The sequence below is a fragment of the Amblyomma mixtum genome, chromosome 2, assembly GCF_055824585.1.
Source record: "Amblyomma mixtum isolate Tamu chromosome 2, ASM5582458v1, whole genome shotgun sequence".
NCBI lineage: Eukaryota > Metazoa > Arthropoda > Arachnida > Ixodida > Ixodidae > Amblyomma > Amblyomma mixtum.
In genome coordinates, this window is record NC_143013.1 from 80,093,024 (window position 1) to 80,165,112 (window position 72,089).

The window sequence follows — 72,089 nt, forward strand, 5'->3', positions numbered from 1 at the left end:
GGAGACGCAATGAATCCCATCGCAATGGATATGGAAACGCGCTAAATCGGTCCAGCCATGCCTTTAATGCAAAGCATAAAGCCCACCGCGCCGAGCACTGCATCTGCATGCAATGCGAAATGGGAAGCGTATCGTAATTTGCATCGGTAACAATGTCTTAGGAACCAGAAGCAGCAGCAGTATAGTAAAACCAGGCTTACGTAATCGTGGATGCATTTAATTACAAATTGAGCCTTAACAGACGGAGGGACGGACGGACGGAAGTCCAACATGGTGGCGTGCATCGTAGCGAGGCCGTCCACCTATCTGGTGGTTCGTTGTCACCACTTCCCTGTGTTTTGCATTCGCGGAAAATTTATGATGTGCAAAGTTTTTTTGTGATAAAACGTCACTAATTCTAAAATTCACCTGAATTTTCACAGCTGCCAGGATTAGTCGGCATGCGTTATTTGGTCGTCATGAAGACACGATGTCGGAAATCGAGGAATATTCAAGAAGCTTGATATTACCGACAGAAGAAAGTGGTAGCAAGCTGTCGAATTTCAGGCAATACCTTCATTTGTCTGCCATATCACTCTTTATTAATGCTGGCGCTAGTAAATTTGTCAATAAAATTACATTTGTGATTTTAGAATATATTTGGTTTGGTTTGGTTTACTGAGGTTTAACGTCCCAGAGCGACTCAGGGTATGAGGGACGCAGTAGTGAAGGGCTCGGGAAATTTCGACCACTTGGGGTTCTTTAACGTGCACTGACATTTCACAGTAAACGGGCCTCTAGAAATTCGCCTTCATCGAAATTCGACCGCCGCGGCCGGTATCGAATATTTAGAATATGTGATACTTAGCATTCGCACGCAGCTCGAGTAGGGGCCTCTAAGTTTGGTTACCCTACTCTAAATCTCTCTATTAGCTAATTCACAACGAGTCCTGTGGCTGTCATCGCAGAAAAAAAATATAATGCTGCAGCCAGGAATGAGAAGAAAGATAGAAATGCATAACTAGTTTAGTTTAGTTGTGGGAATCCTGGCTTTGCGCCGTTGCCTCTGCGCGGCTGTGCCGGCTTCCCGCGTTGTTTCTCCTCTTTCCCTTGCTCCCGCCTCAGGCGGTGGAGAGGCGGCTAGGTGACTAATCACTGTCATTTGGCCACAGCTCCGCCCCGGCTCCGCAACGGCCTTTGCCATTGGCGCCTTTTGGCGGGAATTCGGGACCCGCTTTGGGCGGCCGCGCACCGCGCGACCGTCCAGGCGGGGCCCAGAGAGAGATCCCTCCGAGGCTGCGTAAGGTGCGTACGCTACTGTTTGTCCGTGCCGGCCTTTGCCGTTCGAACCAGTGCTTACTCGAGCTCGCCCGCACGTGTCCTCTGACCTGCAGCGGCTCGAGCCTGTCCAGCGGGGTCCAGCGACCTCCGACAGGCGTACCTTGCGTTGATTGCCCACTCTCTCTCGCAACCGGCCCAACGGTCGACACGAGAGAGAGATCACAGCACTGCCGCGGGGACATTCTCCTGCAGCGGCGTGCTAGCGGCGCGCATTGCTCGAGTCGCTTCGTGCGCGCAGCGGAGCCATGCTCCTCGCGCGCCCCCGGGACGGGGTGACGATTGAGTGTGTGTGTACTGCTGAAGGACGACGTGAATAAACGTCTCCTTTGTGAGATTGGAGGCCTATTTCTTTGCGGCGAATCGCTCTCCTCCCAGCGGAGGTTGAGTGCACCGCATCGGTGTCCCAGTGTGTGTGTGGTGACGGCTGATCGGGGTCCTTGGCTCGCGCGAAGCTCGAACCCGCGGTGGGTGGTGGCCTTTGTCCACGTAGAAACCCACAACTGGCGCCCAACGTGCTAAGTCATTGGCGCTTACGCCTTTGATGGCACATTAGCCGAGCAGGTCGCCTTGACGATCACGCTTGCACATCATGTCTAACACCCCCAGCGGGGCACTCGGCAGCTACATGTCGGCTCCCTACGGAGTTGTAGCGTCGTTTTATCCGCTGGCTGCTGTTCCTACGAATAGTTAGACACCGTGGTTGGCCGCGGCCCCCATTGGGGTTTACGGCGACACAACCCAAAATGTCGACCACGCGGCTCCCATTGGAGCTGTACCCGGAGCACCCTGCGGTGCATCCGCTGGTCACATGCCTCAGCTGTGCACGCTTTCCGCCCAGTTCGAAAGCAGTTCGTGTCACGCTGCCGCAACCGGCAGTTTCGAACAGCAGCAGCCGTGCCCCGCGAGCAGTCAATTCTGCTCTGGGAACGGCGAGGCGCTGGCCCGGTTCCCTGTGGAAACCACGCCGCTCATCGAACTAGGAGCCTTGCCTCCCTCGTTCGTGCAGCCCGCCCAAGCCTCCACTGAGGCAGGGGTGAAGTCGCTGAGGCCGGGGCTCCATTGAGCCAGATGCGGAGAAACTTCGAGCCATACTCGAATTTCCCGCGCCCAAGGACGTACGCGGCCTGCGCCGTTGTGTGGGAAGGGCCAACTTTTATCGTCCTGTGCCCGCGTGCAGGCACCCTTGACCTAGCTCTTGGGAAAGACTGCCGCGTGGCGATGGGAGCCCGAGCAAGAGCGATCCTTTCGCCTCCTGTCTAGTGCCATTGTCGAGACAGCGCAGCTCAGGCTACCCGACCTGACCAGACAGTTCGTAGTCCAGACTGACGCGAGCGATCTGGGTTTAGGAGCAGTTCTCCTACAGGAATTCGATGGCGTGCTGCAACCGCGGGCCTTTGCCAGCCGCTCCTTGCTGCCCTCGGAGAGGAATTATTCCGTGACCGAGAAGGAGTGCCTCGCCATCGTGTTTGCACTGCGCAAATTCGATGTCTACCTTGATGGAACGCAATTCGTGGTGCAGACAGACCACAGTGCGCTCAGTTGGCTGATGCGGCACCGCGAGCCTGAGGGTCGGCTGGCGCGCTGGGCTCTCCTGATACAGCATTACGACTTTTCCGTGCAGTATCGAAAGGGGAGCACGAACGTGGTAGCTGACGCGCTATCCCGTGCCCCACTCGCCAGCGGCGCCTTGACGCCTGTAGGCGGAGGGGGCGAAACAGCGGACGAGCCGCCGGGCGGCAAGGAGGGGGAGCCCGCAAACGGGTTAACCCATTCCGCTAACCAGGCAAGCAGCGCTTCGCAAAGCGGACGAGAGGCAAAGCTCTTCGTGAGCGCCTCGGAAGTGCCGACGGGAACGGAAATTTTGGCTGCAAACCTGAGTGGGGACGAGACCAGGCTCCCCTCTGGGATGACTGGAATCGTTTTCAGCCCTAAAGAGCTACTGAAAGCCCAGCAAAATGACCCCTTTTGTCGCGAGGTGAGTGACGGTCTCAGGGAGACGGAGCGCCGTGACGCTACTGGTATTGTAGCGGGCGCAGGGGGCAGAAGCCAGCGTGTGTCGCGGCGAACCCCGGGGATTCATATCTGCTGGACAATGACGGGCTCGTGCTGAAGTGCATAGCCACCGATGACGAGTCCATCGACCCGTTCAAGGTGGTTATCCCCAAAAGTCTGAGAGGCGCACTTTTGCGATTCTCTCATGACGAACCACTGGCCGGTAATCTGAGTGGCTCCAAAGTTTTTGCAAAACTGAGTCATTCGGTGACGTGGCCCGGCATGAAGCGTGACATTTTCCGCTATTGCCGTTCCTGCCATGTCTGTCAAGCGGTGAAGTCACGGGGCGGCAAGCCGCCTGGAATGATGAAACCGATTGACAGTGTGCGTCCGTGGCAGATGGCCACCTGCGATTTGATGGGGCCTTTTCCCAGGAGCAAGCAGGGGTTCATAGACCTGAAGGCCTACGCGTCACGGTCTGACGAGCTTGAGCCGGTACCCATTGGTATCAAAGGCAAGCGCAAAGGCACAACTGGTGCTGCGGAACGCAAGCGTACGGAGCACCGGTACAATCTGAGGCGACGGTCACCGGTGTGATTGATGCCGGACGGCGGACTTTTCCGCAACCGAAGGCACGCAGCCTCAGCTAGCTGGCGATCTTTCTCGTCAGGCCCTACGCAGGCGAAGCACGGTGTGTTATTTTTTTGTTTTGTTGTTTTGGCAGCATGATCAGTTCCAGCCTTGTGTGTTTATCAGTCTAACGTACCGAGATGTACATAAGTAACATGCGTCTGCGTTGGCGTTCAGTTTTTTTTTTACCCGACTTGTACATAGGCAAACTTCAGCCCGCTCGTGCTTGCTCTTATCTTCTAGAAGCAATAGATTGGATTAGGTGTCGTTTGTACAGCGCGCCTTTTCTCATTTCGGGCCAGACTGTGGGTGGTTGGCTCGTTAAGGAGCCGTGTGTCGCGGTGCGCGAGTTTTGTGCGGCCCGCATGGAGGGGAAGTTGGCGGGGCGTTTGGGGCGATGGGGGGCGGAAAGTGCACCCTTTGACCCTCGCCGCGGCGCCTCTGGACGCTTCTGATGAGGGGATCGTTGTCGCCGACCAGCGTCCGCGCACTTGCCGGTGTATGCGTGGTTGTGGCTGTGACTGTGTGCGCGCGTAACCATGAGCCAAGGCGACGCCTGTGAGTTGTGCCGTTGTGTTCTTCTGCGTGAGCGCGAGGATGAGAAGGACCCCTCGCTGTGGCCAAGGTTACACATCAGGACGCCGCCGAACGTCCTCGCCCGTTTCAGCCGGCGTGAAGGGGGTGCACTAACTGTCTTGTGCCCGAACGTGATGTCATGTCCAAGGGCGCGAGGTCAGTGCTCTGCCGCGGCCCCGTCGTCATCAGCGGAAAGAAGACCGCCATCAGTCGTCGGCCCTCCCAACCCGTTCAACTTGAAGTCTGCGAGCGGTGAGTCGCCAACAGGCCCACTGGGCCGCGCCATCGAACTTTGAGGCTGGCATCCACCTGTAACACAGCTTTACAGTTGTATTCACATCTCCTTGTGTACCATGTATATAATCTGCAAGCTGTTTTGATTTACTGAAGAGTATTGTTTGCCTTGTTTTCCCTTTGTTTTCTTACGTTGTTCTGGCTGGAACTGAAGTGTAGCTAGCTTTTTTTGTGTATTCATTTCTTTATTTTGGAACTGAAGTGTAGCTTATTTTTTTGTGTATTGATTTCTTTATTGTGGCCGCGTGCTTTGCCGATGGGTAGGAGGGCATTTAAGGAGAGGGGGATGTGGGAATTCTGGCTTTCCGCCGTTGCCGTTGCGCGGCTGTGCCGGCTTCCCGCGTTGTTTCTCCTCTTTCCCTTGCTCCCGCCTCAGGCGGTGGAGAGGCGTCTGGGTGACTAATCACTGTCATTTAGCCACAGCTCCGCCCCGGCTCCCCAAGGGCCTTTGCCATTGGCGCCTTTTGGCGGGAATCCGGGACCCGCTCTGGGCGGCCGCGCACCGCGCGACCGTCCGAGCGGGGCCCAGTGAGAGATCCCTCCGAGACAGCGTAAGGTGCGTACGTTACTGTTTGTCCGTGCCGGCCTTTGCCGTTCGGACCAGTGCTTACTCGAGCTCGCCCGCACGTGTCCTCTGACCTGCAGCGGCTCGAGCCTGTCCAGCGGGGTCCAGCGACCTCCGACAGGCGTACCTTGCGTTGATTGCCCACTCTCTCTCGCAACCGGCCCAACGGTCGACACGAGAGAGAGAGATCACTGCACTGCCGCGGGGACATTCTCCTGCAGCGGCGTGCTAGCGGCGCGCATTGCTCGAGTCGCTTCGTGCGCGCAGTGGAGCCTTGCTCCTCGCGCGCCCCCGGGACGGGGTGACGATTGAGTGTGTGTGTACTGCTGAAGGACGACGTGAATAAGCGTCTCCTTGGTGAACTTGGAGGCCTATTTCTTTGCGGCGAATCGCTCTTCTCCCAGCGGAGGTTGAGTGCACCGCATCGGTGTCCCAGTGTGTGTGTGGTGACGGCTGATCGGGGCCCTTGGCTCGCGCGAAGCTCGAACCCGCGGTGGGTGGTGGCCTGTGTCCACGTAGAAACCCACATAGTTTACAGAGTTTAACTTCCCAAAGCGATTCAGGCTATGAGGGACGCCGTAGTGGAGGGCTCGGGAAATTTTGTCCACCTCGGGTTCTTTAACGTGCACTGATATCGCACTGATACCGGTACTCACCTATGGGGCAGAAACGTGGAGGCTAACAAAGAGGGTTCAGCTTAAGTTAAGAACAACGCAGCGAGCTATGGAAAGGAAAATGATAGGTGTAACGTTAAGAGATCGAAAGCGGGCGGAGTGGGTGAGGGAACAAACGCGGGTTAACGACATCTTAGTTGAAATCAAGAGGAAGAAATGGGCTTGGGCAGGGCATGTAATGCGAAGGCAAGATAACCGCTGGTCCTTAAGGGTAACGGAGTGGATTCCAAGAGAAAGCAAACGTAGCAGGGGACGGCAGAAAGTTAGGTGGGCGGATGAGATTAAGAAGTTTGCGGGGATACAGTGGCGGCAACTGACAAAGGACAGGGTTAATTGGAGAGACATGGGAGAGGCCTTTGCCCTGCAGTGGGTGTAGTCAGGCTGATGATGATGATGATGATGATGATGATATCGCACAGCACACGGACCTCTAGCATTTCGCCTCCATCGAAATGCGACCTCCGCGGCCGGGATCGAGCCCGCGTCTTTCGGGTCAGCAGCCGAGCGCCATAACCACTGATCCACCGCGGCGGCCAGAAATGCAAAACTGGACACTTACTGGGACAAAAACAAACTGTCTTTTTAGAACATGTGCGCAAAGAAAGAACTTAAGGAGCAACGATAATCTCCATGAACGTGGCTAAAACGTGGCACATGAGAATGTATATGGCTGAGCAAACACACGAGAACGAAGACGAGGGTAGGGATGCCACAAGGCGCTTCCTATTTGTCTGTATCCATTTTTAGTTGGGATATGACAACCTCTGAAATGAAAAGCGAACTAGCCTAGCCGCAACTGCTCCTAAAACGTTTCGGTAAGTTATGGTGACTTGTGCAGCTTTGCTACTAGTGCACGCTTCGACCAAAATGTGATCGTCGATGTTAGTTTTAGGTGTAGGCTCTAGCCTTTCTGATTCTTACAGGAATTTACTTGAAGCAGGTGAACGCAGAGGTTCGAAAACCAAAAAAAAAAAAAATAAGCACCTGAATTTCTCAGTTCCTCCACCACCCCCGCGGACGCCCAGCAAAACTCTGCCGCCGTGAAAGCTGCGCCGGTGACATTCAATATTTATTTCGCGATAAGAAATAGCCGATTCTTTGCGTGCCCCGCATTGTTTCTTATTTAGCCGAAAGCCTTACACGCAATGGCTGGCAGAAGCATCGCTCCAAGATGCGCTCGACAAACGCGCTGAAACAACAGCGTTGTCTGTTCCTTCTATCGTGTATGTTACGCGGTTTTGTGCCTTTTTGACCGCCACTCTCGACGTGATGGATGATCTTAGCCGACGCCTGGAAGCGAGCGTTTTCGACATCCCCTAAATAAAAAATGCGCACGCGCCGTTCCTAAGATGTCTCTCTCTCTTTTTTTTTTTCATGGCGGCTAGAGAGCTCCCGGTCGTGCTGTCTTTCTTTTTATTCCCTTATTTTTTCCCCAAGCCCGTTTCCTTAACAGCCTTGCGCGGAATGCTGTTGCGTTGAATGAAGAAGCAGACTTTCGCATGGATTCACAGCCGTGGAGAAGTTCAGATTCCTTCCTACTCCGTTATCTGAGCTTCCCGTTTCTTGCAGCTCAAGGAAAGGCTGACTGACGTCTACGAAGTAATCGTATTTTTTCACGATGCGCGAGTCGATGGTGGCACGGTGCTATCTGCATGCGTTGTATACGACGTCACCGCCTGGGCGGCATTCATGGAGGAAGCGGGTCGGGAGAAATATAAACACATATTTAAATCTTTTTTTTTCTTACAACACGCAGCGACGGTATTCAAAAGCTAAATCAAAACATTTCCTTGGAATGGTTAAAGAAGTAAACCAAAAATACCGATAGTTTGAGAGAGAATGAGAAAAAAATGAAAATCCCGCAGGCACCATACGCTCTCGAAAAGGTTGAACTTCTCAAAAAAAAAAAAAACACACACACACACACACACACCAAACTGGAGTTTCTTTTTTATGCCCTTGTTTAGACGGCTTTCGGTTTCAGGAATGACACGCGGAAGGCTATTGTTTCCCTTTTGTCTTTTCCTGGGACTGGTGGCTAAGCAGCATCGAAACTTTTGAGCAGGGTAATTTCAACGCTTCGCCACTATCGGAATTCAGTTGCAGAGGGTGGGTGTCGAACCGCCAACCTTATTCTCCCACTCATTGGGGCACCGCGTCAGGCCACTTAGATTTATTTCTTCCTATGGTCAAGAGGATAGGTAAGGCGTGCCGCTGAAAAAAAAAAAAAATGTCTTGGTAGCTCAGAGGGTCGAGCATGAAAAAGAAGAAAAAAAAGGCACGCGTTTCAATAAAATGGTGTCAATGCTTGACGTAAATTGTTCGTTCGTCAGCTGTGCCTCATCTTTCTCTGCTTACTTCAGAAGAGTTGGTTTCCGAACTAGCTTCAAATAGCTTGGAATGTCGATTGGTGACTGAAGCTCTTTAAGATAGATCCTTGAAAAGCACTCTTTATTTATTTTATCCTCAGCTCACATAATCTCCAATTTCTCCGGATCCATTTCAGACCGACGGAACCCCTTAGGAAGGCACTACAGCTGTGGGATTACTTTTTGTTGTTTGCCGTTCTCTATACTTGTTCTTTCGTACGGCTCAAGTACATTGTACAGGGAGCGATATGAAAGAACAGAGAAGAACAGACCAGCAAGTAATCAGTACAGAAGAGAGGCCCACCGACAGCCAGTCCAACAGGATTAGGAGCGGTCACTTGTCTTCCTTATAAGCCTTGGGCTCAGCCCCCCGATACGGCCAGGAGCTCAGGGTGCAGCTATCCCCATGGATACCGGGGGGATGCCAAGGGCCGGTACGAAATCTTCCAGACCGCGGCGGTCTCCTTAGGGGAAACGAGCCGCTCAAGTATCTGCTCATTTCATTATTTCGTTTTATACGCTTTATTCTCATTGCCGCTATTTAGCTTATAGCTGACTGTGGGACCAAGTAATGAGTGTTGCCTGTCAGTGACGCCTCGCTGATGCATCATGTAATGGAGTATGGTGTATCTAAAAATGTATATAGACCACTTCGAGAGAGTGAATGCTAACTCCATTTCAGGATTGAAGGAAATGAATAACTGCATTAAAAGTCTTTTTGCTTCAGTGGTTAAAAGAGGAGTTCCCCTGCCTTGTAGGAGCAGCAGTAGGAAGAAATGATTTGTACTGCACTGTTTACAGAATGCACAACAAAATGATGGAAAAGTACCATGAGGGGCCCAGCGCCACGCTTCCCGGAATGCATGTAGCTTTCGCGCATGAACTGTCGACCTGAGTTAACAGCAAGCTATCCTCCTTCGCGCCGGCATGAACGGTGTTTACCACTGCCCATCGCGTACGCATTCAGCCTGGTTTCTAGTTTATCGTCTTGAATTTTGCCTGCATTCTTGAAGAAGAGGGCTTACTGGGGTTGGTTGGCTCATCATCAGTGAAAAGGCGCTAAACACTGCTAAGAGAGGGGCCATACAGAGCAGACAAGAGACTGCGCTGAGAGCATCAGGGAGAGAGGACCAGAAAGAGAAAGAGAGATAGAGAGAGAGGGGGGAATTTGGCGTTAAACAAAGAGCCCTAATTTCTTGTAATCTTCAAAGTATAAAAAAAGCAAAAACAAACAACTACTGCGCTTCATCGCAGATTGCCACAAGGCGAGCCGTTATGGGCGAGCGACCATTAGTTCGAGAATTCCACAGGTGTGAACGCTTACCAAATCAACGGTTTTATGCCCTTTTGTGTACAAGGCCAGTCATGCATATGAATGCAGCATGCAACTTTGCTGCGTTGCATTCTTTTTCAGCCATTAATTTTTTGTCACAACTAGCTTCTGACTGCCACGGTCACTGTACGCGACCGCTTTCTCCGTTCTTCTCGCTCGTAGTAGCAATCCTGGTAAAAAAAAAAAACAAAAAACACCGCGATGAAATACTTCAAGCCGAATACCTAAACTTGTTTGCTTGAAATAGGGATCCATTCGAACCAGCGTGAAAAGAAAAATTAACAGTGATAGACGGCGCTGTCGCGAGAGGCATCGGAAGTCACGCCAACAGCAGGGAGTCACAACACGAAGTTGAGAATATCAAGCGCGCCAAATGGCGACAATGTAATCCTCTTTTTTTTTCTCCCCTATTCATGCGCCGTCGTCGCGTAGACTTCTTTACGATACCTCAAGGAGGGTTGAAGAGAGGCTCAAGCACTGGTCTCTGCATGCGACGTCGAACAAGCTGCCTTCAAGAACGTCCCCTTCACCGAGCACCTTTCGTTTCCTTTCCTTTTTTTTTTGTCATCATCTCCAAGAACTACAAAAGAGAAGAGGAGAGATAAGAAAGGATAAACTCAATCGTACAATCCGAACCGCAGAAGCGAAAGTTAATGAGGAGACGCCACAATGTCTTCAGTCGTTCGTGGGTGCTTGGCGATAAGCAGTTGCGCGCGTGTACTCGACGAAGCTCGGTTCGGACACGCGAACGTGCAGTAGTGTAGAACGCGGCATTTCAGCCACCTCTCCCTGCATATGTGTGTGCAGGGGCAGATAAAAATACGGCGGCCGAGGACCAATTCTAGTCGACCTGTCTGCTCACCGACGCATCTTTTTTTGGCTTATGGCTCTGTGTGTCGGTTGCGCACGTGATGCGTCGGGACCGTTTTGGCGCAGAGAGCTGTTTTGCGAGTTGTCCTTTTATGCACGTCGACGAATTTTAAAGCCCGCTCCCTTCTTCCTCCATCCCATCAGTAAGCCTGCCCGAAGCCCTTTCGCTTCAAGATAAGACCCTGCCATAAGGCACGGGTCTTATGGCAGACACTACATGATGCAATTTACCCAAGGTCTCTCGTAGTAATGACAATCTTACGAAACGGCGCTCGCTTTGGTCGTTCCGATCTTCTCGCGAACACTTCCCACGATGTCCTGCGAGCATCCGACGCTCTCTCTTGTTCTTTTAATATTCTTGCTACTAGCTCTGCCTCTTTATAAGCAGCGGAGTTTGTGACTGGCCCTCTTTCACGCGAAGAGTGCTGTCAGCACGCAGTGTTAGCTATTCACTTTCTTCTTACGCTTTTTTTTTCTCGCCGTTAATAACGCCCGTCTTGACTGTGCGCCCACCGATGATGCAGTTTCTTATTTGCCTGTCTTCTGCATTGTTTTCTGCCTGTACTCCGTCGACCAGATAATCTCTCCCAGGAACCTGGAAATAGCGACGAACGCAGTGCGATGCTGGCGCGCTCTGTATATACGCTGGCGTCGTCGGCAATGAATACGACGTGGAGGACGTGACGCAGGGGAGGCCGTTAACCCCACCCATCGAGGACCATATAGGTGCGCCTCTGGTGGCGTGCTTGGGACACTTCTCATGCATACTTCATGGTTCTCTTTTATGACTTGCGGAACGCCCGAGCACATCGTTGGGGTTTACGTGACGTCAGAGTTGCTTGTGGTTATGAGTTAATTCTTCAGCGCTTCCCGGAGAGGAACGTGGGTCTCTAGCATTTGCGTTTGCTCAGAGCTGGCTCGGCTGCAGCGCTGGATCCCGCTAAACTCAGAACCAACTGGGAGGAATGTAAAAGAAGAAAGAATAACGATAAAATAACAAGGTTTGGTTTGGTTTATGGTTGTTAACGCCCCACAGCGACTCAGACTTCGAGGGACGCCGTAGTGGACTGCTTGCTCCGGATAATTCCGACTATTTGGGACTTTTTAACGTGCAATAACGTCGCCCAGTAGAATGGTCCGCAGAATTTCGCCTCCGTCGAAATGCGGCCGCCACGGCCGGGGTCGAACCCGCGTCTTTCTGTTCAGCAGACGAACAGCATAACCACTGAATCACCGCGGCAGAATGAGATAATAACAAGAAGAAATGATCTAACCTGAGTAACGTCCCTCATTTCAGCAAGGCTTTCTTTTTATGTTGAGAATAAATGTATGAGCGAACGGTTTAACATTGCATATATTACGCGGTGTGGCGACCTCGTGATGAGTTGGCAGCAGTTCTGGAACAATGCTATTTATCTAAGTGCGTAAGATCAGAGGTTAAGAAAAGAATCTACTTCTCCTCCTCCCCCTCTCTATCTTGTGCGTCTCACACCACTAAATGTTTAAGAACATTATACTGTGAAGCTACGGTAGAAAAAGATAAATGGGAGATGTGATCATTAGTACAGTACATCGTTTTGACTTTTTTATGTCGGGCTTACACAAATTTAGTGAGCAGCTTTTCATTCTTCAGTGCTTTGCATCAATACTTCTTAACTAGAGAGAGAGAAAAAAAGAAAATTTGGGAGCGAGTAAAATATATAAATAAAGAGATAGAAGCAAAGTGCGAAAATAATGCGATAACAAGAATAAAAAAATTAAACGCACTTCCTCGCCCTCGGGAGAAATTTTAATCCGTTAACGCAAGGCTACGTCTAGCTCTTCACGACTGTCTAATTTTATAAGCTTGCTATCATTTTTCTTCACTTTTTTTTTTCACGCGGGCTACTTACGCTGCTTATAGAGAACATCAGTGCAGTGCGGAGAATCGAACGTGTCTTGCCAACTAATATGAAGATTCCGGAGCTTGCATCGGTAATATCGTATACCTTGCAATGTTTTGTGTGGGGTTTTGGTGGGGAGATAATACGTTCTGCCCCGGTTAATCGTGGCTGAGACAGTTCAAAACCGACAGAACCCCATCCCGTGACCGCGCACAGTGCGGAGCGCACGCCGGCCACGGCGGGCCTTGCTCTGAGGGAAACAAAGGAATGACACTCCGGCTGACACAAACAGGCATTTAATGCAAAAAATTCAGGGGGCACTTTGGCTCTCTAAAGTGCTGCAAGGCGAAAGCGATTCCTGGCGCACTGTGTTTTTATTTTTTTATGTTCCATTTTATTTTCTATTGTATTTTTATTTTTGTTTTCTTTTTATTTCATTATTTATTTTGTTCGTTTTTTTTTTCTTTTTTGTATTTGTATTTTTTGTTTTATTTTATTCATGAAACCCACGCATTCACTAGATGCGCCATTATTCATGCCCAAATCCTGAGCCTTCGTGGCGTAGTGATCGCGTCTCCATTTCAAATGCCAAAGGCCCTGGTTTGATTCCCGTCTTCGAGAGTTTTCTTTTTAAGTAGTGACGCCGAATCCCGGACACATTTGCTAACATTCCTTGGTCACGGCAGTATGAGGCATTAAGGGCTTTCGAATTAAAACAACAATACCGCCACCTAGCAGCAATATACGCTGAGGAATCGAAGGCGCCCGACTCACCTGCACGGTTCGAGCGAATGTTCGCCCACCGTGGTCTCGCCCCGCTGGCGGAGAGCGGAGTGCCGCGCCTAAACGTCAGCGCGCGTCGAGATTCCCAGCGTAAAAGAGAGTCGACTCCCTCCCCCCGCGCGTAGCAATCACGCCGTTCGTGCAGCTCGTGTCGCTGCGACGCCGACGCCCTCCCTTATTAGTTAAAGTAACCAACTAGGGAAAACGCATCACGGGGAAGCAAACTACAGGGGACGAGCGGGGCAAGGTCCCTATAGTTGACGCTAAATAGTTCACCTGTATGCTGTTAATTCTGCGCACGTCACCTCCGTGAGCAAACTCAGTCTTGCAACGACGTCTTCGTTACTGCTACTGCACCACAGTACAGATCCCTCGCGGCCTTCCTCAAGCCCACCTCTGAGCTATATGCAGAAACTACACACAACAAAATATTGTAAGAAAGCAGCAGGCTCATCCCTACTATTCTATTGCCATATATTGGCTTCTCTTGCCTACGTCGACATTTCTGTGTCATCGCCTAATACCGTGCCCAAACCAGCTGCAGTAATATTAAAGCACAGGCCTGTATGAAAAACTTGAAAGCAGTTTGGCTGTAACTTTTTATCATTTGAAGCGATGAGGTTTTTTATGCAATTCTTTTCTGATTAGTTATTTTTGTTTGTTATTTTTCTCTGCCTCTGGCAGCAGAGCCGGCGAATGACACTGCTCGCCGGCTACCAGCTCTGACGTCATAGGCTAGCAGGCAATGGTTAAGGAAGAAAAAAATGCAATAAGTAAGCTCGTTAAAAGAATGGCCCCACAATACACCTGTGGACAGCATTTTGTTGTTTGTTTGTTCGTTTCTCTGTGTCCTACTTGACTTAACTTCTAGGCAATTTTCTCCGCGTTTCCTGGTTCAGAGTCACCCTCTCCCAGCACCTTCGCTCCAGTCGCTGACGATCTTGCGGGCAGCTTCTCCCGGTCTCAGATCGTCGAAAAAGAAAGCGCGAGAAAAAAAAAGCGACAGTACGACGAAGCGACATGTGCAGATCTGAGCCCCCGTAATTCACCAAGTACTCAACTTGAAGCAGTTTCGATCGGGCCACGCGATTCCATTTTACCGGGATGCGTTTCAGGCAACCCAGCGCGTATTCTGGTCCGCCCAGGAAATTTCCCGTTCCTGTTTCTTTTTTTTTACTCTCCTCTGATTATTTGCTGTAGAATCTCCCAAGGTGGTTTTGTTCAAAGACCATATTTAAATAGAGAGGGTCCGGCGCAATTTGTGTCTAGCCATAATGCTCGTGAATTTCCATTTAGGTAAACGACGTAGGAGGTCCGTCGGGTGCTCGGTCTGAACTTTGCTGCGAATATTTTTTTTTTATCGAGAGAATTGTACGAACGAAGAAGATTGATTCATTGAAAGCTGTGCCAGAGAACAAAATTACTTTTTTTTTACTGAAATACACACTTAGGAATAATGTAGGAAAGCATCTTCGCGCAGTTCTACTCCTGCCGAATAAATTGGGACAATGCTCATTTGAATTACCCAAGGCAAACGAGAGAAGAGCCGTAATGCAGAGACTGTATTTGTGAAATAACTAAACGGAGGTAATGAAACGATGTTTGTGACCACTTGTTTAGTCGCGAAATATCAAGCCACGGGAAAATGGCTGTAGCGTTGACTGCGCTGTCCTGATACCATATTATAAGGTGTCAAACGAAAGCGCACTAAATGAGCTTTCATACGGTAAAAAATAGCGGGGGTTGGAAAGCATTTTTGGGAATTTTGACCTCGTGAATTAGAGCATCATCTCGAAGTTCACGCTTCGCTTTTGAGCCGGTCGACTCTGAAAATATAATTTTTTGCTGTAGTTTGGAATAGTTTGGAGCGTGGTTATTTAGCGGATATGAAGGCTGAAGTACATTTAGTAAGAATAATTGCTTTTCGAAACAACGACTTTCTAGCGATTTTTTGCTATCTCAGGACACGTATCCTCTCTTAACGGTGCACGAAGGAGAATTCTGAGCTCGTCTTTTTACTGCGGGAACACGACCAGCACGCCCCCAGCATTCTTAGAAACTGCGATTAGTGTCATGTTCGGTCGATTTTCCTATTATATCGAATTAAACATCCCAACTCCCGCCTCTCTTTTTGAACTCACCTCCGAAAAGAGGAGGAGTCAACCAACGCGTGGAGTGCCGTTGAGCCAGCCGCGTGGCGGCTTGCCGCTCTGCCATCGGCGAAGTGATACGTAGCGATCGGCGAAAGCAAAGAATCCACGCGTATTTTTATTTCCGTGGGACTAATTTGCGGCTACACTGTCTGGTAATGAAGCTATTTATTTACGGAAATCTAAAAACAAAAAAAATTCTCTGCCTCTCCCGTAACCGAGAGTAGAGTAAGCATGAAATGTTTACGGGCCTAATGTCATCTCGGTGGACACCCGAACCGCACCGTACAGGAAGGGAGGAACGCCACCACCCGTTCAGCGCGATGCCTTGTCATTTGAACGCAAGGTTTTTTGAGGGAAGGAAATGGCGCAGTAATTCTCTGCCATCTCGGTGGACACCCGAACCGCACCGTAAAGGAAGGGAGGAACGCCACCACCCGTTCGGCACGATGCCTTGCCCTTTGAACGCAGCGCTTCTCCCCCGGATCACGTACGACAACGAAGTGCAACATGCAATTTATGTGGTTTTTGCACGCGTTATTAGAAATCGTAAATTATAATTCCGTGCGTTATCAAACCCACAGCTCCACTGATATCTTGATAAACATTGAGAAGGCACTGGCAGCAGTTATTTTTTGTCTCGTTTGGAGACCAACCAGCGCTTGCATGCCGGTCGCGTAGGAGGGCTTACGGAGTCTCGTTAAATCTCGCTAAGTCTCGTACGGTGCCCGGATGTTCTCGTTTCAGAGCCCGGATGACTGGAATTCAGTGCCCGGATGACTGGATTTCAGTGCCCGGATGACTGGATTTCAGTGCCCGGATATCTGGATTTCAGTGCCCGGATGACTGGATTTCAGTGCCCGGATGATGGCTCTCGGTCTCGGCGTGACGTCACCACACTGCCGACAACGGGGGCTAAAAGCATTTCATGCTTAATAAAACTGAAAGCGAAGACGCCATGCGACTGGCTGAAAAGAACTCCAGCGTAGGCAGAATCCTCCTCTTTACGGAGGTGAGTTGAAAAAAAAAGTCGGGAGCCGGGAAGTTGAATTCGGTTGATTAGAGAAATTGGCCGCGTAGGACAATGATTAGAAATTTTTAAGAATACTTGGAGAGTGTAGATCGATTTACCGCAGTAAAAAGAGGATTACAGATTCCTCTTTAGTGCACCTTTAAAGAGCGGAAAAGAAATATAGAGAGAGGGAAAGAGAGAGAGAAAAAAAAGAAAGGCACAAAAAGAAAGAAGTAGAAAAAACGCAAACTAGCAAGGAAGCAAACAAACTAACTATGAATTTATTCTCGAGGAAAAATGTCTGTGCAGCTTGCTAAGGTAAATTAGTCGACATATCAGCCTGAGATGCGTTGGAAATGTCCGCCGTTGAATTCTGTGACATGTTTTAGTGAGGAAGCATGATTGGCCTCCTAACCTGCAAAATGTCGGTGTGTGATAAAGCCCCTGAAGTTAGTCACTTAATGCGAAAAATGGCTAGAAATAAGCGAGACATTGAGGGTGAACTTGGCCAAACTGCAGAAATGAAACAAATGTTGCCGCGACTAGGTTTCGAACCCGCGGCGGCACGAACAGGTCAGCATCGCTTGCCACGGCACGAGAGCGCTATGCAATCGCTTTTATGTGTAGCATATTGCAATCACTCAGTGCAGCCCTTGGGCGCGGCCGGGCAGCCACCAAACCACGTGACGTGACGTCACGACAGCCGGAGAAAAAACCGTAGGTAATGGTGATGGCGATTCTTGGTGACAATTGCAAACACATTAAAAAATAAAAAAATAAAAAAATAATAAAAAAATAATAAAAAAAAAACGGCTGAGCGTGGTGGCGGTTGCCACTGCCACGTTTCAAAGGGGGCGCTCCAATCCATCCGTCCATCCACCCATACGTCACGGAGGAAAAGCTGCTGAGCATCTGCTGAGAAAATCGAGTGCCGCCAAGCAATACCTCGCGCAAAGAGACCGCGCAATATGCAACGCATTCTTGGCTTAATCAAGCTAAGCCTGGGCATCTTTTTTTCTTAAACATGACATTTATAACAGTGAAGCAATGTTCTATGTACATGAACTATGCAATCGCCGCTGCCGATTGCGCCTCGTGTTAAACTGCAACATACTCGCGCTGTGCATTCATTGCTCGTCGTCGCCTTCATCAACTTCCATCTGTGCGCAAGTGACGAAAAGAAAGGAGAGGCGCTTTCAATCGCGCTTTCGGGTCCGTGAAGTTGGCATGCACCTGCAAAATCCTGCTTTCGCATAGTAATTAGTGGTTAGCAATGCTAAACCGGCACCAATTTCTTTTTAATTGCTTGTGCGATTCCAAAAACTTCTTTTAGGTGTCCCGATCATAAGTTAAGGCATAAAATCTTCCAGCTCGTCGTGCCGAGCCGTTCATAGTGGTGCCATCTCGGCGCGCCTGGAGCTCATTTGAACGTGGCCGTGGTCGAGAACAGGCGTGCACTGCGCTCACTGTGGCGCCAGCTTTCTCTCTCTGAGCTCCGCTAATGCCCATCGCCCTGTCGATTCCCATCAGGGAGGCGCTCTCTGTCTAACGGCTGATGCCTCCGGGCAGTTCCAATTGAGCGCTCTGGGCGCCGGTAGTCGGAGAGAGAGAGAGAGAGAGAAAGAGAGAGAGATACGCCCTTTCCTTCTCACCGTGTTGCTTGCAGCACTGTGTAAGATGGAACAGCGGGAATCGTCAGAATCAGAAGAGAGGACGCAACGAAATCGGCCGCCGAAATTCCCCTCCTGTTTTTCGCTACGATTTGACTTTTCTCTCGTGCAGCGTGCATCCTCCTCGTGTCTGGGATGTTTGAGGCGGGCGGTGTCTTCACGAATTAGCGTGCAGAACTGCTTGGCATTGCACGCTAATGCGTGAGACCAAACGTGAGATCAAATCAAGCCAAATCAAGCTTCAGTGAAGATGCACGTAACTACCGCGACGTCGTAAGAAGAGACGGAGTGCAGCGGCGCCATTCATTGGCTCGTCGCACTGTTGCTCTTGTCTCTCTGTACCGTACACGACCACCTCTGGAGACCAAGAATTCTTTTAAAGCGAGATCAATGCTCACAGATGCTTCGCTTTGTGTATATTTGGGGGAAAAAAAAAGGACATGAGGGGACACTTAAGCGCCACCTTAAGGGTATGACGCAATAAAGTTAATGTGGCTTTCAGCGGCCTGGAGTACTCTTTGCGTATCGCTTCGCAGACACGGGCACTGTTCCTTCTTATTTACCATCACATGACGCTTTACCTACCCTTAAAAGTGCGATGCGATAGCGTCAGAGACCCCTCCCGCGCAAGTACTCCTTTGTAGCCTAGGTCCTGCCTATATGCTCATGTATGCGGAATTGGTCATTCTGTATACTTTGCATTCGTAGACCGTGGGCAGTCATCGCACCATTTCTGGTGCAGTTATGCAGTGGTTAAGCGATGTGCCACCGTCCCGGCTGGTGGCTGTTTCAAAACCAGACACCGATGGGGCTTGTGAGACAAATAAAATTGCAAATTGGTTCTGAGGAAAGGAAATGTCACAGTAGCTGTCTCACATATCTCGGTGGTCACCTGAACCACGCCGTAAGGGAAGGGATAAAGGAGGGAGTGAAAGAAAGGAAGAAAGAGGTGCTGCAGAGGAGGTCTCCGGAATAATATCGCTTGTGAGACACACGTTGCTTTTCCCAGAGCAGCCTTCTCGCGAAGAGTGATTAATTTAATTGCCACCTGCCACGGTAGGCAGTTTGTTCACAGTCCGGTGGCAGGTTGCCACCTCCCGCCGTGGGTTGGTTGTTGTGATGTAACAAGATCACGTGATCTGGGTGGCACGCCCTTAACGTCATCGCGTTTAAAGCTACAAGCCACACTTTGTTCGCCTTTAGGACATTAACATGCACGTCTCGGGAACTCCCTCGCGACTTTTCCCAGAACGCAGTATTCTTCTCCGTTGTATTTTGCGGTCAAATGCGAAAGTTTTGTGGACCAAAGCCCGTAGCAACTGCCCCAGAAAAAACCACTTCAGCCGAAGGCTGAAGTTGACGTATATTAGTTCAGCAGTTTTGTACGTTTACCCTGCGTTGGTCAAGTGTTTATTGGAATCCCCCAAGGTTGATCCCGGGTTCGAACCCCGGACCAGGACGAATGTATGTTTCTTTAACTACGAAGTTTCTGAGAAAACTGTATAGCTTTTCTTTGTAGCCGTATGGCTGCTCTCGGGTGGGTGTCAATGGGGAGACGGGGCCAGTCAAGCTGCCCTTGACGCAGCTTTTATCCCGTCACCCTCGCCACACCTTGTACATGCCTTGTACTTGTTGTGGGAAATAAATTGAAACTGAAACTGAATTACTCCCTTATTACCCTGCGTTGTTTGTTAGCTACTAAGGAGACCACGAACGAACTCAAGTTGTAGTCTCTTTTTCTCACTTTAAACTAGAGCGGTGTTGATCTCGTGTTTTGTTTTTGTTATACAGTCAGGAGCGTCATCAGAGGTGGGCGGGCGGGACTGGGTGCCGCGCTGAGAGGGGGCGCCGCTGAAGAGTGCTCGCGAAGGGGAGTGTTTGCGGCGGTGACATTCGAGTGTTTTTTCGTCAGTCGAGTGTTCGTGTCTGGTGTGTAACAGGTGGTAATGAAATCGGGCTTGCCCCTCAGTTTAACGCGATTTTCAAGCAGGACATTCCCGCAGCTATAGATCGATAACTCCATGTGTTTTTACGTGCTCAACAATGTTCACTGTGGCAACCCATAGATACATCCATGCTACTAAACGTCGTGTGTGCTTATGTCTTAAATAGTGCTCCTTTATTCGAAATAATATCAAGGGTTGTAGAAGTGTGTGATGAGAGGCTACTTGGTAAGACATTCTGAAGACATAAAACTACGCAGATGCAGACGCTCGTCCTGTCTGCATCTTTTCTGTGTCCTGTCTCCTGCGTAGTTTTATGTCTTCAGAATATCAAGGTTATTGCAGAAATAAACTTGTGAATGCATGCACAGAGAGGTCCTCCATTTCATGTTTTATTGACTTATCTGTCCTGTAGTACAGACTGATCTTCGCGTTTTAGTACACCATGAACATACGCTTCGATGCGTAATGCAATGCACATGAAAATTTTGCTTAATAGCGCAGCTATATGAAACTTTCTATGCGCGAAGCCTAAGGTACCCAAACAGGGGCCTCCTCACTTCCTCCCAAAGCCTCCGGACGCATGAGGAGGAGTTAATTCAGCGTGTGCGCGGTGAGAGAATGTGGCTGAGTGAAAGAGTTTCGCGAGATGACAGGGCGTCGACAATGGGGGCAGCGAGCGGTTCGGGTGCCTTTCGCGGATAATTTGCGCCGCCGCTACGCGGGGACGTCACGCCTGAAGCGCCACCGTGAAAGAAACCGAGCAACTGAAGCGCCTATCGGCCTCACTGTATTCTGACTGCTAAGAAGTATTCTGTTCCGCTTTTCTTCATAAGCACTTTCATTCCGTTCTTCGGTAAGCCCTTCGTTCTCCGTCCCATTACAGAGGGTGATATTCAGGCGTCGTGTTGCGCACGCATCCACTGGGTTCCTTCAGGCGACGCCCGGAGGGAGGAATGAATACTACGAAATCCCGAATCGATGCGATAGCTGCGGAATGGGAGATGGAATGATGGTGAAAGAGAGGGTGAGGGGGGTGAGTGGCCTGGCAATGTAGAGAACAGTGGGCGGTGTTGAGTGTGTGCGGTGGTATGGCGGCAGGTTTTGCGTAATTTCACGGTCCGAATGAGGCCCCCCGTTCTCGTGCCGCCAGCGGTGTGGGGGAACCTGATTCTCGCTGAAAAGGTGCGCTTCCGTGCGTCTATTGATAACGACAGGAAATTGGTGGTGCCGGTTGGCGAATGGAACTCAGGCAACGCGTTCGTCCTGATATGTCGATCCCGTGCTTCTTTGATCTTGCCTCTATACAGTCACTTCCTTTGTTCGGTGGGGTACACCGTTCGATTGAGGTCCGCGTGCTGCCCTGCATTTCTATCGTTAAAGGTGTCGCCTCGTCCCTACCCAGCTATCATCACTTGCCTTTCAAACCTTTCTTTATCTTCGTTTTTTGATTTCTAGAATGCAGTCTTTTAACGTGTATGTGTCTTAAAAGGACGCTTAAAGAGGGCATTACAATCTGCTCGCATTTCAATGAAGTTTGGTGCGTTGGGGTCCTCGATTCTCAAGGGACAAAGAAAAATAAAAGATTGGCGCGGCGAATTCGTTTCCAATGTACTGAAAAGAGTTGAGAATAATCAGGACTAAGTGAAACATGACGCAGAGTTGCTTTTATTACACATTATACTATTGTGATGTGTGTTAAAGACCTCCTGCTGCCATGATGAGGTGAAGTGGTGTTTCGAAAGTGACGTTACGAGCGCCCAGAATTCGAAAGGATTGCAGGCTGCTTGGATTCAAAGAAAAGTCGAAATAATCTACGTTATGCAATATCCACCACATCATCCAGTTTTCTGTGAGCGGGCGCACAGTGCACAGTCTTCAAACTCACTCAACGACCCAGGATAGTCAGGTACACAATTTACAATGGTGATAATCTCAGGCTCACTGTCTGCGCTCTTAACCTCATCAGAAGCTATAAGTACGAGATAACTAAAAGTCGAGTATTCTGTTATTCTGTTATACACTATTCTGTTATACACTATTCTGTTATACTATTCCGTCTGTTATTCTGTCAGTGCACGTAAAAGAACCCCAGGTGGTCGAAATTTCCGGAGCCCTCCACTACGGCGTCTCTTATAGCCTGAGTCGCTTTGGGACGTTAAACCCCATAAACCAAACCCTATTCTGTTAGACTTTTCTCTTATACAATTTGCTGTGACGATGAGGTCACTTACATTATTTGCCCTGTATACTTGAACTAAAACTGCCAGCTCTAAAATTGCTGAAATGTTAAGGCCTTTCATGATTCACTGCCTCAATATTGACAGGCCGATCGAGACTGTTCAGGTATACAAGTGGGGGCGGTATCGGTGACGTCATGCTCATCATGAGCGCTCTAAACCTGAAATGAAACCACTATCCCATCATATGGATTTTATTTTGGAATGAAATATACTACCCTGTTTTGAAACTGACTTGGCGAACCAGGATGTAAATTCTCTATGATGATGACCTGAGCCTTACTTCTTGCGCCCCTGAACGGCAATAAATATATGAAAATACTTTTTCAAAATAAATTATGTTCAGGAATCAGTAATGAGCAAAACATGCCATTTGAGAAAAAAAAGGATAATAAGCAACACCGAGGAGCTGGCGGTCCAACCAGCGCACATTGCAGCCATATGAAGATGCTGTAGAACTTGGCCACACACGCTGAAGTCTTCAGGAACTGACATTGATAGCGCTTCAGTCTCATCCTGGACCGACCAGGATTTCTAGATACGTTTAAAACTGATATCTAGTCAACGGGCAATCGCAATCGCCGTATCCGATGTAAAAAAAATTGGCAAACCATCCGTGAAAGAGCAAAAAGAATGAAACTGAAGGCGAATCAGTGCGAACACCGAACAAGAGCTGCTTGTCAAAAAAAAAAAAAAAGAATAGAGTAGCGCTTAAACGACCAGAAACTATAAGTGTGATCGGCATCCACCATGCACATGCGGAGAGTTCGCTGAGTGCGCGAGGTTTCGTTACAGCCGAGCCGAGTTATAACGAACCTGAAGGTCGCGCGGATTTTTCAGTGAGCGTAGATCATCTGCCGTAAAATGAGAGTGACTGAAGAGAGAAAATTCATTTGCTTCTTCCATCTGTGCATCTGTGGTTCAGTGCATAAGTGCATCTGCATCGTCCGTTATGACAACCGATTTTTTAGATGATTAAGACGGAAGCAGTTATAACAGAGAGGAAGCTGTGGAGGAGGGGAAAAAAATGGAGGGTGAACTTAAGCTCCCCCTTAACGGTATGATGCGATAGCTTCAGTGGGTTATTGGCCATAAATGCAGAATTGGTCATTCTATGCTTAACATTGGTAGCTCCCCAAGAGTCTTCACAGCCCTCCTGGCGCAGTGGTGCAGTGGTTAAGCGATGCGCCACTGCCCTGCGATGGGAGGTGCTCCCAGCGGTGGGGCTTGTACGAAACAGGTTGCTCTTCTCGAGCGACCTCTAGCGATCAGTAATTAATTTAACTGCCACCTGCTATGGCGGGCAGCTTGCTCACAATCCAGTGGGCAGGGCTTCACCTAGGGCTTCACTCATTTTTACTCAACCGCCACTTTCTCCGTGCTGGGTCCCCTGTAATGATCACGCATTGATAAAATGAAAACATTCAAATGGCTAAGTTCCGCGTAAAGAGGGGTAGGAGGTGAACTCCTTGTCTTGCTTTCCCACTTAACCCTGTTGATTAAATGGGCGTACGCATTTCATTTCTGTGTTTGGCTGTTCGATTGCGCGCTTATGTTTTTGTGCGCAAGCTCAAAAGCATGTTCTTCGAATTCGCATTTGTTGTCATGATGGTCCCTTCAGCGGCGATCGGTGCAGTGCTTATTTGAACTAGGCTAGCGAGACAGTGCCACCGCGAAAAGTGCGCGTCGTAGGGACGTAGGTTATAGTGCTCAGCTCGTCAGAAAATCGACCCGCTTAACGTCAACCCTGAAAGCAATTCTTTCCCCGTAACAGAACGGGGTCACAACCATGCAAAGCCATAACCGCGCACGCAGCGTTGACTGAAGCAAACCACGGCCTCTTTCTCCGCACGCAATATATGTTTTCTCTAAATGGTCCTCCTGGCATCTCTGTCGCAGTTGCATTCCGGCTGTTGTCGCCGACGGCGTATATCACGCGCCAGAAACGACGCTGGGGTCGCCCGCGCGGTTCAACAGCCAGCGTGCTCCCACCCACGGCCGACACTCGGCGGCAGCCGCTCTTTTTCTTTTTTTGCCCTGGGCGCATGCGAGCACCAGACACGGCTTGGTCTTCGTGGTCGGCGTCGTCATAGTGTCTGGGAGCTTGACGTCAGCGCCAGGCGGTGGCGCCTCCGGCGGTGTTGACGAGAAACGCATCGGCCGCCGGGCCTGCATGGATAAGCGCATTGACACATTCTCAAAAGGGTGCTTACAAACGGGAGGATGTGTTGTGCAGATGTGCTCGGGAGGTGGCATAGAAATAGCGTATACAGATTAGAAATACTGTATTAATTCACATACAGCAACAACAATACAGCAGATCTTTAGAAGCATCTCTCACCGGCCACCTATCCACCGCGCCTTCCTTGCTAGGGGGCTGCCCATCCACCCTGATCCACCCTCCTCCCCGCTCCACCTATACCCTTCAGAAGATCCACTCACCCCCCACATCACCTTCAACTCCCAGAAAAATTTTGTCGCGTGTGTGAAGCCTCGTCTTGTAGTAAACGAATTCATTAGAGTAAAAGCACCAAAGTAATCATCGCGCTTGAATACGACTGTTATCCCAGTTCTCTCGAATCAGGTTTGCGATCGTCTTGTCAGATTTTCTACTGCGAGAACTGGGCTGCTATATCTCACAGAAGGAAGCGCTTACTGTCATTTTTTTGTCAGACTAATAATCCTGAAGTAGCAGGCAAATACTGGGTACAGTTTAAAGAAATATATGTTCACGCATGAGCGTCACCGAAATGGGACTTCCTCGCAGATACAAGCCACCCTCGATTAAATTTTTCCCTGTTACACAACCAGATTGATGGAAAGTGGTAACTAGCTGTGACTCGGGTTTACTTCGTCCTCAAGACGAATGAGCAAACATACTTCCTTGTTTGATTAAACGGTTTTTCATGTTTACTAATCATTGCTTGTTCATTAACTCCGCAAATGAGATGCGTAATGTGCGAGCGATAACGTACGGTTCTTTCAGTGTTTTAGCGCTGCTTCTTGAGTGCTAGCTATAACTCACTTAATGTTTGCAACATTGTGTTCAGTTCTGAAGCCTCCGCTCATGTGGAAAACGGAATATCTGTGCCGCATGCCGACAGAGGTATCCCGTACATGTTCTCTCTTTTTGCTTCCTTATGACCCACGCTTCCGATAGGATAGCGGCGGTAGTGACTTTGTTTCCTTTAAAGTAAACCTGAAAATTGCAATCCTAACAGGAAATCGAGTATATAAAGATGAATTCGAAAAATAAAAAGCGCGAGAAGGGATTAGCAGCCGTATTTGCCCCAAAAAACCTACGTCATATTGCTGATTAGCTCCGACTACTCTCTTATTGACGAAACGTGCAGATAGAAGAAAATATTCTTTGTATGACGACGGTGACCTACGTGTGAAATCAATCAATCAATCAATCAATCAATCAATCAATCAATCAATCAATCAATCAATCAATCAATCAATCAATCAATCAATCAATCAATCAATCAATCAATCAATCAATCAATCAATCAATCAATCAATCGGTAGGTCGGTCGGTGGATCCTCTTTCCCTTTCTTTTTTTATCGAATACTTGCGAGATAGGACGAAAGGTATTTGTGAAGTCGGCCATCAAGTATACGAAGAAAAGCGTCCCTTCCGCCACATTTTAAAGCGACCTGAACGAAGTTGATCGATCAGTTTAGCGCCTGGTCGTCAGGGGAAATCAAGATGGTCTCGATTCCTGTTTTATCGTTCGTAAATGCACGTGTGAAGCGGGACTCCGATGAGGTGCCTTTTCGACATGCCGAGAAGGATCTCGATTCAGCTTCCGTCACGTAAGCGTTAGCAAGAACACCAACCAACGGCGATGGCAGAAACACAACGTCGAGATATGATACGCGTTCAGAACAAAACTCGCTCACACGACATAAGTACGCGCACGAGGATACGAAAAGGAAACGACTTGCATCCGGTTAGCCTATGCGAGATGAAGTTTGTTTTCTAGACTGGCTACACATTCTTTGTATCTTGCTCCACTTGCCTTTCTTGCCTTCTCCATTCCTTTCTTTTCTTACAGCTCCCTTTCCTTACTTCCGCAGTTCCTCTGGCCGTCTCCTTAAATCGCGCTCCATCTCCGCCGGCGGACTCAAACCGGAAGATGAGCGTCATTTCCGGCCGATCGCCCGGTACTTTCTCCTTTCCCTTGTGCCTTGCTTGCGGGATTTTCTTTTTTGCTCCTTTTTTTCTCGCATTTTAGGTAGGTTAACTTTTGTGTAACATTTAACACCGTCCCCAGTACCGCGCGGTGCTGGTGCGCGCAGTGTTTGGAGAAGCACACTTAGGACGAAAACCGGCCCTCTCCCTTTCCCCTCACTTTTTCGGTTCTCGTGCGACAGCGATGCTCTCCCGCTAAGCCTCGCGGCGAGCGCAGGGATCCATTGATCCTTGGTTGGCGCGTATAGAAGAGGATCGGCCGCAGACATCGGCCTTCCGATATGTCACGATGGGAAGCGCCCGCCTGCGGCCTGTCGGCTCCGGGAGGTGTCAAGCGCAGCGGTCAAGCTCTTCCGCTCGCTTCTTCGGGGTTAAACGAGGCGATGCATTTTTTCCCTCTCTTTCTTTATCACCTTTGTAACTCGTTTTCTTCTTTTTTTTAAAAAAAAAGGGTGAAAAGGGAGCTGTGACGTCTCCTGCCCTCGGGACAGTGTTGCCCCCTGGTAGCGTGCGAGAGTGCGGGTAAACCCATTCGAATACGCTTCACATTTCTGCGTCATCGTTAACCTGTTAGGTCCCATGCACTGAAAACGTGTGATAAAAGATGAATTTCCAGGACTTCATCAATGATGGCTCCTTGATTGCAAAATGATAAAAAAAATATTGAGGTTCATTAAAAAGATTTACGTGTTAGTTAATATGAGCTCATTTTTATAATGTCTGAGTGCCTAAGGTTCACAAACCATGTGGTAACACGCAGGCGCATGCAGGAATTCAAGTGCAAAATTCAAACTGCTCTATCATCTGTAAATAGAGTATTACGACCACATAAATTGTAGGCTAATTTTCGTTAGGGCTAGCTTTTGCATGAATTTATCTTTTCACAGGCCTTCTGTGTCTCTAGCCGCTTATATTTTGGCCTTGCGTTGATAAGTATGTCGGAGAAGAGCGTTACTTGAAGTATGCTAACAGTTCAAGTAGGTATGCGAGCAGAAAATAAAATTATTCGCATTTTTGTGCTGTGTATCATATATGCAAAGTTGTGCGCTTTGCCTTGTAAATTTATATCTAGGCTGTGATTGGGATAAAACTCATCGCGTTACCAAAAACAAAAAACGCGCCTGAACTCTGGCAAATCTAGACAGGCGCGGTGTTAGGAGCAAGAGCTCCTGCGCTGTTTCGGAGGGTTCCTGCCGATGGAATTTACCGGTGGTCTGGCATTTTGTTTGTTGCGACTGGCAGTACGTCTGATTCTTTCAATTCAATTCAATTTTATTCAACATCTTGAGGATGTTGGGTGCGCCGACAAAAAGCCAGAGAGAAGGCTTGACAGAGGTCGACGCACCCTACAATAACTTGACAGCAGCACCAGAATGTTGTACAGTCCACGGCATGTGAGCACACAGGGAAAAAAAATAATACAAAAAATACAAATCATGAGTAAAAATCTCCGTGACACGAAGTGCTGACGGTACCTAGGGTTACAGCAATTTAGATGCCTTATTTAATGAGTACGGAAGGGTATAGCAAAGCATTTGGCGACCGTAATTCGTTCGAGTTTTTGGCACGAACCATGTGAAACCAGTACGGGTGGTGTACTTCTGTTCTTTACATTTTAAGTTCGACAGGTTAATCATAAATGGATTGTTTTGTCTAATACTTGTTTTATACCGCCTTAACAGTATACTTTCAAAAACTTGTGGGAGGGGGGTAATGCTAAGAGATGCAAAAATCGGTTCGGTGTGTTCAAATCGTGAAGCATTAACAATATTCCGAACAATTTTCTTCTGAAGTATATGTACCCGTTTAATATTAATAAATGATATTGTGCCCCATACCAAAATACAATAATTAACAACAGAAGAAAACAGTGCATTGTACAGCATCTGCTTAATATGTTTTGGTAAAAGGTATCGCAGTCGGGACACGATACCAGCAACCTTGGACAACTTGTCCCTGACCTTTGAAACGTGTTCATCCCAACATAAATTTTCATTAAAAAGCACTCCTAGACTTTTGACCGTAGGAACTATTTGAATGAATGATGAACCCACTTTTAGAGAAATCTGTGAGACAGCAGGATCCTTATTGCGAGGTCTAAAAAGTACAGCTTTGCTCTTTTCGGTGTTTATGACCAGCGAATTCGACTCAGACCATTCGTGAAGCTGGTGCAAACAATCTGCAGCTTGATGTTCAAGATCACGCACATGTGCCGCTCGGAAGAATAGAGTGGTGTCATCGGCGTAGATCACAAAAATTGGCAGTTTACTGATGCAGACTATGTCGTTAACATAAAGGAGGAAAAGCAGCGGCCCTAGAATACTGCCTTGCGGCAAGCCAGAAAACAGATGTTTAAAATTTGATGACTCGTTGTTTACCGTTACTTGTTGGACAGGGCAACTAAGGTAGGATCTGATTATTTGATGAAATTTTCCGGGAAAACCATAGTGCTCTAGTTTCGCCAACATTGTGTTGTGATTGATGCGATCAAACGCTTTCGAAAAGTCGATAAAAATGCCGAGAGTGAAAAGTTTTTGTTCAAATGACTCTAAAATTAGTTCTTTCTGGGTTAGAAGCGCAGTTTCTGTAGAAAAGTTTTTTCTGAAGCCGTGCTGGCTAGGTGTTATTATTTTACATTTCTCGCAGAAACTGGACATTCGCTTGTATAGTATTTTTTCAAAATACTTCGAGAAAATGGGGAGGATAGAAATTGGGCGATAATTTGACATATCGTTTTTGTCTCCACCCTTATGAACAACAGTTACTTTGGCAATCTGCAATTGTCGGAGAAACACTGCATGTTCGAGGCAACAATTAAAAATGTGCTCTAAAACTGGGCTAATTACATCGGCTACATATTTTATTCGTTGGAGTTTAAGGTCGTCTACGTCTCGTGACCTACTATTGCGGAGAGTCAAGAGGCAGGTTTTAATTTCATCTGCGTCCGTTGTCATCAAGAATGCCGTGGAAAACACCCGCGGGTCAAGGCATTTCGTTGTATTGGGGCCGTGGCTGCCATTTACCAGTGACACGAAGAAATCATTAAATTTTTCTGCCAAAAGTTTCCCACTCATTGGTGTGTTATCTAGCAAGATCTCAAGTATGCTGTTGGCATGTCCACCTCGGTTCAAAACTTCATTTATTGTTTTCCATACAAGGTCACTCCTTTTAATTACGTCTGGATTAAATAGTTTTTCCATATACTCTTGCTTTGCTTGGCGAAGAAAGGAAGTGACTTGGTTTCGGTACGCCTTAAAGCGCTCTAGGTCGTCAAGGGAACGGCTTTTGATAAAGCAGTTGTAAAGATTCGTTTTTTGTTTTATCATTTGAAGGCATTCTTTTGTTATCCGGGGCTTGCGGGCCTTGCGGGGTTTTTTATAAGTCTCAAGTGGAAAACTTTGCTCATAGATACATTTAAATGTAGTAATAAAGGCACCATATGCGTCCTCTGGATCATTTTTGCCGATCACATGATGCCAGTCCACGCCTGCAAGTGTTGCCCGAAAGGAATTTAATGTGGTCTGGTTTATACGCCGATATTGTACCACAGGAAACTTGCGTTGTTTTGGTGGAGTTAAGGAATCTACAAACATAAATATGGGTAGATGGTCACTTATCTAGGCATTAATGACTCCGGAATGAAGACAGTCAACTGAACAGTTACTAATGAAGACGTCAATGGCGGTCGCTGCCTTCGGCCGTGTAGGTTTATTTATAACATTCACAAATCCGTTGCTGTGCAATACGTAGTCGACCTCACGTTTATTTGCAGATTGGGATAGAAAGTCTATGTTAATATCACCGCCTAAAACTAGATTAAGCCTGTTTTCTGTAAATCATTGCAGATATTCATCAAGAAAGCAGATGAAATTAGAAACGCTGCCTTTAGGAGGCCGGTATATAACGGAGAAGACGCTACTGCCGCTTTGCAACGACAGTATTTTGTAGTCCTCATGGGTTATAGAAAAGTCTGTAAGAATGTTGCATTTGTAAGTTTGTTCGGTTGCTATCAGGGCACCACCGCCTCGTTTACCAGTACGGTTCTGCACATGCGTGTTGTAACCGGGCAAGCGCAAAGTTTCGTTACTGCTTTCATACCATGTTTCTGTAATCATTATTACATTGAAACAGAAGTTTAGTGTACAAAAAAATGCTTCTAACTCGTCACCCTTGCTTCGCAAAGATTGCGCGTTAAGATGAAAGAAGGATATAGCATTCTTTTTCTGAGCAGACACAGCACAAAGGTCAGAAGGCAAAACTATTGTGCACATCTTGGGGCATCATTTTACTGTTTGGTATTAGAAAAAACGCCAGATCTATGCTATCTTATCCAGGTCTCGCTCGCAGGCGATACGCACAATCGTCGATGACTGTTTTCCTTGCAAGAATGTGCCCATTTTTTGTCCAAACAAATTTGCATTTCTGCTCCTTCTTTCGAGCTACTGCCATGCCCAGCAATTTCTTGAGCAGGGGACACAAGTGCTCATTCACATAGACAGTATCCGAACCATCGTAACCGAGGTATTCAGCTGCAAGCTTTGTCTTTTTCGCTTTTGCCAGCACAGTGTCACGCTTGGTTCGTGTTTTGAACTGGACAACCACATTCGAGCTAGTCTTGTTCTTCGTTTGAGCACGGTGGCAAACATCAACATCGCTTTCCAGTATTGGCTCTTCGATCATTTCGCCGATTTTTTGCAACATGTTTGGCAGGCTTTCATTTTCCTGCGATGGAAGTCCCTTTATCTCAATGTTTTTATTTCGGGAGTACTGTTCCAGGCCTATTAGTCGTAGCTCAAGGTCGGAACATCGCTTCTTCAGTTCCTCACATTCGGATAAAATTGCAGCATTTTCAGATTTCAATGCCTTGTTTTCCTCTTGCAATGATGAAACCCTAGCGAGCATATCATCAAATTCATTGCTGCAGTGTTCAACACTTTTAGTTAATTCTCTTGAGTCGTTGCGCAAGTCGCGTTCTAGCGAGTTCCGCATAGCTGCAATCTCTTTTCTAAACTCTTTTCTCAGCTCTTCTCGAAGTGTTTCCATCTCAGAAGGCATAGCAAAAGGCACTATAGGCAACTGGCACAAGCGACAAAAAAACAAAAACAGTGCGGCTTCAAAGTGGCAGCAATGACGGCAACAAAGCGTAACAAGAATGTGTAACAAGAAAACGATAAAAATAACCTGTAAGTAGACAGGGAGCGACGTAAGCAAAGGGCGATGTGCTCACGGTGCCGTCAGTGCTGCCAAGAAGAGGGGCCGAGCGCGGAGGGCCTTTATGTACGGTCAAGAAGCCGGTCGAGGCGCTGGTGAAGGAGACCAGGGCGCAGGCGCAGATTGTAGGTGTAGCCGGCACCTGGCGCAGGCTGCTTTGTCAGCTCGAAGCGACTGGGCTTCGAGTCAGCTGCACGGACGTCGGTAGTGATCCTTGGTGAAGATACAGATGTGCTGTAAGTAGACAGGGAGCGACGTAAGCAAAGGGCGATGTGCTCACGGTGCCGTCACTGCTGCCAAGAAGAGGGGCCGAGCGCGGAGGGCCTTTATGTACGGTCAAGAAGCCGGTCGAGGCGCTGGTGAAGGAGACCAGGGCGCAGGCGCCGATTGTAGGTGTAGCCGGCACCTGGCGCAGGCTGCTTTGTCAGCTCGAAGCGACTGGGCTTCGAGACAGCTGCACGGACGTCGGTAGTGATCCTTGGTGAAGATACAGATGTGCTGTAAGTAGACAGGGAGCGACGTAAGCAAAGGGCGATGTGCTCACGGTGCCGTCACTGCTGCCAAGAAGAGGGGCCGAGCGCGGAGGGCCTTTATGTACGGTCAAGAAGCCGGTCGAGGCGCTGGTGAAGGAGACCAGGGCGCAGGCGCAGATTGTAGGTGTAGCCGGCACCTGGCGCAGGCTGCTTTGTCAGCTCGAAGCGACTGAGCTTCGAGTCAGCTGCACGGACGTCGGTAGTGATCCTTGGTGAAGATACAGATGTGCTGTAAGTAGACAGGGAGCGACGTAAGCAAAGGGCGATGTGCTCACGGTGCCGTCACTGCTGCCAAGAAGAGGGGCCGAGCGCGGAGGGCCTTTATGTACGGTCAAGAAGCCGGTCGAGGCGCTGGTGAAGGAGACCAGGGCGCAGGCGCAGATTGTAGGTGTAGCCGGCACCTGGCGCAGGCTGCTTTGTCAGCTCGAAGCGACTGGGCTTCGAGTCAGCTGCACGGATGTCGGTAGTGATCCTTGGTGAAGATACAGATGTGCTGTAAGTAGACAGGGAGCGACGTAAGCAAAGGGCGATGTGCTCACGGTGCCGTCACTGCTGCCAAGGAACGTTTCCACGCCATGCGACCCTAGTTTCAGCAAGCAGTCTCGCGTCAGTTGAGTAGCGCTCGGCGTTTCGTATGTACCTTGGGGAATAACGACTACATGCCCTAAAAAAAACCAAAAAAAACTGCCTCTGGTTCTGCCTTTCGTTCGAAGAGATTTAGTGGCAAGTGATGCGAACGCAGGCATAGTGTGGGCATGTGTAGTAACATTCTGCAAAGTGATAACTTCACAATGTCCGCTATCGATTCAGCGGGTACTTTTTTGACTGCACACATGAGGGATAGACTGTATCCCATGTTTATTTCTCTAAGCGTTCATGGTCATGAAGCAGGAGTTACCGTATGCAACTTTATAGCAAATTGCAAGCGTTATGTGAGTTATCACGCCTCATTCTTGTTCGTTTAACCATGCTAGGTCTGAACTCAGAAACATGTATGGCAGAGCTGGAATGCTATATACCGGGTGTCCCAGCTAAATGTAACCAAACTTTTAAAAAAGGCGAAGTGCCCTAGTCCAGTGAAACCAACTGAGGGTTGTTCATAGTCGCGTGGCCTAGTCTTGAGTATTTCTTTCGCTCTTCAAAGTTAATTAATTAGTTAAGTTTAATTAGCTAACTTCTTAATTATTGACTTCAGGAAGAAAGTGTTAATGAAAAGTTTTAGATCGCCTCGAAAAACCGGTAGTAGTGCTGTTTCGGTCAAGTTACGATTTACGTAGCTTCATTTATTGGCCTTAAAAGAAAGTTATCACATGACCAGCTGCTCGCTCACTTCTCTGCCCCAATGTGCACCCAAAGTCTCATCGAGGAGAGGACTTCAGATAAAACAGATTTTATTCTTTAAGGCGCGCCTTGGGACGTTGAAGGGGCACAGTTGTCATGTGGAAGCTTTTTCTTATTGTGCGGGTTATGGTTAAAGGCCGGTAAAAAAACTACTTTACGTAAATATTACTTTGCTGCAAATGTCTCAGTAAGCTGTTTCTCAAAGCGACCTACAACTTTTCCATTGACAATTTGTTCCTCAAGTCAATAATTAAAAAGTTAGTTAATTAAGCTTAACTAATTAGTCAACCTTGAAAAACGAAAAAATGCTCCAGACTAGGTCACCCGACTCTAAACAACCCTCATTTGGTTTGAGACGGCTAGGACATCCCGTGTTTTTTAAAAGCTTGGTCACATTTAGCTGGGACACCTGGTATATGCCAACAGTGTCGTTTACGGAAAACGGGAATTCGCTTTAATGCAGTATTCATTTAAACTTCGATTGTCTATACGTTGGTACACCAACATCGGCAGCAGAATGCTTCTGTACAAACTTAGGTTGTGTCATTTACGCGCGGAGCATCATTAATAGATCTCTGCTGCCAATTGTTTCGTTTCTGACAAATATTTGATCACAACTTGTCAACATGGCTCCTCTGAGGTAAAAAAAAATGGAAAGGGTGGTGGAGCCATACACTAAGCTTTCGCTACATTCGTAAACAGAAATGCGGCTATATACGAGTAAAAAGGGAGCATTAGAGAACAGCTTACTCATTTTTTTACTCCTTTCTGCTTAGAAACATTGGTGATAGCACAATACTTGATATCGCCAAAGGGTCGAGGCGAGCATACGGATCTTAAAATTTCTTATCCCTCTTAATCAGCGCAGGTCACAGTATAATAAAGTCACCGGCTCCTGTGGTTGCATTTTTTTTTGCTTCGCTGTAAAAAAAAATGAGCCTTTAATGGATTCGTTTCTTCTGAGTTTGCCGTCTTGCAAATACAGAAGGCACTTTCTTATTGCGAAGCCTTCATACGAAACAGGTCGCCTTTGTTGAATCAGTGGGAAAATTGAAATTCGAGGGGAACCTTCCAGGCTTTGATACTTTCCTACTCAAAACAGGAAAACTCCTCGCGGTTCTGTTTTAAAAGGCGGTTTTCATGAATGCGATATCTACGGACTATTACTCCTGCTGCTGCTTGCCTAGCTTCTTTCAGATGCCACTGATTCGCTTTAGTGACCTTAGAAATATAAAGCAAAGAAAGAAAGAGAGAGAGAGAAAAATAAAGAAAGAAATGAAGAAGAAAGAAAGGAGGATAGAAGGAAAGCAAGCAAGAAAGAAAGATAGCAAGCAAGCTGCAATGTATTCCCCAGAGTAAAGCATTAAGAAGATACGGGTGTTTAAAACTGGGAAGAGTCGCATTTTAAGCCATCTGAAACTGCTCAGAATGCATCCCACCATCCTTTAATAACTGCCCCCTGTTTTCCTGCGGGGCAGCCGACCTCCCACTTGGCGATCTTCATGCAGCAGTATCTCGAATTGAGTTGAATATAATGATATCCCTGCTTTGTTGACAGGGATCTGATTTCCTTTCAATTGTCATTAGTGGGCCGTCCTACCGCTTACGAGCTGCACTTTGTCGTAATACTCAAGTAGGGGGCGCTGCTATCGGCCAAAGATTGTAGCGTTTCCGCCGAAGCACTCTCCAAAGTCAGTACTACGATTCGAATTGTGACAGCAAGTTCTGTCAAGCTTTGTGAAAAATTTTGGAAATGGTCGCTTTGCCATGGCGTTTGTGGCTCCGTGCTCGCGACAGGAGTGCACTCTTAGAAGAGAACCTCACTCAAAGGCCTTTGGAATAAAGGAAAAAGAGAGCCAAAAGAGAGCGGGCGAGTTTGAGTCCCCTTGCGCTCTAGCGAACGTAGAGGATAATTGAAATAAAGTCAACACAACATAGCATTTGGCAAAACGTATTCGGAAAACCTCGTAAAAGGGAATTGTGTAAGTTGGAAGTGTTTACATTTATTGGATGGTGTAATAATTGTCCACATTGATGATACTTTATTGGGAGAATGGCTGGAGACATTTCCACCAAGACTACGTTGTGCGGATTCTATTCCACTGCATTTCTTTTTCGGAAGAGGGTCGGCTTGAGAGATGAGTGACAGCAAAATGTTTTGACTCTTTTTATACTCCCTTTTAGCGTGTTCGTGCGGAGATGACACTAGCGGCTTCTATAACATAGTGCTAGATGAACTGCATACAACCGAAATATATGTTGTTCTTGCATATTTCGCGGCGTAGTGTGACAACGCAACTGGAAATTCTTAGTGCCACATTTCGCAGAAAATTATCTTGTAATCGAATTAAAACGAACCAGTTTATCGTCCCAGATGCCCAAGGCGTGCTGCAACAAAATATAGCGATTTGCGAGGCGTCTTGCCCGATGTAGTTGCAGCACTGCCCGACTGTCGTATGTCTGTATGCAATGTTAATGGTTGAATATCTTCTGCACTTTCATTGTAACACATGGATCGATGCTTTATTATGTCTATCTGTTAGGTATTGTCACATTCGCTGTCACTTTTTTAGTGCGAAAGCAATACATAACGGGGTCAAACCCAACCAAGAATCTTGTGTGAAGCCTAGGAGTAATTCGGGTAAGCTCGGGTAAGTTCGGAGAGTGTCGCGCAAGCTGCAGCCAATAGGAGGAAGCTCGGGAAAGATCGGAGGAGCGTTGCGCCAGCTGCAGCCAATGGGAGGAGGGCATTGGGCTAGCTGCCGCTCAGTGGAGAGAGCGTGTGAAACTGAAGTGCGAGAAACACCGTTGCGTGCTCATGCAAGATGCCAGAAAAAAGAGGTGAAGAATAAATGCTTGCTTTCGCACATCTACTCGGTTTAACTACATGAAAACCCCGCCAGTTTTTTTTTTTTTTTTTGCTCTATGGCGAACCTTGCGAAGCCAAAGTTTAAGCCTGACAATTCAAACTGTTCCTCCGGTCGTTTACTAGCCCAATTTGATCCCGGGCGCGTATTCAGCAGAAATCCAAATTCGCTTATGAACACAACGTGGAGTACCGTGTTCTTTCTGCAAACAACGAGCATGTCTCAAAATCTACAACAAGCTTTGTGTTTGGAAGAAAGTTCCACTTCGACCCAACACGCTTCGATTTAAACCGAGATCGATGCGACGCGCTGCTCCCTGTGGTCTCACTCGATGCGCGCTGCTTTCGGGGTGACGCGTGTCGCTCAGAGTTTATGTTTGGAGAAAGGTTTCTACAACTCCAGTCCTCCTGACGTGGATGATACTGCTCCATTTTGCAAAAAGACATGATGGTCAGAAGAAAACTAAACCTCTCAGGCCTGTGCCACGCGAGAGCTAGAAATATTTATCGCATACAAGCTGTCTATGAAATGGGACGTGGCTAACGCCAGTGGTGACCGAATCTGTAAATCACTGATATCAATGAATGAATCAATATGAAAGTTTTGCTGTAAGATATGCCATCAAGTGGCAACTAAAAATGAATCTATCTTTTTTTTTTCTCATTGCCAAAGGGGGCAGAAACTACTGTTCGTTTTGAGTCGTCGTTGCCTTTGTTTCTTACGCATTTCCGAGAGACATTATGCATGATGCGATCAGCGGAAATGAACGGAGGGACTTGGTGTAGAACGATCTGCAGGCAGAGGAAAGCAAAGAAAATCGGAATGGATGATTTCTAAACAAACTTGAAATGTTTTCAGTACTAGAAAAACACTCAACTCAAATAAACGATGAACGAATGCGTTTTGGTTTGGTAGGTCCCATTAACGTCTAGCTGACACCCGGTCCGATTAACGAGATAAACGTCCGAAGGCGACTGAGGGGGCTATGTGGGACGCCGTAGAGGTGGGCTTCTGAGTAATTTAGGCCGCCTGGTATTTATCAACGTGCACTGACAACGCAAAACATAAGGGGAAATTTTTATTTCGTTTTGCTCGAAATACAGCTGCCGCGGCCCGCTTCGAAACCGCGACTGCGATCAGAAGCCGAACATGGAAGCGACTGAGCCACCACGGCGGGTGAATGCATTTTCACGTGCTAATGCCATACACTGTAGTTTATGATACATCCTACGGTACAGGGCTTCGGATGATTTTTGAGCACGAGGGGTTACTTAACTTGAGCTGAAACCACATCAGATGACTGGTATTCGTTATTCTGTCAGCATCCAAAGACCAGCCACCGTGGCAGGGAAGGAAACTGGTAACTCGAGCTCAGCTGCGGCACTCAGCTGCTTCGGCAGGTTAATACGAGGAAACGAAAAATTCCTCTACTATTATGCTTTCTCGTGAATGCGTTTGAGCAGTGCAGCTGTTTACGTCATGACCATGCGATGTCACCTGACGCCAAGTATTGGTGACATCATAGTCACGTGATGCGACATGGCCGCGAGATGTGGGCCGCCAAAGACGAATTCGCTGTCGGATAGAAAAGGCGATGGAGGGAGGAGGGGGGAGAGGCGGACTGAGCGGAAGTTTGCCTAAATATTTAACATCTCTCTCGCTGTGACGTCCCATTGCTTGGAGAATGTGTGACAAGATAAAGACTGTCGTACACTTCCGATGGGCGACGTTTCTTGCGACCAAATGGTGAAGCCAGAATTGGGCGCTTGCGAAAATTTCACTCTACTCTAAAGAATGGGCAGACGATACAGCCCCTCACTGCCCTTCACCCAAAAGCAACATGAAAGCCATCGTGTCGGTGCCTCCTTCCCGAATTCCGAACTGATCTAAAAATATTCCTCACCCTAGGGTATCGACGCTTGGCAACAAAAAAAGTAACATGAAAAAGTCTTAAATTTATACCAGTCCAACAAAACGATTTCCAAAACGACGCTCGCGCTCTCTCTCCGGGCATTTCCCACGGGACCCGACGCCGACCAGGACACTGATTTAAATCCGATTTATACTTTTAAAGAAATATGCGAGTATTACAAATCCACGCACCAAACTCTTCCCACCCCGTGCAAAGGGCTGGGGAAGGTCAACGAGCGGGTACTCCTGCGCCTGCTCACCAACACGATGTTGTGCCCGGCAACTCTGCAACATTTCGATCCTCAATTCGACGGGCGGTGCTCACACTGTGGGGAGGTGTCTGACACTTACCACATGGTGTGGGCCTACCAGCAGAACCCATCCCTACCCCCTATCCAAAACCCCACCCGAGAGGACTGGGAGGCGACCCTGTCCGGTTGCTGCACCCTCGAGGCCCAAACGGCCTTAACGCAGCGCGCCCGGGCTGCGGCAAACGCTAATGGGGTACCTGTCTAGGCATCCCACCTAGTGGTTGTAAGGGCGTGACCCTTCAGGTCACGACCCCCAACACCTCTCCCTATGATTTAATAAATGTTTTCACCACCCTCTCATTGAACGCCGCGATACAGAGAGGATAAATATCAAATCGCGGGCGCAGCGAAAGGAAGCAGGGCTGACGATCAAGATTAATGCTGGTTTTCTCGTCGGAATTACGCTGACCAGCACAGGCGCGGACACAGCACTGCGCTTGTGACGTTCCGCTGCGCGGGTCGCCTCGGCGAGCATTATTAAGTAGAAGAAGGGCGGGAGGGGCGGGTATCGTGAGAACGCGGGAAACCCGTCCGAGCCGCCGTCAGTGTACTCCGCGCTGGAGTGCGCCCGCTTAAATGACGGATCGGCGGAAAACAATTACGCCGGCTTAAACTCGGTAATTAATTGCGGGTCCGGGCGCCCCTCCCTTTACCCGAGAAACGCACACAAACATGAACGAGCCCGCCAACGCAGTGCAGCGGGCCGACTCTCTTTCGGCTGTTCTCCTCTTACTCTGTTAATTATGGATAATCCGGCCGCTTGGCTCGAAGTTGTCGAGGCGAACGCGTACTGTGCGTGTCGCGAGCGTGTCTGGAGAGGCGGGGATGACGAGGGATGGGGACAAGGCGTGGTGGGAGGGCAGGGAATGGAGGGAGAGCGGACTCGGTGTTTGTCAGGATAGGGAAACAAGGGACGCCTGTCTTAGGACGCATCCATCCGATGCAGCCGTGTCGAGAAGACTAACTAGCTTTCGAGAGAGCGAGCGGCTGAGCAAGACGCGAGCACACATGGTTGACGGAGCCTGACGGTCGAGGCAGCTTTCCCACTGAGCGGACACCCTTGCGCAAGCTTTTCCAGCACTGCACGTTTTTGACGAAGCAGAGTGGATAACCCTTGCGAGGAGCGGCGCTCGGAATGGGGCGTGCGGGCGGGCGCTGTGTTTTTTTTTTATGGCTGTAGTGATGCTTCGGACAAGTGTTTCGTGCTTGACTTGACCTGCCAAACGCAGAGTTACTTAGCTTCCAATAGAGCGGGATCTCGTGTGAACAGGGGAGGGATAGAAGAAGTGAAGGAAAGAGATTGCTGCTCCCCAAGATGATCAGGATTATGCGAGGTTTGTCTGGAGTAGAAGACGTAAATTAGCACTGTGTTCGTTTTTACGGGGTGTCTCAGCTAATATGAGCCTGAGGCTTAAAAGAAAATAGCCCAGTACATACACGGTGTTTCACCTAAGACATTACACGGTTTTTAAATATAGGCTTCTTGAGTTATAAACAGTGGCGGCCCCAGCGATTGGTTCTAGGGGGGGCGGACGGTCTTCCGTATACCAAAAATGACAAAAATAATATAAATAACGATTTTTCATTTACACTCTAATTGTACAACAATTTTTGTGAACTTTGTTGTTGAAAAATCAATCACGAACTATAAGATGTTACACAATAACTCATGCTTTGAATGCTAACGGTTACGTGAACAATATTCATATGTCATTCATATCTATTTATGATTTATATATGAATATTGCTCATGTAACCATTAACTTATATAATTTATATATATTTACGCTGCGGTCGACTTTCGATCCAGGAAAAATTCTAGCGGCCTGTGCACTGTGCGATGTCAGTGCACGTTAAAGAACCCCAGGTGGTCGAAATTTCCGGAGCCCTTTGTTACGGCGTCCCGCATAGCTTGAGTCGCTTTGGGAGGTAAAAAACCCATAAAACACACAAGCAAAACAGATATATTTATCTGACAATATTTCAAATTGAATAATAGTGCCAGTCATGAAGCGCAAAAGTAACTGTGAGGGCACGGCCGGGCCACGATACCTCGACAACGTACGAATTGCACTCGAATAACTACCAACCTGTTGTATAACTAATACTGTTGTAAGACAGTATTGGCTTACAACGTGACTTACTCGCAGTAGGAAATCAGTGTGAAAAATGGCAAATGTCTTTAAATGTTGCTAAGTGTAAGGTCATGCATTTCCATAGACGCTCCAACTTAATACCACACAGCTACTTAATCTGCGGTTCTCGTGTACATAATACTAAAGCATACAAAGCTCTTTACATACAAATATCTGACGATCTTACGTGGTCAACGCACATCAACCACATCACTGCAGCATCCAGCCGATCCTTTGGCTATCTTCAACGCTCAATGAAGTTTGCCCCAGAACATGTAAAATTACTAGCCTGCACCACATTAATGCGCCCAAAATTATAATATGCAGCCGCCATTTAGAACCCACATGAGGAATACCTTTCTGAGAGCACTGAAACTATCAAAATCACCCCATTAGATTTGTTCATTCCGATTATTCATCCTACACAAGTGTAACCAGTCTCAAGAACCGATCCAGCTTGACATTATTAAAGCACCGTCGAAAACTAGCAAATTTAGCGATTTTTCGTCGCTTCTAATATTCATTTCCCTTAGGCATCTACGTCACAAAACACGCCTTGTTTTCAGCTCGTCACGAAAACATTCAACAGGTGTCATACCTTTGCCCAAAAACACAAACATTTGCGCAGTCTTTCCTCATCCGAACTGCAAAAGATTTAAACGGCATTCCTAATGCCGCTGTAATAATAGAACACACGCTGGCATTTAAAGCTAAGCTTAAATCTATAGACACACACCTTAGGTGTTCGTGTACTTTTCCCCTCTAACGTTGACCTATTGCACTTTGTTTTACTATGCGGTTTTTACTGTTTTCTAATTCGTTATTGAATTCTAACCCACCGTTCAGCTCTTATTCCTTTCTTTTATTCTTGCCGTGTTTTTTCTTTTGTATTTGAAATCATTCGAGCGTTTTGGATTTTGATTTTCTGAGCTGTTTGCCTTTTTCATTTGCATTTTGAACCTTGATGTTGGCATTGTACAGAATGTGTTCGTTTTTTGATGATATTTCTGTAGAACCCACCCCTCATGTAATGCCCCTTGTTTGGGGTTTTCGAGGTACCAAAATAAATAAATAAATGAACCTTTAGAATGTAGAAATGTGTGAAATAAGGCAGCGGCTAACTCGGTGAACGTACAAAGTAGGGGACTGCTTGACGCATCACAGACAAAAAAGCTTTCCATTTCTACGTCAAAAATCACACATCGCCCTATGAGAGCCCGAAAACGGACGTTCGGGAAAATGTGCAAAGGGTTTTTTTTTTTTTTTGGGGGGGGGGGGGGGGTGGGGAGGATTGAGACCACCCCCCCCCCTTGCTTAATACCACCACTGGTTAGAAGAGCACATTTTTAGGCGTAGCATTGTTAGCTGTGCAGTACATCATAGTGCAGATAAGACGTCTAGCTAGCCTGCTAAAAGCAGGCTGGTAAGTAATATTGAATAGTTAATTTTTTAAATATTAATGTTAGGTTCTTTAATTATTGAGAGGCGTTCAGAGCAATTATTGAGAGCAATATCCATATCAGTTTTTAGAATTTCGAAAACGCGGTTATCCTCGGCGATGTGGCGTAACAAATTTTGGTTATTTCGGCGAGTTACGTGCACTGGAGAGGTTGCTTTGCCTGCGAGCTTCTCGAAAGCGCATGTATTTTGGCGCGATTTAGCCAAAGTTTGTTGGGCCACAGTGCCGAGGGTAACCGCATTTTATAGATTCTTAAAACTGCTATGGATATTACTTGCGGTGGGCTGCACACCTCTCAGTAGTTAAGGAAACTAACAGTAATAGTTATAAAGTTAACTACTCAGTATTAGTTAACCAGCCTGCTAGTTAGCACAGCTGAATTATGATGTACTACACCGCTGACAGTGCTGTACGGAAAAATGTGATTTTCTAACTCAAAAAGCTGCCAGTATGGACAACTGCATTGTCACTACGATGCATTGTCACTTCGAGTATTTTTCATGCTTTTTGCTCAGGCTGATTGTTAGGTTCCTTACTAGTGTTTAATCGTTTTCTTGAGATGGAGTTTCTGTGGACGTGCTTATTGAATGCTCTTTGGTTTATTGGCCTTTCTGCAACGCAAAATTTTATCAATGTGGTCTAGATTTTAATCAGGTCTTGTGTGAATGACAGTGATAGTTATGCGGATAGGTTCATCCCCTATATAGCGTTTGCTTTTCGGCCTCGAATGAACAGTTGGAAGTCTGCGCCTGTGTTGTCGTTTGTGTTCCTCGTTTTCCTGTCCTGTCCTATTTGCGCAGTGCTAACCTTTTTTCTGAAATAAACCAAATAGCCCACAAGAACGTTGTACTTCAAAAAGCCTATTTTTTTAAATTGTGTAAAGTCTTAGGTGACACACCCTGTATAACCGGAGGCAAGCAACGTTTTGTTCGTTGTTGCCTGAAGCAGGGACGAGTTGTATTTACTAAAGCAACGCATACTGCTGTGCTATTTGGTAGATCATGCTTAGGCAGGAAATATGCGCCTGCCCAATCACGTTTTTGTCTGTCATCTGAACATTTTTTTTTCTTTTTTAACAGGTAGCTGACGACGGCTGGGATGCCCTGTATTGGAGGTGAGGCCGTTTTGTCCTCTTCTCAATTCGTACTGATGGTTCAACAGCGCAAACACACACATACCAAGAAGGAGACAAGACACACACACACCAGCGCTGGTGTGTATGTCTTGTCTCCTTCTTGGTCTGTGTGTTTGCGCTGTGGAACCATCATTATGAATTTACATCAACTAGCCCAACCTACAGTTCTTCAAATCGCACGTTAGCGAAATCGGCAAGCTGACGATATTGAGAATTAAATCTTCTCGGTGTTGTGCGGATTAGGGTAACTAATTTGTTTGTGTTATTTAGCTTAAAAATTTCATTCTTCCAAGCAAACTGGTGTTCAAAAAGGAGCCTGGGCGTTTTAAAAGGAACAATTAAATCGGAAATAATTCCTTGCTGGTAAATTATTCACTGATAAAAACCATGTCGAGTGGGACAACCATTTAAATGGACATAGTGACCTGAAAACAATGTAGCAATAAATACAATGAACACGATGAGCTGCACAGAAAAGAAAGAAGAAAAAATTTCGCTGTGCGCAAATCGTCTGAAGGCAAGAAATGAATGGAAACGAATGAAAAAAAAAGAGAATAAATGTAGAGGAAAAAGAGGTAAGAAGAAGGAAGACTGCGGGAAAAAAGATAAGAGATGAAGGTGTTAAGTAATCAAGAAAAGAATGTAACCACATGAAGGATAGAAGCAAAAAAAAATAAGAGAAAAAAAGTTGGAAAGAAAGAACAAAGAAAAAAGAAAGGAACAACTGACGCGCGTACGAATTGCTCACAAAGGCGAGCAATGATAAGTGCATGGCCACAAAACTGCATTTTAGGTGCTTTTAAATAGAATTTTGCAGTTTTCCTCTGAATTTCTTTTGCTCGATGTTAATGCGCAAACGTATACAATATACTCATACTTTTGGCGGGGAGTTTTTATGCGATTAGAATTTTATCCAGGGAAATATCGCTATGCATAATTCACAGTAGTAATAACAACTTGCCGCCGCGGTGACTCAGTGGTTATGGTGCTCGGCTGCTGACCCCAAAGACGCGGGTTCGATCCCGGCCGCGGAGGTTGAATTTCTTTGGAGGAGAAATTCTAGAGGCCCGTGTACTGTGCGATGTCAGTGCACGTTAAAGAACCCCAGGCGGTCGAAATTCCCGGAGCCCTTCACTACGGCGTCTCTCATAGCCTGAGTCGCTTTGGGACGTTAAACCCCATAAACCAAACCAGTAATAACAACGATATTTACTCATGGTAACGGCAAACTTTGTTTTCTTTATGAACATTCAGACGCTTTCGTCAACAACTATGCTCATACCTCTCACGCCATGCCTCTCTTGTTTGTTCTTCCCTTCTTAGGCTTCCATTATAGATGCCTATGCGTAGTCTCATTTTGGCATGCATCCCCAAATAGGTACTTAAAGGAGTTCAAGGAAGTAATGCGCATAGACCGTTGCCATAAGATGAGCACCGAGCTATGGCACAGTTTTGAAATATTGCAGAACAAGAGACTCTGAGAGCCGTAGGCAGACATTAATCTATCCGTATACGACGGATAAATCAAAAGTAGATTGGGGGGTAGGCGTTAATGTTTTCTTTTTCATCGGGCTTGAGGGTTTACTTCCGAGTTAAAGATAACATGACAGGGTAGGAAAACTGCTATTTCATCTCGATGGTTTAGGCTCGAACGCGGCTCATCAAAAAGCGATACGAAATCACGAAAAAATGAAGCGAGCGCTCCGCGCTGTCGACATGGCCACTGATGTCGGAGTGAAAACCGATATCGCGTCTGCGGAAGAACATGTCATAGCTGTTTTTTCTTGACTACGGCAAAAAAAAAAAAAATATCGCACACCTCAACACTTTCTTGTTGTAGAGGAAAATAGTTTAATGTTAAACAAGTGTAATGTGCAGCCTTTACTTTTCTCGAAAGTGCGAACGTGTGTGTGGCATAACTGGGTATCACAGTGCTTCACGCAGCGCTCTGAATTTAAACGATACTAGTTCCCTGTACAGATTCTGCTCTTGTTGTCTTTATCATTCACGGTGTTTCTTTGCGATGCCGACGTGACTTATGTCCAAATAGAATTTGCATGATGACTATGAAAGCCATTAAGTGTCTCCCTTCGCAAAATGAGGGGCTTGAGTATGTGGGCTGGATGTTCTTTAGGCGTGTGAAAAAAAAAAGAAAAACGGCCTACTGGTATGTTTCATCACCTGCATCGGTTATTGTGCTTTCGTCTTCGCTAGACATAGATAAAACCGGAGCCGGCCTTCATCGCATCGCTGCACTGCATAACCGGCCGGTGCATCACACAACGTGCACCGTTTGCCGTTAACGTAGTGCGCACTATAACTGCTCAGCATTGCGCATCTCTGGTTTACCAACTCCTGGGCTGGCGCAATACATGACAAGGCACTACTAGGCTCGTTTCAGACTCGTTTCTTGGCTCGTTTCAAAGCACATAAGAAATAATAAACAGGTAATAGCAGCAACCAATCTGTCGATGGCCTAGTGGTAAAACATTCGTCTGCTATGCGACAACTGCTGGATTAAAATTTTGGCACCGCCGGGAACACGTCGGTGTTTCCAATTGCGACATGGAGATGGAACTTCACATTCCACTCACTGCCTGAAACACCTTGAAAAGGTGGCGATCGACCTACACACGCGTCGTATAACCATTGTGCTTAGAAGACAAGGGAATGGAAAGAGATGCTTGTCATGACATACGCGCCGGTGACTGTTGGCTTCCTTCATGCGTTGGGCTTAGGAGTTGTCGTGAAGTGTTCGGATCGGCTGAAACTATGGAACACGTGTTCTCTCCCAGTCCATTCTACAGTTCAGAAAGACAGAGTACGTGATTAGTACCCTTGCGACAAACGAAAGATTTCTGCACGAGCCGGTATGATCTCGAGTTTTCTCGTGCAGGAAACATGACGCTAGCTGATCTACTTTATTACGGATATGCTAACCTTTTCACACAAAGTACACTGTTGGCAAAAAAACACCCAAAATTGAGTAAATGGCTTGTCCTCTAAAGCACACCCAAAAGGAGTTTTTTTTTTACTCCATATGTATGGTTTTTTCATTTATTCCCTTAAATAAGGGAGTTATCTTGGAGTATAAGGGAGTAATTTTTTTACTACCCACAAGAATGGAGCCCGAAGATAGCGTCATGTTTATTTATTCTCATTTAGGCTCATTCTTACAGCAGTGACAGCGCGGCGGAAACGGGCAGTAGCTCTGTGGGCGGCCGGCAACCCAACTTGGCAAACTGCGCTGCCCTAATGTGACCCCAGGGAATATACGGCTCTGGGTGGCGGGGCGGATTGCACAAAATGGTGTTTTTTTTTACACCATTTCAGCACTGGTGGAGTATTTTGCACAATTAACTCCCTTTATAGACTGGAGTAAATACAGGTAAATCCTCATCTTCAGTCCATTATTCCCTCATGGGAGTAAATTGGAGGACAGTCCACCTTTTTACTCCCCCCTCATGGAGTAAATGTTTTCTCAAATGGAGTAAAAAGGGTGGCCGGCACCGTTTATACTCGCTTTTAGGTTTATTTTTGTTTACAGTGTAGGAACGACCGACGGTTGGTAATTAATCTTTCTCTCCGTTTAGTTGAACACTTTTTAATAACTTATTATTTCGCTCCATACAACTCTTAATTGGTGTGCTTTATTTTTATATTTTCCCCTTATATGATGTATATGTGCTTTAATGCATGCATACATCGCTTCTTTAAGCTATGCATGAGTCATACTTCCACCTTGGGAGGATTCCTTCTGTCCGTGGATTCGTTTACTCCCACCGTCACTACAGTTATTGACATCGATGTACTACTGCCATTACCACCACTATTACCAATATTGTAATTAATCTCAGCGACCAGTCAAAAGAGTTCCTCTGTCTTTAAAGCAGGAAAAACTGGCGACGGCGTTAATAAGGAAACGAACGGAAAGCCATAAAGGAAAACAACACGCGAAGTAGAAATGAAATTCAAGCCGCAGCAGAAGTGCACGTGGCGGAAGAGTTACTCCCATCGCTAAAAACTTCGCCTTTTGCGGCGGAAGTGAGCTTGAAGCTCAGAATTAAGAACGAAAAAAACTTTTCAGAGCAGCCGCCCCTGGAGGCCCGTATCCTCGAGCACCAGAAGGCGCGATAACAAGAAAAAAGATATGAAAAAGCCCCGCAACGATTCTAATTTCATATGCGGCTTCACGTCACGCTGTATGAGCGCAGAGGATCTCTCGCGGAAGCGCAGCGGAGCGCAAGCTAACAAAATTAGTCCTAGCCTCACTAGGCATGTTGAGGCCTAACCGGTGTTGAGTTAAAAGAATGAAGGCTTGATTTTCGAGGCAACTTTGAGCGTCCACTTCTGAATTTCTCTCTCGCCTTGTTTCTTCCATTCGCTGTAGAGTAAGAGCTTCATTAAAATTGTTTCCTTGTTTTAATACGGTATTTGACCATTAGCGTCGACAAGGAATCATGGCGTAAAAGTAGAGTGCTTCAAGTATTATTCGCTTAAGGAATTCCTTAAAGATCAAGTCTGGAATAGGTTTTCCTAGCACAAACGTTTCAGGGGAGAGATACAGCTTAGTTTGAAATGATGCGTCATTTTATTGATTTCTTTTTTTTTTTACTGCGAAAGCAGTAATACTGTATCCACCGCGGGAATCTGATCTCGGTAGAAGTGAGGCCCTCAGCTCAAGCGAGAAACCTCCTCACCCTCCAAAAGTACCTTCCTCCAGCCACCTCCTCCCCCATGTCTAAAGGGCTGCCCGTTCCCTCACGGCCAGAAAAATCAGCATAAGCATCGAGGGTAAATCCAACTGCTTTGCAGAATTGTCACATCAGATGTCTGACCGTCCCAAAATTTTTTTTATTTCCTCGACCACACACTTGGAATCTTCAACATCAGAGCGCCTGTCGGGAAACATGAACACGTGTGTTAAGGCCTTTTCATTATCCAATGGAGCTTTGCCGGAAATCAAAGTTACCGTTCAATTTCTGGCAGCGCTGAGGAGAAAAAAATAATCCTTTTAACTTCTTAACGAGGGAGCGCTTTTTGTTATTTGCTTTCTAAAGTCCCTTCACTGGAGATTAAAACGCTTGCGGCAGTAAAAAATTATATGGCGGGCTCTGGCGGTTCTCAAGCACGGAGAAGGACCTCGGCCCTTCCCTGCCAATCGGGCGGCGTCGGCAGCCATAGGCGACGTAAAAGAAGGCGCGTAATAAGCCGACCAATCAAACGAGCTCCGATAAGCCTCGTACTGTATACCCGACGAAAGTGCTCGCTCCTAGAGCTTGTAATGGAAAATTCCTGCTCTCTCCAGGAGTGAGTGCCGGCGGGAGACAGTGAGAAGATACCGTTCCGCACAGACGCCGCAGGAAAGCTTCGGCGTTGGAAAATACGCCGGGTATTACGATTTCTCTCGCGGCTCCGAGGATCGCCCGTAAAATCCCGATTGCCTTAGCTGCTATCGCACAAACTTAGACGGGAGTTTAGACGAAGGCGAAGGGTTGTATGACTAGAGGTGATTGGGAGAGATTAGGTGGTGAACCAGGAGGCTGGCGTTGACTAATCCACCCTGGGACAAAGCGAAAGTTGTGGCCTCATTATTTTCTTTCGTCTAACACTTCGTCCCCTTCTTGCTCTTCCTCCAAGCAACCCTGAAAAACACGAGTAAGCTGTCCTCCTACCGACGGGGCCATTCATTGCAGTGTACGCTTTCAAAGGTGTGTGTTGTCCCTTTTGCTATACAGCTACCTGAACAGTCATCCAGGTGACCTCTCCGCAGTAAACGTTCTCAAAAAGTTCGAGCGCAGATGTGCACGGAAATAAGGAGTCATCCAAGAACTTTAATGCAGTGGTGTATTAAAGGGAATCTACCGCATTTCTCGCCCTCTGCTGAGGCGACGAATCGGCAGGAGCAGTTATACCAACGCCCGTATAAGACCCCATGCGTCCACGCTGCAGATCCCAGTCTAAGAGCATCTGGGTAATAATGAAGAAATCCGAGAATTTGTAGGCGTAGAGTTCTCTTTCGGTGCACTTTTATGAATGCCAAGTCCTCCCACAGTGCCAGGCATCTGATAGCTAGTCTTCTAAGCCTAAATAAGCACACGGTCACGTACGCGCTCCAAAAAGGGTTAATTGAAAGAGCCTGGACTGATACTTGTACACGCATTCAGTCACAAGTGTTTCCCGAGTGCAACCAACAAATAGAGCGAGCAGCCGTGCTGCGTGTTATCAAGATGAGGCACTAAAATTTATTTCGGCCCCCAGCAGGTCACTTGCTCCCCTGCGTCCAAAGAAAAAATATTCTAAGAAAAAATAAAGAAATGGAAAGAAAAGTTGACTGCTGGTGGCGGTCACCGGGAGAGGCTCTTTCGAGATAAGATCAACACTCCAGGCGCGGCACTGGCGACCTTTATCGCGAGAGAGGACCGAGTAATAAGGACAGCGTATCCAGCAGAGAACACTTGGCTGGCGCTCAGGATGGGAAAAATAACGCTGGTTGAGAAGCTTTTTTCTCTGTCTGTATCTCCATCGTCGTTTTTTCTTTTGCTTACTTTCTGCCCCCCGTCACTCTAGCGAGTCAGAATGTGTTGTCGATGGAGAGATACGCTCAGTGATTAGGTGATCAGCCGGCAAGCGGCTTGGGGAGTGCAAGAATACGTCAGCAACTTCTAAAGGGTGTGTGCGTCCCATGTAAAGTTGCTATGCATATGAAACAATGAACGAGAGAATGATTTGAGTCATTGAACAAATCGCTGAACATAGGCGTGAATGAATGAATGAATGAATGAATGAATGAATGAATGAATGAATGAATGAATGAATGAATGAATAGCCGATGGACTGAGTGAGCAGTTGATTACAAAGTATAAAGGACATTGTGGCCGTTCCATGTCAGCAAAAACCTAAACCTCAATGAGAAAAAGAAATGACTAAATTCCTGCGTCTAAATCTAATTGAACTGTGGCTGTAGAGCAAACTCATGGTTGGTCAATTTTGATTGGAAGCAATCACTGGCAGGGAGTATGGCGAACTCATGTTCTTAAGAGATACGAAATTTTTTCTCGGAATTTAGAGTAATTTCACGGGAAGTGTAAAGCGAACATGAAAAGGCCGAAAGACGGAGAAGAAAAGAAACGAAACTCAACAAACAGTGGCCGACACTACGATACATTCTCAAGACAGGAGAACGGGAAGGAAGGACAAGAACTTAGTGTGAAAATGCGCGCGAAAATTAAATCTCGATGGCAAAAAAAAATCAAAAGATGAAAAATTAGAGCTTGAAAAATGCTGGGTGCGCTGAAACACAAACAAAGAGCACTGATGCATGCACGAACCTTGAAGACTGCAACACTCATGCAAATGGAAGGGAGGATTCAATAAATTTTGGCGAAGTATACGAAAGGAACTTCGAGCTGAAAATTAAACAGAACATGAAGCCGCGTCCGCAGACAAATATTTTCGTTGGATGAGAAACAATGGTTTGGTCGAAGAATGTAGAGAAAAAAAAAGAAATGCGAGGCTGTAACAAATGACTATAACGATGCCCACAGCAAGCGCAGCATATCGGCAAGCGCTGAAGTTAACCTGAGTGTGCGTAGACCAAGAAGCACGACACCGACACCAGTTGGGGGAAGCGAAACGGGCTCTGAATCAACTACAGACACAAAAATGGGAGGGAGCAAAAAAACAAAACAGGAGAAGCCCCTCTCTGAACACCGACCACCAAAACACTATCCACAGTCGTGAGACATGCCTCACGTATACAGTGGCTGACATGTAATAGCAGTTATTGCGAACTACCCGCCCAAAAACAGATCACCGATCTTCGGCGGGCCCCCGGTCAAGGTGGGGAGGTGGGGAGAAGGGGGTAAGGGAGGCTGCGGGATCGGGGCTGGGTGGTTGCGGCTGCGGCGCCTCTGCGGATCTCGTCTTCGTCAATGTTTGTGTCGGAGGCCGACCGTGGGTCCAGATTACTCGTGCGTTATAGAACGAGCCGCTGCTCCCCTCTGCCCCCTTCCGCGCTCTCGGCCAAGGAATTGGGTTCGTGTTTGCTTTGGCTCTGCTTCGCGGGCTCGGCCCACCGCGATGGAGCATTAAGAAGGGAAGAGGGGGAGGGACCGAGCCTCGGACAACAACAAACCACCGGCGAAATGTTCGGCGTTCTGAGCGGGGAAGAAGTGAAAGGACGTTCTTCGATAGCTCGGTCTTCTTCTACCTTCCTACGCGCGATAAACGCTTGCCAGCGGCTGCCGCTCTGATCTTATGGCCGATTATGGCGTCCAAATGATGCCTGCCCCCTGGCAGCAGCCGGCGTCGCTGTTGTTTCCCATGTGTTTGTGCGTGTTGGTCATACAGTCTTGCTCCTTTTGTTCTGTGCTGCAAACAGAGGGAGCCCGCATCGCTTGCATCCTCGGTTTATGCACTTCGTGGGCGACTATACGATGTCGTCTTCTTTGCGACCAAGGGCACGCACGCTTGCTCGCCTTCTCTTTCCGCCCCCTTCTTTGTTTTGATTCGTCCTCCCCGTTATTACTGGCGCTGTCATTAGTGTACAGTACGCAATAAGCACTGAGCAGTAAGCGCCTGTTCTGGCGGGGGCTCAGCTTCTGTTCGCTCATCTAGAGCACGGTACGTGGCCGCTTCGCGGAGATTGCCTTTCTTGCTACAAATGAATTCGGGTGCTTCTCTCGACGGCTGGGCAATGATGGGGAAAGAGAGGATCTGTTCCAAGAATTAAGCGCTGCGTCGTGTCAGCTTTATTTTTTTGTTTGGTTGCTCCGTAATAATGCGACATTTCCCAGAGGCGTTAATGAAATGAGCGGACATGTCGAGTACATGGTGCATAGTAAGTTTAGACTGCTAACAAGCAAGCCAGGCATAAGTGATTTCGGAGTCCGTTTGTGGGTGTACAAGTGTAACCAGTTTAGTTGATTACTTGTTCTGCCACCTACGAATAACTAACCGATGCACGGAACACAGGCCACGTAGACTGCCAGCAGCGGGAGGGGTTGCAAGTTGTATCTGCACTAAATGCTTTCCCACTCACGAATCACCTAAATGTATCCGGAATTACGGTACGTGAGAATGATGGGTTCCACTGGTCTATCCGACCCTTGTTATAGCCGGATACAATTAAAGACTGAACGACATTTAGGAAGCGCGGAAATTTCACGCATACACAGGAAGGCAGACGCGGATGAGGTGTACTGTCTCCCTGTGTTGGTGTGAAATTTCATCGTTCCAAAATGGCGTATATACACTAACTAGCAAATGCTGCTCACAGTAGGAGCTCCAGCCAATGTCGTTGACTGGTGGTCATGACGCCATCTGTAATTCCCTTGCACCACGGTGATTGCAGGTGCTAAGCCTTGAATACGGTATACTTACAACAGGTCGAATTCCTTTGGCGGCGGGCCTCTTTTCAAGTGAATTTGACGCATCATTCTTGAGTTGTGTCCAAGTATGGCGCATTATCTTAGTCCGAACTGCTAAACACGGTATGCTCAGAGGCAGTGCAAATCGGCTGTTAGAGTAGGTAGCCAGAGTGCAAATTAGATAGTATTGGCGTCCCTACTTATCTTGTCAACTGGATTCATGCTTATCTTAAACATAGAAAACAATACGTAGACGTTAATGGCTGTAGATCTAACGATCTTCCAATTACTTCAGGTGTACCTCAAGGCAGCGTCTTAGGGCCACTGCTTTTCCTAATCTATATCAACGATCTGTCTACTTTCATCCCCGGAAATGTCTCTTTAAAGCTTTTTGCAGATGATTGCATACTTTTTAATACCATAAATAACCAGAACGATCACCACATGTTGCAAAATGCGCTTCTAGCTGTTCATCAGTGGTGCGTAAAATGGGATATGCAACTAAACCTTGATAAAACTGTTCTCTTACGTATTTCGCGTAAAAAACATTTTTGTTCTTTCTCTTACACCCTGCAAAATCATTTAATTCACGAGGTTACACAATACAAATATTTAGGGGTAACGTTAACTCATGACTTAACATGGACTTTACACATTGCAGACATTTGCTCCTCGTCCTTTTCCAAGCTTTGCTACTTAAGGCGGAAGCTTAAAGATGCCCCAAGTAAAGTTAAACTCCTTGCATACTCAACATTCATTAGGTCCAAATTAGAGTACGCTTCGGTATTATGGGATCCATTCACAAAGAAAGACATATACAAGATAGAGATGGTGCAAAGGAAAGCGGTTAGGTTTATTTATAACAAATACAGGAGGTTAGACTCACCTACAACACTAATGAAAACCAACCATATTCCATTACTTGAAGTACGCAGAAAAATTTCCCGTCTGTTGTTTATGCATAACCTTTTAACACATAAACTAAACATACCCCGCCCTGTAATTCTCAAACAATTGTCGCGCCGAACACACCATTCACGAATTCATTTGCTGGAACCCATTTTTGCAAAGTCTGACTCATTCAAGCATAGTTTTTTTCCGCGGACTGTTTCCGACTGGAACTCTCTTCCCGAGGCCATTTTCCAGTCCTCAAATTTTAGTAAAGCTCTTGAGAAGCATTTTCTAGAGTGAATGAGCGTTGTATTTTTGTTATTCTCCTCATTGTTTGTAACCCCATGTATTTTTCTTTGTATTTGTCATTTTCAATGCCTTGTATAGCCCCTCCTGCATGGGCCAATCTATTGGCTTGCAGTATTATGAAATAAATAAATAAATAAATAAATAATGTATCTGACTAATCACAAAATAACGAGGCAAAAAAAAAACCATTAACAGTTGGTTGACACCACAGTCATGAGTCATGTTCTTAATCTGAAACCTGCGCGCTACCTAACCAGCCTAGGATTTTGACACGCATCATTAGAACTCAAAATGACCAAAATCACGCTTGTAAAGCTACTTCATAGGGCTTGCCCATGGCTAACAACGTATATAGTTTCTAGATATAAAGCTCACGTCGTTCTACCATTTTCGGTTTATTGGATTCTTTTCTTTACTCGTTTTATAATTGCAGCATAGGTCATTGGAGTTATTTTTATCGAATCAGGCACGAGGCCCTCGCTGGCCGCATTCACTCAGCGGCACCAGTCCGCATAGAATACTGTGCATGACGAAAGAGAATGAAAAATTCCCGACGCCGGAACGAGATTAGTCGCTAAATGATGGTGGTGAGCCTGCGCAGTATGAACATAATTGATGCCGGACCCTGTGTTGGATAAGAGTCACTCATTCCTTGGCTCTAATTTTTGACAGTGAATGCATTTGCGCAAATGTTATGCATAGTGTGCCCTTTCGGCTCGCGCATAAACTGCGTTTTTGTTTGGTTTGTTTTCAAGAAGTCAGTGACAGCGCATGAATGAAAACTAATGGTCATTTCCATCCGTGAAAGTTTCATTCGGCTGAAGTAGGCACATGGGTCGTTGCATTGCGAAGGCGTTGCTGAGACACTGCTTGTCATGTTGAGACACTGAGGCCCTGCTGAGACACTGCTTGAACGACGTTATTTGGAGTCGCTTGCGAAGTCATTTATCACAGAGCTCTTTCATATAGTGTACTCCTCGAGTATGTATTTCCTGTTAGGCGTTTACTATTTCTTTTTTTACATTTCTCCTGTCCCGCCTTCTTTCTCGGTCTTGCTGCATGATTCCTTCTATTCGTAATTATTTATACTCACGCTTTTAATGCGACAGCCCGCCGCGGTAGCTCAGTGAATTTGGCTTTCAGTTACTTAACCCAGGCTCGCGGTTTCGAATCTCTGCTATACTGGCCACGTTTCGATACAGGAGAAATTCAAGAACATCTGTGCCTTGTGCGACATCGGCGCCTAGGAGGCAGAGGGAAGAGGAGAGCGCTTTTATATAGTCCAGGCATGTATACAAGAGGGGCCCCAGAGAGCCCGGGCCCCCTGTCCCTGAAATCGAGCTCATAATTCTCGAAGAACGAGAGGAACGTCCCGCGAAGAGACGCCGCCAAGTTGCTGAACGACAACGACGGCCTGTCGCTACCGAAGTGTCAGTGGACGAAACTGCTTTCACTACGTATATCCTAGCCTAGCTGAGCTAAGCCACTGCCAAATTTTTTAGACAGTCTGTAGACTGTCCACAGACATCTGTCTATAAAATAGTCTATGGACTCTCTATAGACAAATACTAAGAACAGTCTATAGGCAATACAAATGCTATAGACAGTCTACAGATAATTGATAGATTTATGGCCATACACTTTTAGTAGACTTTGTCTAAAACTGTCTATATACTACGAATAGACAAAAAGAAATACCTATAGGAAGACAATAGAGTCTATAAGAAGTCTATAGACTGTCTATAGACCATTTATATAAGGGCAGTGACCTTTGCTGCCAGTTTTTATGTGCCTGCGCTGTTTAAGTCCATTGGAAGTAATAAACGCATATTTGAAAACTCAAGACATACCCTTTTTGCGCGGTTTGACTGTATACGTGCCAGTAAAGTTTTCTTGACCACAGTTAACCGCTGCTATAAGTGTTAACCACTCGTCATCTTCCGCAAGATACACGCACACAATAGTCGAAAGATGAGCTGCGAAATTATATTGAGCCCATATAATTCAGTGCCGCAGTTTCATAGGCGGCATGTATCCTACCGTGGCGGCGTGAAATCAGCCGGCACGAAGCAGTCGACATGTTTTGCGGCGAAATAAACTTACCTGTTCGACCTCCAACTCTCTCGATCCTGCCGCGCACTTATCGAGTCGTAATGATCAGTTTTCGCATCTTACGAAACAAAGTTCGCATCCTCGTGATTAGTGAACCACTTTCGAGGCTGTGCGAGGTTGCGACATCGCTGCGGCCCAACGATTTTCAGGAAACAGAGCACGGGTGGATAACGCCTTTCGTCAGCATCCGGCGTGCGCTGCTGACGACGAGAGTATCATTACGGAAATTGATAACGACCCATTTGCGCAACGATGGCATCGGAATTCGCCGAGAATGAGCTCGAATTTTCGAAATCGGGGTGGTTGCAGCTTTCTTTCCTAAACTATATATATTTTTTGTAATTCGTTCATCTGGTGTAATAATCGACTCCCTGAGCTGGCTACGTGTGCGCACTATCGGTGAGCGAACGTTCCGGACGCTGCTTGCCCCAGAGAATTCGAAAGCTCTCGTGGAACGCGTACCTCAGCTCGAACGTTGTATAGCGTGGTGGTTGTTAGATTATTTTGTTTTTCCCTCTCTATGCTGGAGATCGTTTTGTGATTAACCGCTCTTCGTGCTAATGACGGAGCGCAAAGGAAAAAATTGAGATGAGTTTTGTTTCTTTGTTTTTTGCTACCTATCGTCAAGCGAGAAAGGGAATCTGGCATTGGAGTGTCTTGCAGCACGTGACCCAGTCGAGAAAAAACAACTATTGTCGCAGCACCCTGCTTATTCACGTCTGCTTGTAGGCTGTAGACAGTTAATTTCATTGCCATTTTCCACGATACATTTTCAGTTACAGGCCTGTCAAAGCCAGGAAAGGCTTGGGAGACTGCAGTTGGTAAAACCGGCGAAAAGACAGAGAAAACCAGTCGGAAAAAATAATATTCAAAGATTGGCTTGTAAGAAAACACGTAGAGAGAGAGAGAGAGAGAGAGAAATAGAGAAAAAATTAGAGAAGAAACTTACCGTAGAAAAATCGTCGGGTCGTACACGGTAATATCTACATTCCTCTCCTCAATCATTCCCTGAGTTATCCTGGAATTACCGGGTAGTGTCCCTTACCGACACTGCTATCCACTTATCGTCGTTGCTATGTACGCCGTTAAGTGTTTCTGTAAAGTCTTAACGTATAAGGAAAGTAAGTTACGCCACTCCTGCTAAATTATTCGGCTTTGCACTGGTGCACCCAATCTGGCACGGTAACCTTTGCGGTTATAATCCAAAGAAGTGGTATTCCTGAAACGAATTTCTTGAGGGAAACGGAGGGAAAGTCCTATAAAAGGGAGAGGGAAAAATGAAATAAGAGCGTCCTCAGTGGAACGACCAGCGTCTCCGCTGATGCCGCAAATAAATGATTGCCGCCTTCGCGGACGCCGCCACCGTCTTCATCGCATCAACGATGACAGCAACAGAAAAGGTAACCGCTTCCACCGAGAAAAGTCAGTTGACACCACAATGTGACACCGCGCCGGAGTATATATACCAGACACTCGCGTTCGCTAAAACCGAGGACAACCTCGCTATCCGATCCCGCACCGCAACTTCACCGAGGCCTTAAATTTCCTTCTCTTTCTGATCTGCGCACTGTTCTTTAGGGGTGGCTTTCTTTTCCCTCGCTTGTTTCCCTTTCGTGATCTCTTTTCGCCTTGAATCTTGTTTACTGCTAGGAAGATACGCGCCCACATAGGCTACAATTCGCTCGATTTATATATAAGATTGGAAAAAAAGGAAACAATAATGGACGATATAAAGACCCAAGGGGAAAATAGGGAAGGCTAGGGTTAGTGTTGTCGTTAACGTGGAAGTGGGCCAAATAGCTATTGCTGCCACGTTTACGAGCAAATTTTCCGCCAACACCCTCTCTCCCATTTCTCCTATCTGATCATATTGTGTCCCCTCGACGGGTGCCGAAGCACGCCTGTTACACAGGGAGCCTCCTTCAACAACAAAAAAAAAAAAAGGATTGCAGGATCGCGGAAGCTCGATGTCGGGGAACAAAGAAATAGGGAAGCTCGTATATTGCGTAGCAAGGTAGGAATGAGGCGTTCGTTGTGCACCAGACCTCGATGTTGCTGTGGCATTCTTCTCCATGCCAGAGAAAAGAAGGAAGGAAAGCGAACGGCCGTGCCAGCGGCCGATAGAAGGGAACAAATCTCTATACGCACATAGTGTACAGGTATGTACTATACGTAAGGAATATAATCAGGGAAAAGTACAGTGCTGGAAGTCTAGACGGGACTGTTTGTTTGCGAGATTCTGAGCTGTGAAAGATATGTACATGGCGGAAAAGGAGAGCAGATAAGGTGGACGGGACGAATAAAACGGGAAAGGTCTGGGGAGTTTGTATTTAGTGTTTTCATCTACTTTTATAAGTGATGTGGGGAAGGCATGGAAACTGTGGTGGAAGAGAATATCGCTGAAGATGTGCATTGAAAGTAGCAGACAGCGAAAGAACAAGTGAGGTACGCATCACGTCGCCCGAGAGGTAGAGGTCGGAGAAGTTTGTAAAGCACTTTTAATAGCAATCTTTTCAATCTTGTGGAGGTCTCTATCACGTCTCAATATCATTTGACAAGTGGAGACTTAGGCGACAACTGGGGGATCATGAACCTTAGATCGTGATCATTTAACTGCACAAAAGCTACCAGTATAGACAGTTTTGACAACGGTTCCTCGTCTTCCTTCGCATCGAAATTTACCAACAGCTCAGGTTTGTACCTGGGGAACGTATGATATGAAGGCTTCTGAAATTGTGCTTTAGATTTACTGCGCAGAGATGAAGTGGTCTGAAGCTCGTCTTGAGCACGGTATAACGGAAGTTTCCCCAGTGACCCTGCAGGAAAACTCGGGACTATAAAATTACAGATTTTTTATTTTAGTGGGCGAGCACTACTTCACGAGGTCAAACCGGCTCACCGGTATGTGGGAAGCTTGACCTTGGGCAAACCATAAATAAATATTGCCGTGACTGGGTTTCGTACTCACGGCGGCGCGAACATATCAGCTTCTCCTACCATTGCACGAGAGCAGTAGGTTATCGCCATATCTGATCACGCCTCGTGTTAAACTGCAACACATTCTCTTACAGTGCATTGAAAATCGTCGTCTTCATCTACTCATAAGCATACGTTAGCGTGGATAACGTTGAGGCAGAAACAAGGCACTAGAGCAATACGCGTTGGAGTTGACAACATTGCTGCAGAAACATGGCACTGGTGCATAGGCCACCGGCGTACATTAGGTAAAGTGGCATTGACGACGATAAAGTTTAAGACGCGCATAACTGGCTCGCTGGGTCAGTGGACACTTCAGTCGCGCTTTCAGGCACGGGGCGGTGGAGTCCACCAGCCAAAAACTATGCTTTTGCACAACATTTCGGACTCAGAAATGCTGAACAGCCAACCAAAATTTTTTTGCGTTGCAAGTTTGCGATAAAGAGCGTGCACTTGATTTACATACGAAGAAGTGAAATCAAAAGCAAACCTCAAATCAAGCGCAGACAAGCAAAAAGAAAAACGCAATATGAAACAGCTAAAAAAAAGAGAAATAAACTAAGTGAAACAGATAACAAAACACCCGCATCAAAGAACAAACTCGCTTCTGCGCCGCAGTCTTAATACGGTAGTTACAATAGTAAAGACTAGTTATGGACGTACATCAGTGACTAATGTGTTGCAGACGACTGGCTTGACACCATTAACCGGAAGGAATCGCGTCTCCCATCTCAAATTTTCGTACCAACTTGTAAACGGTCGTTTCAAGATTAACCTCGGCGAAACAATATCTTTTTATTCACGTTGCAACACTAGGCAGCGACACAGTCGGACAATTACCCCTTTTAGCCCTCGTAACAATTGCTTCAAATATTCTTTTTTCCCAAGAACAGTAACGAACTGGAATCGGTTTATCAACTGCGATATTTTACAGCAATCTGTGGCATCCTTTACTAGAAGTCTAAATTTCCCCTATATTCTCCTTGTTGTTGCATTTCGTTGTACTTACTTATCATGTTGAAATATTTTTGTTACTGACTTGTTGGAAGTTGCACTACGTATTATTTTCTTTGTTTACAGCCGATTAGTGGTTGTGTAAAACTGTTGCTTCTTTGTCTGAGCCTTTTTTCCTGCACTTTTCAGACCTGTCCTCCGCATTATTTTCTATTTATTGCCGATGAGCGGTTGCTCAATATTGTGACTTTTATCTCTGAACTTTTTGCCTGAGATTTTGATACTTGTACTTGTGATTTTACTTTTTTGTTTCATATCCCACCCTGCTAAAATTTGTTGTGGCATTGCAGTATTCATAAATAAATAAATAAATAAGTAGAATATAATGGCGCCGTTATATGGAGAGGATAATCCTCTTTCTTTCCGGCAGCATACGCAAGGTAAAAAGGAAAATACGCCACGATCAGAAAGCGTAGCTGAAGGCGTCGCTAGACGGCGAGAAGCCTACTTGCCCCCCCCCCCCCCCCCCCCCCCCCCCCCCCCCCCCCCCCCCGCAATCGCCCATACTCCTCACCTGTTTCATCACCGCGAATCCATGTCGTACAGAATTGCACGCAAGAATAAGGCAACGACGACAAGTTCAGTGTGAACTGGTGGGCTGTTTGGCTACACACTGTCGGTCGCTGTTCTTTAATTGTGCGCTGCAACCAAAAGGGACAAGTTGAATCATGTACAGGAAAGCAGCCGAGTGAAGCTGCAATGCAACAGGAAGCAGAGAACCAGAGAACTGGATAATAAGATGGATAAGGAGGAGGAGACAGCCAAAGATGCTGACAGATGGACAGACAATGCAGTCAATCAAGCTTACCCGGTAGTTGCATTCGGTCTGCGCCAGAAACAGAGAAGGAGTGACGGAGTGTCCCGAGAGCAACCCTGAGCTCATGGCTGCGCCCGTAAGGCATCTTGGACGTCGCCTGTAAGCGGATCACGGGGGCCTCGCCGAGGAGCTTATCCCTTCCGTCCGGCCTTCCTCTGTCACGTAGAGTGGCGCCGTGGCGGCCAATGGACACCGCAGCTCAGCAGAATTGCTCGACCGGGGGCAATGGAACGCAACGCTACGCTATGGTTCGCTTGCTTGGAAAAGCCTCTCCTGTATCACGGGTTGGCGCAGCGACGATGTCCGGTTCTTGTCGCTGTTCCATGACCGGACTCATTTTGCTCTTGTTCTCACCTTTTCTTCATCTTGTTTTCCGTTTCTGTTCCCTCCACTGGTGTCCTCTACTCTATCCCATAATCTGTGCATCGTGGTAAAGCACTGTCTGTACGCTGAACTGTTAGTGCGAGTCCTTCTGTTACATCTCGTTACGTTGCCTGGGATTGCGGGAACAGAGACGCGTTTGGTGAAATCGGCAATACAAAGCAGCCGAGATTCGACTTGGAAAGCCAAGGCCCGTTTTCCTCAAACCACTTCCCTTATTCCTTTTGTGTGCCCGTTGAAGGGATTCCTAAAGTCAGTTTTCCTGCGCTCTCCTTTCCTTTTTTCCTTGCGCCCGTTGCGGTCGGTTGGATCGCAGGAAGAACACAGGAACTGAAAAGGATCGGAATTGATGACTCTAAATCGAATGGAGACGCAGTACGAGTAGGGTGCTTCTGGAAGCAGGTCATCTTACTGCCAGAAGATGAGCTCTGATTATTGCTTTCGCGGAGACGTCTTCTGCGGCAGTGAGTTCATTCTGCATAAAATGTGAACGCACAGGACAGTCTATGTGCACTTGCAACATGTCACGTTCTTGAGCTTTAAGATTTCGTCAATGTAGATAACCATCATTCACAACACCACGCTGCCAGAACGATATTTCTTGATGATTTACGGACGGATGAAATACTAGAAGAAACTGTTATTCCCGGATCCTAATATGATATGCTGTTTCTTTTAGCTATGGATATATATGCGTAAATGTCTGCGCCAAGTTACTTTTAAACGGAAAGATATGAGACTGCGATATAAATCTGGTAGGAGTTTGGCATAGGGCGATGTTGGCAATTCATTTAGCGCCGAGTTTGAGAGTTGTGCTCAGGAACTCAGTCTCTCTTCAGTTGGTGTTTGCCGCCGCGAGGGTGTGTTTTTCCGTTTGTTAGGGTCAGTGCGTGCGTGCGTATGCTCGCGCGAATACAAAACGCGCTGAAAATGTTTCCGAAGTGATTATCGCGACAAGTTAGATGTCTGTGTAACTTGTTTCTATGTGACTTTCCTCCAAGCACGCGATTTTTTAATTCCTTGCGAAGTCGGAAGTAAATGTAAATTTGGTTAGCAAGTGCGAGCTTAATGTTCCCTTTCGTATTCGTCGTGCTGGTGACATTGGCATACGCGAGGAGGGCTGACGATTCATAAGTAAAGAAAAAATAATCCAGTTCCTTTGTGGAACGCTTGAATCTCTAGCAATATTAAGGTAATTCACTTCCTTTGTGGAACGCTTGAATCTCTAGCAATATTTAGGTTTTCTTTTTAGTTTTCTTTTGTGTCCTCTCATTGTGTGATGTCGCTTAGCGCTTGTGCTTTATTGGTTTTCTTATCGGCATTTTCCTGCTATTATGTCTTTCAATAGCGCGCATGCGCACACGCACGCACGCACGCGCACACGCACGCACGCGCACACACACGCACACACGCACACGCACGCATGCACGCGCGCACACACAGGCAGACACGCATGCACACGCACTCATGCATGCGCACACACGCATGCACGCACGCACCTTTGTAAACCTTCGCCGCAGGCCATTCTCGTATAAGCCAAAGCGAACTTTAGAGATAGAGGATCCGGCACTTTTAGCGAAGCAAAGGCGTGCCATCTTTAATTAAGATACGAAGGGCATGTAGCCTAAACGTACAGTCTTTGTCAAAAGTAACCAGGCTGCATGGTTTGCTTCTAGCTCGTACAATGGAGCCCTTACAGCTTCCCTGAAGCTGAAATGGTCGTTAAAAGTAAGGACTGAGGGTTTTGTTACCTTCCAACACCTTTTGAGCTTTAGGAAAGCCACAAGGGCTCCACTATACAAGCTACAAGCAAACCATGCAGCCTGGTTACTTTTGACAAAGACTGTACATATAGCAGGAGATGAAACTTGACAAAGACGGAAGAAATCACCGAAAAAGCTTATCGCACTGACAGTTCGCTCAGTAAATTTAGAAATGTTCTATGCTAAAATGAGCACACTGCATGTCTAGTGCGGTCATGACTAGAGCCGTGTTTATCTGAATGTAGAATGGAGCTGCGGCAGCGTCCTGGTAAAATGAGGAAGCACAGAGATTTTCAATTTATTCTCCTGTGCATTCCAAAATGGGAAATGCAAAAAATTCCCAGCAAAGAAATGAGGGCTACAATAGCTGCTGTTTCACTGCAAGGGCATCCTTTAGATGCTGTATAGAAGCTCTGCTACAGAAGCAAGGAACGCTACCTCCTTCCATAGCATAACTTGAAGCAAGACGAGATACGGAGAAATATTTAAAATGGCACATAATGGTTCGTACCGCGCAGTAATCTTTTCCATGTTTCGCTGAATAATCGTTCAAGACCTTAGCTTGCCACGGTTTGTTAGCGGTGGTGCACTAAAAATGGTTCCCAATTCTGGATTTTAAATGCTATCTTGTCTCTCTGTGCAGACAGTTTGTAGCGTACGGCACTGCTATCGTTCTGAAAATCAAGATCTCCACCAAGAAGACTCAGTCACCGCAAAGTAAAAATTAACAACTAATTCGGCGCTTGGAGGACAAACAATTTATAGAGCCGATAACCACCAGAGGAGGGCGGTTTGTGACTGTTTAGCGGCAAACACGACTGCAGTCACAGGCGTGAGCTGTTCTGATAAAGGTGAGCGGTACTGCGCGTTTATCCCCTACCCACTCTTGCCGACATCGGTGCGGTTCTGGCGCCTTAATAAAGTGCGTTCCTCCATTCTGTCTTAATAAAAGCGCGCACTTTCTGTAGTGGCCCACTCTCTTTGGCGCTCGTCTGCGGAGTTGGAAACTGAAAGTGCAATATTATGAATATTCGGAAATTAGACTTGACTCCGTTTCTCTTATCGTCCAAGTGGAGATTCGGGACGTGATGTTCCACACATTAGAATTTTCTATGCCATACCCTGTCCTACTGCACGCGAGCAACGATATGACAACTAAAAAGCTGCACCCAGCCAATCACATGCCGTTATAGCGTCAAGCCGCTTGTTCGCCGTTACCTTGGTTGCCGCTAAAAGTCGCGATAGGCACGCACGTCAGTTGAGCGAGATCTGGCCAGATGTTCATCCGAAACTGCTTTGCGCTTATCTGTTTCTATCCGTTCGTGATCAGAGCCGAAAAGCGGAGCTCCGTAGCACTCCTCATCACAGCAAGGTTTCGTAAACGATGGGCAGCTGTCCTTTCCATCATCATACCATCATAGATATTATCATGGCTGCCCCCATCATGAACAAATGTCATTTGACAAGCGCCTCCAACTACTACTATATTCCGTCGGACATGGCTACCTCACCACAGAAAAAATACCAGCCTTATCACTCACTCCTATTCTGTTTAGAAAGCATCGCTTAACTGGACGTGTGCCATTACATCCCCTCCCAAGTCCATTCCACGCACCATGACAGCAACAAGAATAGCGTTCGTTCTGTGATTTACGCTGATCTTCTGCAACGTGGCCGAAATTTATCATTTTTCTTTCCACTGGTTGCTACATTCCCCTCACTTTCGCTTCTTTTCCTTTCTTCTTTAGGTCAGGTTTAAGTGGATGCATCGGTTATACTTTCTTCTTAACAGATATCGGTAAGCTATTGTTCATCGCTTGGCACAGCCCACAAAACTTCCTCAATTTCTCCTAACAATTTAATTTGTTTCTCATGTGCATAGTCTAGATGAGCCGTGAGCTTTCGTTCGAACACAACTGTACTCCATCACTGCTCCCAGGTCTTGAATACTTATAGTAAACTCTTCTATTACTTTATCTAGCGGTGCTTCTTTTCATGCTTTCGATTTTATGCCTGAATTATGTTACCTTGGACTTCCTTCGTTTATATTCTATTTTGTCGGTCATTTTGTCGACACACCACCATCATTATAACGACCTAAACAGCCGGAGCTGCTGTTCTAAGGCAGGCTGTGAATGAAATTTAACAATACTCGATGCTGACATTGCACACCTACTGTGAACGGACACGAGTAATGTCATTACTGGGTTGCTAGTGGTGCTGGTGGTGATGAAAAACTTATTTTTAGAAAGGGTGGCTGGCAGACCGGTCCTCGCGGGTCGGTTCCTATATCCACGACTCCGATAGCTTCTGCTGTCCTGCGGGCCCGCTCGATCAGCCGTTGCTGATCGCCCAGGCTAGAGCTGGACAGAGCAGCTCCTCTTGAGGACGTAGTAGGGTGGGCTATAGAAGGATGCCGGTGGGAGGGGGGGGGGGGGGGGGGGGGGCTTACTCATGAATTGATATGGAGTGGGTTGGGAGCTGTTGCATGACTGACAGTTCGAGGGGTATCGGGAGGGGAAGAAGGTTCGTTTGTGGTGGAGATTCGGGATAGTGTTCGCCTGGAGCTGGCACCATGCCGTGGCGTCCGCAATTGATAGGGTTTGTGGGGTGTTCTTGGTCTCAGACTGTATAGTTTCATTTCATTTCATTTCATTTATTTTCTCCTTAAGGGCCCGAGGGCATTACATAAGGGGGAGGCGAATTAACATGATGTACAAATCTTCAACGTGGAAAAATGTGAAGAGCAAGATACAAAATACAACGAAGGCAAGCAAAAACAAAAGCAAGAAAAAAAAATACAGTAAAAAATGCAGACATACATCTAAGTTAAATAACAGCAAACAAGCAAGCGCAAGAGAAACAAAATTACACTAAGGCGCAGAAATGCAACTAAAGTAAGTAACAAAAGAGTACAAAGAGGACAGTCTATTTAGGATGGCTGAAGTTTTAGCTTATTACGGAATTGTTTTCTTTCTGTGCATTCGGCTATGTTTTCGGGTAAGGAATTCCATAAGACTATTGCATGAGGGAAAAATGAGCTACTCATTGCAAGGGTGCGGGTGGAAATTCGTGCTAGAGACTGGCTGTGGCTTAAACGGGAAGATCTTCTTAGTGGTGTTGTTAGTAGCTCATATCTGGACCGTGAGATATGGATTCTAGGATGTGCGAGTACATGAGCGGCTCTGTCGGTAGTGCGTTGTTTAGGTGCAACTGTCTGTCACCTGATGCCTAGCCTATAAGTTTTCAGGCGAGCGCTTCTTCGCGCTCGTATCCAGGAAAGGACTCATGGCCTGGAGCCCAGGCAATGCGTACCGTGAAGTGTCTGCTGGTATAAAGAATATTCAGCTCTCCATGTACTCGGGTTTGTATTTGACTACGTATGAGAGTAGAAAAACGACCTTTCATTAAGTGCACGTGCTTACACACACAAGTGCTGGTTTTTGAAAAAACGCTGCCAAGCCATCTGCGTCACGAGACCATCTGCATTGTCTGTGTTACAAGCCATATACTATGACGAAAGATAAGGTGACAATACCAGCCTTCATATGTTTAGGACACACAAGAAAGAGTAAGGGAACCTAGTACAGATACACATGCTAAAGCGTTTGCTTTGTGGTTCGCTGTAACCGACGGGTCGTCATACACACAACAAGAGAACCGATGCTCCCCTGAAACGGTATCCGCACATAAAAAGTGTTTTGTTAGCATTGCTTCGTACACAACAGCATGAAATCACGCGAACTTTTTTTTTCTTCATCTTTGATTTGTTTGAGCATGGAGTCAGTCACAAAGCGCGGTACAGAACTAAAGTCGGCACCTTCGGTTCTCACTAAAACTTTTACACCCCATTGCTCGCTGAGCAATTAGTTAATTACTTAATTAAATACTTAATTACTTAATTAAGTAATTAGTTAATTACTTAATTAGTAATTTGTTAATAGTTCATTAGTAAAGACCTAACCAGAAATTAGTTAGGACGTAAATAAGTTGCTTATAACGAAATTCTGGATATAGCGAAGACGTATGCGATAACGCGAAATTATTACGTGAACAACACATGTATGTGACGTCAGAAATGACGTCATAGGTGACTGATGACATCACAGGTGGCGCTACTGCTCCCCAGCTGCGCGCGCGCTCGTCTCTCCTCGGTCGACGATTGGTCCCCGGACTGAACGGACGCTCGATGGCGCCGAAGCGAGTTCCTCCTCCTCTTACTACCAAGCGCGCTCAAAGGTGTCAGCAAGGCTTTTTCCTAAACGCACGTAAGGTGACTTAAGTGCTTCTCTGAATTTTTGAGAGAAGGGGCAGGAATCAACTGCGTGATTGTGAGAGCAACGAGTGAGAGAGTCATCGACTTCTCTTTTTCCCATCGGTAGCGGAGGTGCGTGGAAATGACGATGGAGAGTGCCGCTGGCAGTAGTAGCCTCGCGTCCATGTCTATGGAGTTCTGCTGGCTTGGACACCAGCCGGCCGGAACGCCGACATACAGAGCGAGCGCCCAGAAAGCCCGCCACCGAAGTGGGAGGCGGGGTTGGTCCACACTCTAGAACCAATGTGTCAACAGATTCGTTCGTCGAGCCTTGTCGAGAAGGCACTGCCGTCACCCCCCCGTCAGTTTCGAGTGTGAGCATCGCTCTTCTCGTCGCCGTTTAAAAGTAAATTGAAGGTATATTTGTGACTACAAAAAAGCTACAAAAAGATGCAGTAAAATTTCGAGCCCGTGAAGAAGACCAAGAGAAGTGGGAGGACGAGAGGCAGAGCCATGACTCGTTCAAATATAAGGCTGCGTGGGAGCCACTGATAACGGCGCTGGCGACCGAAGGTTCGGGCCTGTCCCCGGAGGGTTCTTGCATGACGGCGACCAGGAGAGTATTTGTGTGTCTGCACCTCTTTCATCGTTATTCGTACACACCTCTATCTCGTTCTTCTTTCTATTGGGTGGCTCTACTTCTCTTTATAAGTGTCTTACACACAGCATACTTAGTTGTGCGCAGTTCGTCTTGCCACTTCCCTGCTTTGCTTATTCTCCGATTTTTGGTTTGTTCTTGCTCCAGGCGAACTCTTTCTCGCTCACATCCGACGTCGGCGCGTTGCGCTGCTCGATTTGAGCTCCTCTGCCAACTAGCTTCTCTCCCCTCGCACCAACCCTCTCCCTCCTTCTCTTCGCCCGCCATCTCCGGGACGCTAGAGGGCAGAGAGAAATTTGTTCGTTTATGACAGCTGCTACGGAGACGAGATATACCAGCATCGTCTCGATTTGTCTCTTTTTGTTATTGTCACCTCCGATCTGTGTTTCAGTTTGATGCGCGTGTTTGACTTTGAGCTTCTGCAGCTTCTTGGTTCGCTTCTTTTTCTTTCTTTTTCTGGATGTCGTTTTTTTTTTGTCCGCCCAGTTAAAGTGACAGGAGTAGCGTCATCTCCACGACAACTTTAGTGACACGTCGGCGCTCGCCTAACTGAAGTAAAAAACAGAATATATCTAGAACCCTAGCTGAATATACAAGCGGTCATGAATTGGCGTAGTTAAAAAAATGTTGAAAAACTCGCTGCTGAAACGTATAACAGAGATATGACAGAAGCCAACAGCCACAGAAACCAACGGGCACAGGGAATATTTAATTTATTTATTTTGTGTTGTTGGTCAACTTAAAATATTACTGAATATGTCATCGCTTAAAGCTAATTGATTAGAAAAGCAGAAGAGAAAACAACCACATGCCGCCGGTGGGATCCGAACCCACGACCTCCGAATTACGCGTCCGGTGCTCTACCGCTGAGCTACGGCGACGGCTGTCAATTCTTCTGCTTTCGGGGATATTTATGTTTACAAGTAACCTAACCTTGAGAGTGTTCATCAGCGCCACCCACGTTCATAAGCGGCGGACGTAGAACGTCCTGAGTTCCCGCAGGTGTGACGTAGAACGTCATCGGACGGAGAGGGTGGAAGCTGGGTGAGAACCCTCTTATGCTTCCTATGGCGTCAAGGCTGCCAGAACCGAGGCCCTCGCTAAGCAATTAAGCAAACAAGGGGAGGGGAATGAGGGACTCGTTATAAATATGACAGAAGCCAACAGACACAGAAACCAAGAGGGAATACGGAATTAGGAAAGGAAATATATTTTGATTTCAACTTATTACCTTAAATGCCCTGAAAGGAGATGTTACAGATAGCATGGTAAGAATAAGAAAACATCATTCGTGGAATGAGAATTCACATGCTCCGACTCCAGCAGTGATCACGGTGAACATAAAACTGAAACGACAGTGCGCGAGAAATAGAGATCCATCCCCCCCACTCGCTCCCCCAAGTGTGACGACCTGTCAAGAATGGGTAAGTGAAGGCGTCGATTCCGTTAGATGACAATGAGAAGTGACGACTCTGATTCCATTCAAACACGGATGGAAATATGAATTATTCAGATCACGACACCTGAAAACTTCATTTCTTTAAAGATTTTCTACTAGTATCAGTAACAGCAACAAATACGTTTGCCTTGTTCGCAATTCGACCTACTTGCTTTCAGTGGGGCTTGGTGATGAACCTCAGTGCTGTCGATGCAACATTCTCCTGAAGGCGCAAAAGCTATATGGTGCATAGGCGCCAACTCTGCGAGTACTCGCCTCATTTAACCAGCTCACATACCAGCACATGTGTCCGCTCTTCCCCTCTGAAAGTGTCGCCTCCAGCCACCAAATAACAACATTACAGGCTTTGATTTCGTTTATTGGTGTTTAACGTCCCAAAGCGACTCAGACTATGAGTCGGAACTACAGGCTTTGGTTATAGCCCTTATGTCCTGGACACTTTTTTCCCCTATAGTATTTCCCTAATTCTTCAGGAAGAATTAAATTGTCTCAAATAATGAACCCAAGATTACAACTTTGAGACTTAAGTCGATAGCGAGCACAGCCTGTGTTTCGCAAATAGACTGGTGAACTAACACTTTAAACAGAAACTAGTAAAAAGGGAGTAAAGTTGTTCTCTAACGCACTCTCTTTTATACAAGGAAGTGTGCCAGGGGAGAGCTTTACTCTTTTTTTTACTCCCATATAGCAGTAATAGTGTTTAGAGTTTACCTGCCTGTACGCTGGGAGGCGCAACGTGTCATTCCTTGCACTGCACTTTGTTTCTCTGCCGTCGTCTTGCGTCCATCCTTCTGTTTCATTTCTATTTCTTTTTTTTTTTTTTGCTGCGACAAGAAACGGTCTCGCTTTTTGGGATGGCATTTCTGTGGGCCCGTAGCGTCAAAGTGAATATCAACCGCAATATTGGTGTATCAGGAAGGCGCGCTTCTCGAGGACGCTTGTGAGAAAAAAATTCGATCCCCGTTGTACCTCAGAGGAGTTACCTTGCGTGAAATGAGTGCGACGGCACAGCTTTGACACTTCTGACGCAAAATACGAACGCGACTCAAATGTGCTCCGCGCAGAAAATAATAAGCAAGGGTATAAAAAAGCCTAGATGCCGCTGTTTGCCAGCGAAAGAGGTTAAGAGGGAGACAAAAGAAAAAGATATGTTGAAAAGAACCGGACGTATGAAAACAAGTGCTCGTGCTCGAAACAAGAAATTCCGTCCTCGGAAGTAAATACAAAAAAAAAAGAAAAGGACAGCAACGTTTTAAAAAACAAGATGGCTCTGAATCAGTCGAGCTCGTTTATGGAGCATGTTTATGGGCGGACGAGATGTATAAGTATCTGGTGAGGGCGGGATTTGGACGGAGGCATCCTTGACACTTCGCCATAGTAGAGACGGAAAGCAATTGTTCGGGGAGGGTTCTCTGCATTGTGTGCTTTCTGTTGGTTGTGACGTCTGCCCTTTTGTTCAGCGTTCCGAAACACCCAATAATGCTCCGTGATGTGTAACGAGAAAAAACTAATACAGTAAGGGAAGCGAGCAGGAACAAAACGTAACAAAATCCTTTTTGCGCACCCGAGACTGGAAAAAGTTTTTGGAACATTATTAAAATGCGTCATAGGGAGAGGGCCTTCTTGTTACACGGCACTAAGACTCTCATAGAGGTACCTGCATGGGGGAGAATACACTGGTAGAAGTACAGTCTTTGTCAAAAGTTTGCAGCCCAGGGGTCTGCTTCTGAGCCACACTGTGTGGTTCGTAATGCATCTCCAGCGCTCCAAATTTCCCGAAGGTAAAAAGATTTCTGGTCCTGTCATCTCCAATGGGAAGGGCTGCCACAAGTGCTTCAGGAGTCCCACTACAAGGCTTAGAAGCAAACCCGCTGGGCTCTAAACTTTTGACAAAGACTGTTCATATACATGACATACTGGTACTATATAAGCAGTTGGTGATGCTAGTCTAGAGCGAGCTTACAAAGGCAAATGTGTTGAAGATATGTGCACACCTCACGATTTCTGGTGTACTGCAGGTCGTCTCAGCAGGTTTGTTGCGCGCTTGTTGGCACACCTAGGATGCTACCGCAAACAAAAGCATCAGCTACGCCGTCATCCTGCCCATCAGGTGTCACACCACACCTTAGAGAATGTATCTACGAGGTACATGTACTTATATATACTATGCTCCCTACGTTTACCGATTTTGTTTCTGTGTATGGTTTTGGGCTGTAAAAATTCGGCATTGTTCTTTTAGTTGAAATTCTGGCACAAGTCAGGTTATTAAAGAAAATGTTAAACAGCAAGCCTTTTCAGCTTCTTTTTTTCAGCTAACATTCTAGCTATCTTTTTCCGCGATTATGTGACCGGCGCCTCTGTAGTAATTCCGCCTTTGTTTTAGATACCTCTACTTTAGTTTTTGTAATTTACAAAGCATTCATTCAACTTCACAGCAGACATTTTTAAACGCGTAACAGCCTTGGAGCAGGACGTCGGTGTTTTGGGTTGCGCTTAATGCACTAATGGCAGTAAGACCTCCACTCACTTCCTGATTTCTAGCCTCTTGCTTCTCTAGCGTACATTTCGCCCTGATTACAACAGTCATCCACGCCATGAATAATAAAAAGGTGCTTTTCATCAACAGTTAGCCGAAATGATCGCTCTGTAATCTATTGTAAGTGATCAGCGAGTTTGCG